At 38.4% G+C, this 52336-nt stretch overlaps 5 protein-coding genes, 1 long non-coding RNA gene and 1 other non-coding gene across 7 annotated transcripts; 4 read left to right on the top strand and 3 right to left on the bottom strand.

Annotated features, from left to right (window-relative positions):
- Positions 1-3213: 3213 nt before the first annotated feature.
- On the bottom strand, positions 3214-3295 carry Trnas-aga (transfer RNA serine (anticodon AGA)). Its single transcript has one exon. It is a non-coding gene; the product is annotated as a tRNA-Ser (tRNA).
- Positions 3296-6665: 3370 nt separating this feature from the next.
- Positions 6666-8640, bottom strand: LOC113686197 (casein kinase I). Its single transcript, XM_027203790.2, has one exon. The coding sequence runs from the start codon at positions 8490-8492 to the stop codon at positions 7431-7433; it is 1062 nt and encodes a 353-aa protein (XP_027059591.2). The 5' UTR covers positions 8493-8640; the 3' UTR covers positions 6666-7430.
- A 1732-nt stretch (positions 8641-10372) lies between these two features.
- LOC113686194 (riboflavin-binding protein) lies at positions 10373-13638 on the bottom strand. Its single transcript, XM_027203789.2, has 2 exons — positions 13482-13638; positions 10373-11548 (listed from the first exon to the last, which is right to left on the bottom strand). The coding sequence occupies exons 1-2, from the start codon at positions 13579-13581 to the stop codon at positions 11085-11087; spliced, it is 564 nt and encodes a 187-aa protein (XP_027059590.2). The 5' UTR covers positions 13582-13638; the 3' UTR covers positions 10373-11084.
- Positions 13639-13682: 44 nt separating this feature from the next.
- On the top strand, positions 13683-20180 carry LOC113686199 (dol-P-Man:Man(5)GlcNAc(2)-PP-Dol alpha-1,3-mannosyltransferase). Its single transcript, XM_027203792.2, has 9 exons — positions 13683-13890; positions 14650-14749; positions 15712-15859; positions 16149-16309; positions 16427-16547; positions 16973-17178; positions 18294-18358; positions 18855-18990; positions 19579-20180. Exons 1-9 carry the CDS (start codon positions 13719-13721, stop codon positions 19745-19747), a joined length of 1278 nt encoding a protein of 425 aa, XP_027059593.2. The 5' UTR covers positions 13683-13718; the 3' UTR covers positions 19748-20180.
- A 967-nt stretch (positions 20181-21147) lies between these two features.
- Positions 21148-23126, top strand: LOC149041063 (uncharacterized). Its single transcript, XM_089214321.1, has 3 exons — positions 21148-21440; positions 22493-22678; positions 22837-23126. Exons 1-3 carry the CDS (start codon positions 21276-21278, stop codon positions 22927-22929), a joined length of 444 nt encoding a protein of 147 aa, XP_089070447.1. The 5' UTR covers positions 21148-21275; the 3' UTR covers positions 22930-23126.
- Positions 23127-27072: 3946 nt separating this feature from the next.
- LOC149041062 (uncharacterized) lies at positions 27073-30172 on the top strand. Its single transcript, XM_089214247.1, has one exon. It carries the CDS (start codon positions 27073-27075, stop codon positions 30049-30051), a length of 2979 nt encoding a protein of 992 aa, XP_089070373.1. The 3' UTR covers positions 30052-30172.
- Positions 30173-40586: 10414 nt separating this feature from the next.
- LOC149041061 (uncharacterized) lies at positions 40587-48203 on the top strand. Its single transcript, XR_016189096.1, has 3 exons — positions 40587-40724; positions 46444-46568; positions 48083-48203. It is a non-coding gene; the product is annotated as an uncharacterized LOC149041061 (long non-coding RNA).
- Positions 48204-52336: the final 4133 nt, after the last annotated feature.

Below are 52336 nucleotides of genomic sequence, written 5' to 3'. Positions count from 1 at the left end.
GAGCTCAACCATTTGAACTTTAAAACGTGCAACTTCATGTCAGGCAAGGCAAGCTTCATTATTCGCAGCTGTCAAGTAAGCTTACGAACAAGAGTAACGGTATTACAACAGTGACAGATTGTTAAAGAAAAGAGCTATATCACAGTGTCGAATCCAGAGCAAGACTGCAATTCATTCTTCCCAGAGAGAGAGTTGTAAAATAGGATAGCAAATACACAAATCTTTTGTCTGTATAGAGTCCGAGTAGAGTGCGAGACTTGAGTTAAATCTTACTTAACATATGCACTTCCTGTGCGTGCTGAATAGAGTACGAGACTTGAGGCAATCTTACTTGACAAGTGCGTTTTTTGTGCGTGCCGAATAGAGAATGAGAATTGTAGTCAACCTTGATTGACATGTGCGTTTTCTGAGCGCACCGAATAGAGTGCGATTAGTCATTCTCACTCGACATGCGAGATTTCTGAGCGTTTTCTGTGCGTGCCGAATAGAGTGCGGGACTTAACGTAATCTTTCTTGACATGTGCGTTTCTGTGCGTGTCGAACAGAGTGCAAGACTTGTAGTCATGTACGTTTTCTGTGCGCACCGAATATAGTGCGAAAGTTGAGGCAATCTTACTTGACATGTACGTTTCTGTGCGTGCCGAATAGAGTACGAGACTTGAGGTCAGCCCTACTTAACATGTGCGTTTTGTGTGCCTGCCGAATAGAGTAGGGAGACTTGTTGTCAATCTCACTTAACATGTGCGTTTTGTGCGTGCCGAATAGAGTACGAGTGTTGTAGTCAATCTCACTTGGCATACGCGTTTTCTGTGGGTGCCGAATAGCGTGCGAGACGTGAGGCAATCTTGCCGGCTTGACATATGCGTTTCGTGCGTGCCGAATAGAATGCAAAAGTTGAGGCAATCTTACTTGACATGTGCGTTTCTGTGCGTGCCGAATAGAGTACGAGACTTAAGGTCAGCCCCACTTAACATGTGCGTTTTGTGTGCCTGCCGAATAGAGAAGGGAGACTTGTAGTCAATCTCACTAAACGCGTGCGTTTTGTGCGTGCCAAATAGAGTACGAGTGTTGTAGTCAGTCTCACTAGACATGTGCGTTTTCTGTTCGCACCGAATAGAGTACTTCAAGTCAATCTTACCGTTAACATGTGCGTTTCGTGCGTGCCGAATAGAGTACGAGTATTGTAGTCAATCTCACTTGACATGTGCGTTTTCTATGAGTGCCGAATAGCGTACGAGACTTAAGGCAATCTTGCTTGACATATGCGTTTCGTGCGTGCCGAATAGAGTGCGAGACTTGAAGGCAACCTTGCTTAACATGTGTGTTTTCTGTGCGTGCCGAACATTGAGGCAACTTTACTTATTATATGCGTTTTCTGAGGGTGCTGAACAGAGTGGGAGACTTGAGGACAAACCTACTTGACATGTGTGTTTTCTGTGCGTGTCGAATATTGAGGCAACTTTACTTATTATATGCGTTTTCTGAGAGTGCTTAATTGAGTGAGAGACTAGTAGACAAACCGTTTGTCTTACTTGACATGTGCATTTCCTATGCTTTCTGAATAGAGTGTGAGACTGAATCTGAATCATAGATGACATATGCGTTTTCTGAGAGTGCTAAATAGAGTGCGAGACTTGAAATCAATCTTGCTTAACATGTGTGTTTTCTGCGTGTACTGAATAGTGTAAATTTTGAGGCAATCGCACTAGACATATGCGTTTTTCTGAGAGTGCTAAATAGACTGCGAGACTCGAAGTCAACTTACTCGACATGTACGTTTTTTTTGCGTGCCAAATAGTGTGCGAGACTTGAGGTAATCTTACTTAACATGTGTGTTTCCTGAGCGTGCCGAACTCGAGGTCAATCTTTCTTGACATGTACGTCTTCTGTGCGTGTTGAATGGAGTGTGAGATTATTGGTTAGTTTTAATGACGGGAAGGTGTGGTGCGAGGTTTTTGCTCTTCCAACTCTTTTGGAGGAGCAACTCTAATAAGCTCAGACTTAGGACAGACCATGACTCTGAAGGGAGGGTTCTATGTTGCTTGGAATACAAAACAGAGATGTGTTAGTGATGCAAATAGGACCCGAACTTAGTGTTCTTTACGTATTTTTGACTTACGAAAAATTTAGTGTGATCACCTTTCATTACGCAACGTTATGTAACTAGCAGTAGAAAGTATATTCAGTTTTCCATGTTATTTAGGTTTGGTTAAATTAAATAAGTTAGTAGTCGTGTATCTGGCGAAAAGTTTTTCCAAGTTCTCTTTGGGACGTTTAGTTGTTCTTTTCTTAAACACAACAAAAGCGGTAGGGATATGTATGCGCTACATCTAGAAATCGAACTTTCGGTTAAACTGATAACTTTCCTTTTACAGATATATTTTGGAAGTACTCGCCGTGGAAGCGATAAAGTTCCTATTCATGAAAAGGGAAATCTGAGACTATAGTTATGGGTAAAGCGTTACGAGAGGACAAGGCGTCAAACACCTTTTATTTCAGTCGAAAAAATGGAATGAGCTGCCTCTAAAATTAAAACATCCATCTTTGGCAGGTAAAAAAGTGAGAGGTAGGTTCGAAAATCATTTCAAATGAAGAGATTTGTGGAGACAATTTCTCGAACAATAAGAGATAATGACGTCCCTTGCCTGGCTATGGCATTTCTAAAGATATGGTCGCGGTGATACTCGTAATAAAGCAGAAAATTAATACCAAGAGGTTATAAAATAACTGACGGGATTTTCATTATATCTAAATAGCTCAAGTCAGTCCTACAGACGGCGAACGATATGAATTGCTGTTGGGTTGAAAAGTCATCAGAATTCCGACATCGTACTGTATTAAACAAAACGAAATCGTTCGCAGGGTTCTTTTAGGTTCGCAGCTGAGTAGTTTCTTTATTAACTATCACATTCTTCACCCATTCAAACCTTTGTCAACTTTGGAGAAATTGTCATTATGGGCCTTGTTGTTGTCCTTGTTCTGTTGAAAAAATTGTCGCTCCTAGATTTAAATAACGCTACTTAGGTAATAGTTAGACAGGGTAAGAATTTGGAGACCCGTAGTACTCAATTGTAAAAAGATATATATATATATATATATATATATATATTTTAATCAAAAAAAAAATAACGGTATAAGTCATTGTCGCTAATTCAAGACGAGAGAAAAATACCTCAATGCGTTGAAAAGATGGGAAAAAAAAGAGAAGCTTAACGTAGTCGGCAGGATTCGAACCTGCGCGGGGAGACCCCAATGGATTTCTAGTCCATCGCCTTAACCACTCGGCCACGACTACGAACACAGTCACGTGGCATTGATATTGATCTACAAATATAACGAAGTATAACGAACAAGCCGTTTTGCATTATTTATTAAATGCCTCCATTGGCAAAAAATTAAAGATTTATTGTATTAGTCTGCGTCATATTGTTAACTTTTTTTCACGATAGCTGCAGATACGCGATGAAAAATTATAATTTTGAGAAAATATGAATTTTGACAATCTACATAATTAAACTGTAAGTATCAACAAATTTTATGGCAATTAATTTTTTGCTTTTTCATAATGACTGTTTCAAGTATTCTTCAGACTGGTTTTGTAAATTATCAACTGACCTCATCAGTTCTAATTTTTCTACAGTTGGATTAAAGCTAAATTTCAGCATTATGACTTGGATATCAGATATTCAAGGAATCAATCACAGAGACTTTCATCTTGATGCCACCATTAGCTTGTCAGACACAATGACCAACCACTGAACACGTTAACAGCATAGTGTCTGTCCAGTGAGAAGAAACAATGGCTCCACATATATACCTGTGTGATCTTGGAGACCTAAAGATGATTAGCTGTGCAGCAAGGAGATTAATCCACATTGCAAGGCATTCATAAGATTGTATTAAAAAAAGTAACCTGCCCATAAAACAGTCATTCTTTGGAATCTTTTGTATAACAGCTACATGTAACTTTCTCTTTCCCCCGCACGCTATTGCCATATGTGGGAGAGGCATTGGCCAAATGATTAGTGTGCTGAGCTAGACTCCAAGTCAGGAGGCCAGGGTTCAAGACCTGGCCCAGCTGTTGTGTTGTGTTTTTTGGCAAGACACTTTACTTTCACAGTGACTCTCTGCACCCAGAACTAGTAAATTGTCAGGGAAGCCTAACGAAATGCTGGGAGGTAACCTTGGGATGGACTAGCATCCCATCCAAGGGGGGTGGGTGGACAGTAATACTCCTAATCCTTTCATGCTATGAAAACCATGATAAGCTCCATCTGGATGGACCACTTGACTTAAGTGACCAAGACAGAACTTTTCCCCACAATATCAATACAATATCAAGCAAAGAAGTGATGAGGATAAAGAAAAATATCAATTAGGGAATTTCTAGTTGATCCAATTCCAAATTCCCCAAACTAACTTTGTGAGAATTGTATGGCAGACAGTAAGGAGAATCTCTGATGAGATTTTGGGATTGCAAGGCTAAACCTTTGAGGGTGACCTAACTCACCTCTCCTTACAGTAACACTGTAGACAGTAAGGAGAATCTCTGATGAGATCTTGGGATTGAAAGGCTAAACCTTTGAGGGCGGCCTAGCTCACCTCTCCTTACAGTAACACTGCTGAATCAAGGTTAGGCTCCAGTTTTGTATCATGCAGTTGTTTTTATAAACAAATGTCCTCCTTCACCACTGCCCTCCATTTGCTCAGAAAACCAATAATTTTACATGAAATCGAGCCTCCTACTTTCTTTATGCTCCCTTTAACTTTCAGATGTATCCTATTAATGAACATGGTTTGGCATTAATCTTGTAAAAATTACCAGCATTCCAATCTGTGTGACATCTCAAACTCCCAAAAATGTTTTTTTAAATCCTACCTCATCAAGATCTGTAAGCTTTTAGAGGGCTTATTTATATACAAATACTTTGGTAAACAGAGTTTAGTCTTTATGTCTAACTGGAAGATAAATCGTAGTTAGGCCAAGGTTTATTTATTTTTTTATAAAAATGCAATCTCATTTTAACCTGAGAAACAAAAGCCACAAGTTCTTAATAAACTTGAACTCTTTAACACTCAGAGTGACCAAGACACTTTGACACTTACAATACAACATCCAGCAGACAAGTGATGAGAACAGAAAAAATATCAATTAGGGGATTATCAGATGATCCAATACCAAATTCTCCAAACTAACATTATAAGAATTGTATAAAAGACAGTAATCTTGGAAATGAGAGGGTTGAAACTCCTTATTAACTTTGAAAAAGACCTTTTATTGTTTAATGGGAGCAAATGAAGAAGCAATATCACTTCACTTGTGTTGAATATATTTCTTCTTTGCTTTCTGGCTTATTTTGTGGCTTAAACCAGCATATGTCCATGGTCAAATCCTAAATCTCTGAACAAAGTGTAGTCCCATATTTCACTGCCTGGTTGTTACTCAGGCAAGGTTGTTCTTAAGCCTTTACCTAAAAGAGTTACTTCCATCTAATTTCTCCTTATCACATCACCCCTGAATCAAACTATAAGGTTGTGAGAATAAAGGAAATGATCACCAACTAAAGAAGCTCTCAATTGTTGAACAATATCTCCTTCTCAGCACCTTCAGAAATTTTTAAAGAACAGTACAGAGAATATGGATACTGATGTTAAGTTAGGGGTTGAAGCACATAATGAGATCAGATTCCATGCTGAGTATCAATAAGCTGCTATTATAATGGTCCACCAATGTCTAGTCTTTGAGAAGTGGATCTTCACCAAATTGTCTGTTTAGTACAGCAGGTTTTTTTGCTTGCTCTCTGGCATATTTCCCAACTTCCAATAACTAAGTTAGCTCCTTGAAAAACACGAAGTGTTTGCACTGTCACCATTAGATTTCTTGCAATGAACAAAACACAAATTAAGGGATATATGAAACTTTTCTGCAACATCAAAGAAGAACAAAGTTAATGCTGTATTCCCTCCAATTTACCCCTTTCTTAACTCAGTCACATTTAATTTACCATTTAGGCACTTTGTAGAATATTTTTAACCCTTGAGGGCTCTGTATATCTTTTTAAAAACAAACTTTTACTAACAAATTTGTAATAACTTTTACTGTGCCTAGTATATTGCTATCTTTTATAAGATGATGTTCTTTTTATGTACCATTTATAGGCCTGATGGCTTACCTCAAGTGGAGAGACATGTGAAAAAAATAATTTGATAACAACAAGGCACTTAACTTCAACTTAAAACTGTGGCCTTTGTTGGACTCCAGTGTGAATTAGCATCAGACTAAAAAAAATAATTGTACTAATCTTGAGAATGGAACAGCTGAGGAAAATACAAAAATGAATCCTTTGACTTCTTGCAAAACATTGCCACCAATACTTTGACTTAGACTGACAACCTTCATAGAATCCATTTAAAAATTTCTTAATCAATTTCTATTAGTTTCCATCTAGTAGTCTGAAAAATTTTCACTTCAAAATGTCGATTTAGCTTGAATCAAGCAAAACTGGGATGGACCATAACCAAGACTAGGCATAGAACAACTTTACAACAGCGAGACTTCTTTATCCTGAAAAATATTTAAATTTCAAAGATACAAGGTCCAAAAACTTCTATTCCAAGAAATCGCAATCAGTATTAAAAAAAAAATTGATATAATGTCAGCCATATTTACTACATTGACCACATTTATTCAGGAAACCTCTATATATTTAACTGCACACTGAGACCTAAAAAGTGAATACAAATTGAACAGTTAAAAGTCTTAAAAATATTCTTGTGATGGGATATATTACTTTTTATTAACACAAACCATAAACAAAAGCAAGCGAATGACAATTATTATCATTATATTTACATACTAATTTAGCCCAAGCAGAAAATATGTTGTCATGTTTTGTAGCTCACTTTACAAAGTGAATTACAAATGTCCAAATCAGAGCCTTTGATCATACACCACAAATATTATAATTACTATAAGAGAGAAATTACACATATTTGAAATCGCACATGCGGTATATCTGGATAAAAAATACCAAGATGTATTGTTTACCGAATTGAATTGGGTATTGTTCACTCGCTCTCCTTGCGCGCATGAGCAAAATAATTTTGTTGTTCTCAACAAAAAAAACTGTAACATTTTCTCGCGAGCGAGAATAGATCTTCGCCAAAAAACGTACATTTTACGCTTCTCGAAAAAAAACCCTAATGAGCTGAAGACTTCAGTAGTGTGTTAAATAAATTAAATGGAAACAAAATGTGTCGAAGATTGTAGTTTAAAAACTGTTTTCAGTCGACGGCGAGGACATTACTTAAATGCATATCACGCGCCACGCTTAGATCTTGCGTTCTTTCGACGCGAAATCTTCCATGATTCAGCGTTTCTTGGACTTGAAAATTAGTCCTCAGTGCTTTATGGTGTACAGAGTTTGAGTTCAATACTCGTACATATCGTACACGTTGCCTTTAGCTTTCGGATGGTGACAAGCACCGTGTGAATGATCTGCTTTCTTCGCGGGAGTGAAAGGTACTCCACCCGTTGTTGTCGCAGTGGCTGCCGTGGCTTGCGCGGTAGCAGCTTTCTGTTTCAACATTGTCCAGTCGAAAATGTAGTCGTACTGGTAATTCAAAGTCCGAAATAAAATCCTGAACAACTGACGGAGGTACATGTAATCTGGGTTCTCTTCAAAGCGAAGTCCACGGCAGTAGTTGAGGTACATCGCGAACTCGGCTGGGAAACCTTTGCAAAGGACTTCGACAGGGGTGGACATCTTTTTCTCGCTAATTTTCTCATATTTTTGCTTCTTAGTGGCTGCCTTTAAGCCTTGCCATGGCAGACTGCTTCGATTGAAGTACATCAGTACATAACCAAGTGATTCCATGTCGTCTCTTCTCGACTGTTCGATGCCAAGATGGGCATTGATGCTGGCGTAGCGCGCTGTTCCAGTAAGGTTTTTGTCCTCGCGATAAGCTATATGCTGTTTGGTTCGAGTATCGCGGTACTTCTTCGCTAAACCAAAATCAATCAAGTATAATTTGTTGCAGTGCCTGCCGACACCCATCAAGAAATTATCGGGCTTGATATCACGGTGAATAAAGTTCTTGTTGTGTACATATTCAACTCGACTAATCATTTGGTCTGCTAACATCAGAACTGTTTTCATTGTGAAGCGACGCGAACAGAAATTGAAGAGGTCCTCTAAACTCGGGCCAAGCAGATCCATAACCAATACATTATAGTCTTTTTCTTGACCAAACCAACGAACGATAGGGATTCCCACGCCACCTTGAAGGATTTTGTACAGCTTTGACTCGTAAAGAAGCTGTGGATGACGGGCTTTCTGAGACTCGAGCTTCACGGCGACTTCCTCCGCATTGCTCGAGGACACTGCCAAGTATATATCGCCAAAAGAACCGCTTCCAATCTTGCGAATAAGGCGGTATTTGCCTCCAACTATGAATTCAGACCTGGAACTACTACTACTGCCGCTAGCCATAACGAAAAATTTCTTTCCTTGACAAGAAGATGTGAGTAAATCTTGTGCAATTAACCAAACATCCACCCAACACACGCCATATTCTCGAACACTAACAACTCAAAACAGTGAAAATGACGTGGGTAGCCAAGGGCTCACGCAATGGATTGTGGGTGACGCACTCTTTCTTCCGGTCTAATTTACGATAACAAAGTAATAACTCTTTCCGCTCTATTAACTCCTACTACGACAGAAGTCGGAAGTTCAATCCAAAAGCCCTCTCCTAAAACTATCATTGTCCTAAATCGCGTTATATGCAGGTATTAAGCCAAAAAATAATTCAGTTTGCCCGTCTGCAAGTACGCAGGTCGTTTTATTAGATCGTTTCATTTCTCAATCAGTTGGCTGTGGCACTGACATCGATATTTTTATTTAAAAAGATTACTCAATTTCTAGGTACGGTCATGGGAAAATCTAACACGATGCTAAATGCGAGACGATTTTGTAATTTTTTAATAGTTGAAATTCATAAACCGGAAGATAGGAATTTTCGTAGGCGGGTGTAAGACGAGACATCAAAGAAACGTGACTAATCACACATCTGTATTGCCACTGAAGGAAACGACTTTGATTCGCTGGTTTCCAACCAAATCCCAAATATGGGGCTGATATTTGATTATAAATCATATTATAATGTATCTAACGCGTAAGGGATCCAAGATTTGACGTTGAAAACGATGAATTTTAATTTTAATGACAAGTCAATCAAGGCAACATACGCAATTCTTACGTGACTCAGCGTGGGTCAGGGCCATAATGAGAGAGGCAGTCTTTATGAATATTTACTTATAAATTATGTAAAATACAAAAGATGTTGAACCCATTAAGCCTAATTTTTTATGTTTTAATCTAATTATTTTTCCTAAGCAAAATTTAAATTTACTTTTTGTAGGACATCAAATTTAATATTTCTTAGTTAACTTCATTTCGGTAACAGTTTCTCAGTTTTATTCCTATCAGAATTGACAAAAATCCTAACAGGGCGTACAAGCTACATCGACTATTTTTTTTCAGGGTTGAATCGGTTTTTTTTTTTTGGTTGGTCTTTTTAATTGGGACCTTGATTATCCCACGGATTATGACGGGCAATTCTGGGGTTAAGTTTAATGGAACAGCAGGTCACGAAAAATTCAAATGGGATAATGGAAACACAAAAGAGATCATTTCAACAGCTTATCATCTCCATTCTAAATTGCTTTTTGTTTTCCTCACATGCGTCATCACAGATGAGAGTATACCCTTTATTTTGACATTCACCTTGTTTAGAGAAAACCAAAGTCAAACGTGTTTTTCATTAGTGACTAATTGGCTGGTATTGGTGTCAACTCAACAAAGTAACATGTGGGGCAATGGCTTACAGATATACCGACTCATCCTCTCGCCAGCTGCTTGTGAGGTTCCCATAAATACCTAAAGAAACCACAACATACCAGGCATGGCAGAGAAAAAAGGGGAAATACCTAGATATGGGGATTAAAATTTGGGACCTTTCCCAAAAACTTTTTTGTCCATTGGGGCATAAAATTGAGGATTTGGAGGCAGAGGGCACACTCTCCCTCTTCATCTCCCCCCCCCCCCCTCCCAATTCCCTCCTGGTTCTGCGATCACAATAAAGCCGTTTTCTAGAAAAATGCCCGCTTAATGATTTTTGGCTCTTTCATAAATTGAAGGGGAGCATGTATTAAGCTCTTACTTGCCACTGATAAAATGTGTTTCACAAGAGAGAATTTAGCAGTCTGCCGAGAGTCACAGAGGGTTTTTGTCCATGAATGCCTTCAATCAAGTGGTTGTTACATCTACACATATTGCCAACACCAGATATAAAAGTTGCACATCAATAATATCTAGAGTGTATTATATTTAGGACTTTGAAGGTACATAATATAACTCTATGCAGCACAATAATTTCAAAAAGTAGCTGTTATTTGTTATCTGTAATGAATACACAGATTATAAAATTTCATTTTTCATAAATCTTTGTATGAGAAAAATAATCATTGTTTTAGCAATAAACTAAGAAATGTAATTTGAAATATTCAGGTCTAAGATCAATTTTTGCACAATATATTAAAATCACATAAAATTTTTTAAATGAGATAAACATAACAAAGGAATCAGCAGTAGTTTGACAAAAAATTGGGGGTAATGCACCATGGTTTTATTAAAGTCTGAACCCATGAGGGTAAGAGAATGATAGCTTCAAACTGAATATAAGGTAATTTATGAGGTAGTTTTCTTTACCTTGATCTGACAGAAAATTCTCCTTACTAAATTACAATGACATGTGTAGCTGCTAGAGGGGAGAATTAATAACCAGATCTTGAGTGAAAGGGTTAATTGCTCATTAGGTACTACTCTGAGAGCCTTGCTGAGTTGCATTTAAAGTAGTCATTATTCTCTTACATTACAACAGCAGTGACAAACTGAATTTGCATCCCTCCAAACTGCAGCACATGGATTGATTATCTTGGGCTAACTAATCTATCTCACTTTATTTCCAAGATAGCCCACTATTATTGATGTGTGACAGTAAATAGCACAGTTCACAGCTTATCAAGTCCTTAAAAGGTTCTTCATCAGATTGACTATGACAAGCACCTTTAAGAAGTTTGAAAAGGCTGGATGCAATGATCCATTTGCAAAGATTTCTTCATCAAACTCGAAGCAGTCTTCATCTACCACTTGGAAAAATTGCGCTTCACAAAAATGTTTTCCATTAGAATACTTAGTCCCAATGGAATTTCCATCATATTTTGCATCCTTGCAATGGGTATAGATATCATCACAGAAACTTTTACAGATGTGAACTTTGCCTTCTTTCAACCATTTGTACTGATCTGGGCTGCAGAAGTAGCACATCATGTAATTCATGCGGTTTCGGCAGTCATCACTGGAAGTTGCGAGGTGAGGCATTCCTAAAAATGATGACGTCACTTCTGTCCTTGTGCAGCAGGAACTCTCTCTATACCATGTACAGTTGGAGAGGCTGTAAGCTTCTTTGGGTTTCCTTTCACTACCTGGAAGAAGGAAATAGGGATTAACCCTTTGACCCCTGTGAGTGACTCGCATCTACTTTCTCCTTACAATATCACCCCTAAATTGCACACGAAGGTCATGAGAATAAAGGACACGATCAGAAACTAAAGAAGCTCTTGATTGTTAAACAAATTCTCCTTGACAGTGCCTTAGGAAATGTATAAGGAACAGTATGGAGAATGTGCATACTGATGTAAGGGGTGTAAAGGTGTAAAGGGTGAACATGTTTATTTTTTCTTTTTTACACACAATGAAAGCTGATCTCTCTTTTGAGTCAACTGGACACAGGGTTTAACCATGGATATTATAGCAAGGTCATAAATATGTTATTTATGAGGTTATGGAATGACCTACATCTAATTTCTCCTTACAGAATTACAGCTGAATCGGTAATTGTGAAGAAGAGCTCCCCAAAAAACCTGTCGGCCGACAGTCTACCGACAGGTTAAGAAAAAAGAAAAGCGAAAACTGAGAGAAAACATTAAGGTTTGTGTTAACGTTTCACGGACAAGCTACCGACAAGCTACCGACAGGTTACCGACACATTACCAACAGTTGGCCGACTGTCGGCCGACAGGTAGCCTATATTTCAGGCAAAACCTGTCAGCCGTCTGTCGGCCGACAGGTTTTTTGGGGAGCTCTTCTTCACAATTACCGCTGAATCAAACATGACTGTGTCCATCAATTTGAATCTTCAACATCTCTCTATGAGCAACCCCCTGAGCATTTAAAGTTTTGAAGATTGATTCCTTTAAATTCCAACCCTTCTTTCCCAGGCAAAAATTACCTTGAAATGCCCTACCCAAGCACAATTTTTGAATTGAATAAGTCTTCTGTGTGATCAATAGATGTTGCAGAATTTTGCAAAGTCAAAAATTAGTTTTTGGTGGCACAGTTTGTTTTCTTACTTGTAAGCATCATTTTGCAAAGTGAAAGTTTTCTTCTAAGCTACTTGTTCTTGAAGCTAACTCTTCATTTGAAACTTCTCAATATCAAAAATTCAAACACCTGCATTCCACTTGTTAAGATTCCCCATCCCACCCCAGACAAGGTTCAAATTCTACAGCTCTAGGGCAAAGATGACTGTTCAATACCTATTGGTTACCTGTCCCCCCCGGGGGAGGGGGGGAAGGAGGTTGAAGAGTTGAATTGAATAAAGGAAACAATCACTGACAGAAAAAGACAAATTCTCCTCGTTGGTTTAGGGTTTGAAGGGTATTGCACCCAGCAATCTGTTTCTTGGACTGGGGAGTGGCAGTGTCAAGGGATGACCAGCATCCCATTACACGGACTGACTACCCTGCATAAGCTTTTTGATCTGTCTCAATCTTACCAGCATCCCTGGGATCTGTGAGAATTTTTGCCCATTATTCGATAAGGATTTTTCTCCTCTAGGTATTTTGGGACGTAATGAGTACATAACACCAGAAACATATTAACCCCATTGAATGATTTGTTAAGCGTGTAAGGAGATTTGGTATATATTTGGCCATACACATATTGACACTAGGAAAATCGAGACAAAAGATAATAAATAATCACTTGGAATAGTAACAAAGTCTGGATTATAGAAAAGCGACGATGAAAAACGCGAGAAGAAACACGATATGTACGCAATGAAGAGTCACATCTGAATATGCCCTTTGCACCTTGGCCGCATTGCACAAACGGCCATGACCATTAGTGGCTTTCTCAGATTAGCGATACTTTCATGGCACGAGCTGGATTTAAAATCCTTTAAATCCTTACCTTTCAGGTTGACGTGAAAAGGTTAAAAATCTAGGAAAATAACCTAATTAATAAAATTGGCCGCTTTACAATAAGGATCCCTGAGGTCATTTCATTCGATAGACTATGAAATAAGCTTAGTTGCATACGAGACAAAAATACGTAAAAAAAAGAAAAGATTCATACCATAATAAGAGCATATCTGGCGCTGTGCAAAGCATTCAGCGAAAAGAAAACCCATTAAGAATCCTGTGATCAACAAAGCCAGCTGCAGCGACTTCGCCATGTTATGTTTTGGAGAAGAGTTCGGTATATTCCCGTCCAAAATCGGAAACTCCGTGAAAATCCGAACATTCTTCAACCAATCACAATGCAATGAAATAAAACGCCGAAATCGAGGTTGGAGCCGAATCCGGTTAAAGTATGGCGGTTCTTAGGAAAAAAGGAAAGTCACAGTGGAAATATTTAAATGTGCAATTCGTAATCGAATGGATAAAAATACTGTTGTTTGATCCGAGTAAGACCTGGGTGGTTGGCCTTGTTCTTTTGTTTGCAGAGATTGTGGTAAATGTCATAGTCATCTGGAAAATCAAATGTGAGTACAATAATAATTATTACTCCTGTGATCAGCTGATGTGATTCTTGTGTTTTTCGGATTTCATTATGTACTGATAAACTCTCTTTCAGATAGAAATATGATTTTTCCTGTTTATAAAAATTTTCGTCGCCTAGAATCTGCTCTTAGTTTATTTGCAAGGAATAGCGATGTACCGAAGTATCAGTCGCGTGATTTCTGTGGTCAGGAAGGCAGATCAACCTTTTGGCTTGCATCAAGTAATGCAAAAACAAATATTCCCAAAACCTGGGTGATCAGTAAAAATTTCATACATTTGAAGCAAGTTTATTTTATTAGATCCAAGCTGGAAGAACATGAATTTTAGCTAAACCACATAACAAGACACTAAGCAGTGTCTAGAACAAAGACAGTCTTTATTACCACAAGATTACTAATGTAATTTAGATGCAAATCACCTAGTACCTGGTAATGGGTGATGTTTCCCAGTTCTCACAGAAATTAAGATAATTTATTTTCAGATCTCAGGAAAATACACCTTACAGAGTAGCTATTGTGGAAGGGACAAGCTATTAATTATTTCCTAAATAGTTTCAATCTTTTTATGCCTTTGATCCTTGGCTCTGACTGGCACAATTGAATTTGGCTGGAATCTCTGTTGATTTCTTGTGGTGTGATTGGTTAATTTTATTCAAGTTACCACAGTAACATTAGCATTACTATACTTAATTCATTAAGAGAACTGGAAACATTATTATTTGAATATGCTTGGATTTATAGATACAGAGATAGATTGGGAAGCATACATGGAAGAAGTTGAGGGAGTTATAAATGGAACATATGATTACAGTTTCCTGAAAGGAGCAACAGGTCCATTGGTGTAAGAGTGAATTTCTCCTTTCTCTCTCAAAAATAGAAAAATAAATGAAAATAAGTAGTAAGAGTAAGAATAGTTTTATGCTCATGTAGTTTGGTATGTTTACCCTTTAACTCCCAAGATCTGAGTGTTAATTCTCTCCTCTAGCTGCTACATATTTCCTTCTAAATTAGTTACAAGAATTTGGTATTGGATCAAGAAAACAACTTCTATCTGATACATTTAAGTATTCTCATTACCTGTTTGTTGGATAGTGCATGGATATTGTAGGGAGAAGTTACTTGTTAATCACCTCTGGGAGTTTAAGGGTTTAAAGGGTGATCTCTTGGGACTAGTCCAGAGAGCTATCGTTATAAGCCTTCCAACTTTAACATCAGTCTGCACATTCTCCTCACTGTTCTCTTTACAATTCTCATGGTACTGAAAGGGGAATGTGTTAACCAATCAAGGGCTTCTCTTGTTCACAATCATTTTCTTAAGTTAGTTGCATGTCACTTCTAGGGTTAACCTTTTAACTCCCAAGATGTGATTGTTAATTCACCCCTCTAGCTGTGACACATTTTCTTGTAAATTAGTTACAAGAATTTGGTGTTAGATCAAGATAACAACTTCTTGCTGATAAGTTTGAGTTTTCTCATTACCTCTTTGCTGGATAACTTATGGATATTATAGGGAGAAGTTACAAATTAATCAGTTCTGAGAGTTCAATGGTTAATGTAAGAATATAGTTTTTCTTGAACAAAAGTCTTCCTCCCTTGATAGAGAAACACAACCACACTCTTTACTCATTGTTCTCCTAATCAGCTGGTAACAGGTTAAATATACTGCCTGTAGTACCTTACCTTATTTTATTACTTACTTAAAAAAATGGAGAACACTGTTTCCTGTAGTTCATGTGTTTGTAACAACTTAAGTTGGATATGTGCAAATTGTTTTTTCTTTTTACTTCTATTGTTTTATTGTAGTTATCCAGCAGGATTTGTTTACCTGTTTGCTGGATTGTATTATCTTACTGGTCATGGAACAGACATCAAGACTGCACAGTACATTTTTGCTGTTCTATATATACTCACCCTAGTGAGTGTATTTGCAATTTATCAAAAAACCTCTTCTGTAAGTATCCTTTTATTTAGTTTTGTTTTGTTTTCAAACTTAAACCTGACATGCAAGTTGGCACATCTAGTTAACGCTTAAACTCCCAAGATTGGATTTTTAATCCTCCCTTCAAGCTGCTACACATTCCATATAAATTGTATACAATAATTAAGTGTTAGATTGAGATAACTTGTACGTGATAAGTTTGAGTATTCTTATTACCTGTTTGCAGTCTAATGTATGGATATTATAAGGCGAAGTTACATGTTAATTACTTCCAATTGATAACTCAGTGATTTCTTTATAGGTTCCACCATATGCCTTCTTCTTCATGTGTTGCACATCGTATAGAATCCACTCAATTTTCATTCTTCGTCTTTTCAATGACCCTGTGGCAATGTTTCTCCTCTATGTCGCAGTCAACTGCTTTCTGCATGACAGGTGGAATTTAGGATGCATTATATTCAGGTAAAACTGGTTGGAAATCATTTTGCTGCAGGAAATGTAGCATGAAAAAAGATATCTACTACAAATGTTATTACTGTTATTTATTAAGGATTAAAGCATCAAATGTATTTTAAACAGCCTGGCTGTGAGTGTGAAGATGAACGTTCTCCTCTTTGCTCCTGGTCTGTTGCTGCTCTTGTTACAAACCTTCGGAGTTTGGTGGACAGTGCCAAGACTTGCTCTATGTGCTTTGATTCAAGTAAGGATTCTTTTGTTGTAATCACTTCACTACCAAGAAATGGAAATTTAAATTACTCTCCAAACTGATTGCCACATATTTCTCAGTTTGCAATTCCAAAGACTCTGTTGTCACATAAACCATCATCAGTCTCAAGTTTCAAGACAAGTCAAAACATCTGTTGTGCCTTACTCAACTGAAAATTGTAGTAGCTTTTAATCCTTTAACTCCCATGAGTGACTAAGACAGAATTTCTCCTTACCATATCAATACAATATCAACCAGATAAATGTTGAGAATAACAAAATATATCAATTTGGGAAAATTAGTTGATCCAAGACTAAATTCTCTGAACTAACATTATAAGAATTGTATTGTTGATAGTAAGGAGAATTATAAATTTGATCTGAGAGTCAAAGGGTTAAAGCATGGATTTTTTTTTTCAGCTTGTTCTTGGCCTTCCTTTTCTATTGGATAATCCCATCAGTTACATCACTATGGCTTTCAACTTGGGCCGGCAGTTTATATTCAAGTGGACTGTTAATTGGAGATTTTTACCAGAGTGGCTTTTTCTGAATCGTTATTTTCATGTTGGTCTTCTCTTGTGTCACATTACACTTTTGATTTTATTTTACTTATACAAGTGGACAAGGTACTCTATTTTATACTTCTTGTTTTATTCCAGAAACATTTTGGAAACTATTTTAGGCAGCCCCATGTTTTTGTAACTGCTGTGATGTAGCTAGTCCCCTTTGTAGAAGCACTTTAGGATGTCACTCTACGAGGCCACTGTATTTCATTAATAATAATATTGTAATAGGACTGACTGGAGTGCAATTCAGTTTGTAATCATATAAGTGATTAAGAAGATCGGATGACTGCAAAGTGGGAATTCAAGTTGTTAATCAATAGTATGATTACCAACAGAATTGGATGACACAAAGTCCTCTTATCAACTAATCAAAACTATGTCAAAATTTGAGAAAAAAACTAGACAAAAAAACTAGACATCCTTTATACAGTTTTATAGAAAAAACAGTGAACTTGGCAAAAGGCAAGACAATGGTGCACACAAATGATGTGTTCTGTCTCCTTACACAGGCATGACATGTTAACTGTCCCTTTAACTGTCCTATTACACTGTCCAATTACAAGTGTGACTTGTCCACTGTCCTAAAATAGTGCTCAAATCAGGCTGGTGATAACCATTCGTGTGTGAGAATTTTGTTATAGTTTTTATTAACCAAACAATTGGCCAAGGAGTAATTCCTCTTGATGTCTAGGTTGTTTTGACTTTTGTGTAGCCATGACACTACCTACAGGCATTTTGTGGAGTGCATAGCTCTTAGAACAAATGTGAAAGGGTCCATGAATTCTATATGCCTGCTCTGGCTTTGTTCTAGATTTTCTGTCAGGCTCACAATTTGTTAGACTCTCAGAGGACATCTGTAGTTCTCCCCTTTTTTGTAAATTTGTTTAACCCTTTAACTCCCATGAGTGATTAAGACAGAATTTCTCCTTACAATATCAATTAAATATCAACCAGATAAGTGATGAGAATAAAGAAAAATATCAAATTGGAAATGATTAGGTGATTCAATCCTTAATTCTTTGAAGTAACATTAGAAGAACTGTATGCTTGACAGTAAGGGGAATTACAAATTTGATCTGGGAGTTAAAGGGTTAAGGCACCCACAGTGAAGATCATTTTATCACTCAACGGGTAATAAGCTTTGTTAACTCTGCCAATTTTGTTCCATTTTGCAGAAAATCAGAATCTTTACAGAGTTATTTAAGAACACCTTTTCAAGGAGAAGCTCTAACTTCTAATCATATCCTTTTTAAACAAATACCAAAACAGTCCATGTGAATCAATAGTTGTGAATTTGGCTAGCAAGATATGAAATCTTTCTTTAAAAATGATAGCCACCTATGATTTTCTTACAAATTTTGTACTTTTTTGTGTAAAGTGACTCATGTCTTGTGCATAGATGGAGTTGACCCCTTGAGCCCCAAAGTGTGACTAACATCTGATTTCTCCTTACAATATCACCACTGAATCACATATTGAGGTCAGGAGAATAAAGGAAATGATCATCAATGAAAGAAGCCCTTGATTACGAAACAAATTCTCCCTGTCAGCAGCTTAGGAAATGTATAAAGAACCGTATAGAGAATATACATGCTGATGTCAGGGTGTTTAAGGTTAGACAGGGCATGTATTCTTTAAGCTTTTTTTTGGAATATCCACTCCCGCATTATTTTTTATATTTTTTGTCTTTTTATAACTTACTGCTTAACAGGCTGTTGATCCTTAACCATGTGTACAGATTGTTCATGTATTATTTGTGTCTAATTTCATTGGCATGGCCTTTTCTCGGTCGCTTCATTACCAATTTTATGTGTGGTATTTTCACACTCTTTTGTTCCTGTTGTGGAAGACCAATCTATGGATATCGGCCAGGTTAGCGATTCATTCTGTCCACTCTTGATAAACCGCGGACTTTCGTTATTGAAAAACTTCAATAGAACGTTAAGAAAACTAGTGAAAGTGAAGAAAAATCCACGCAAGTGAGCTGCAATTAAAGAGATTGCAGTGTAGAGGCCTGAAAAATTCAACGGGATTTGCACCCTTTCCTTCCAGATATTAATTGCGTGCCACTGCCAACAGAGTTACGATGGTACATTTTGAGAGCGGGGCAAATTTGAGTTGGTTCTTCGTTTTCGTTGAGGAATTTGATCACAAAACTTGTGAGAGCAAGAAAAATAAACGAAATGTGCCATTGCTATATATTCAGATTTACGAAAAGACGATATTAAGCATAAGCACTCTACAATGAACCTACTATCAGTTTTCAGTTTTCAATTGAGTGACGAAACACCAAATTCAGAAGAATCACAAAGGCCTATCAGAACAAAAGTTAATATCATCACTAGCCAATGAGAACTCAAGAAGAAACAAGCGAACCGCCAAAAGGTTTTAGCTTGGCATGTGATTGGTTGAGATAGTGGCGCAAGTTTTATAGACCTTCTTCTTATGGTTCTCTTTTAGGCTCCTTATTCTTGGGGTCATAGAGTTGTGTTGGAATACGTACCCATCTACTGTGATAAGCTCCATATCCTTACACATCTGTCACGCCGCAATCTTAGGGGCCCTGTGGCACGCTGAACCTTTATTTACAAAGAAAACTGGCTCCAGGGAAGAAAACAAGAAAGAGTGAATGTTTCAAATGTTTGTAAAATGAAAAATAATCAACTCTATCGGTTTATGACGAGAAATGATGAATCCTTCCTGATGAAAGTAATTTGAAACAGAGATACGTTAATATAACTTTTTTTGTAGTAGTACTGAATACAGATTTAATGGAAAGTAACATGTCTACCAGAATTCGATTGTTTGATTCTTTTGTGAATTTTAAGCAAACCACATTTCTAGCAAGAACATGACTGCAGAGCCCAATAAGCCCAGTAAACGCGTTTCTCTAGAAAGCTGAAAACATAACAGGAAACCATGATTCGTTTCTCTTTCAACGTTCAAAATTCGATAGTTTATCTCTTTTAAAAGGTAGGATTCACTTCTACCAAGAAAAACGTCCTGGCTAAAGGTGAATCTGGTTGTGGAGAAGAAATAAACAGATATTTTTGACGAAAAAAGCTGATGAAAAAATAAAAAATGAATCCGGTGCAATTCTACGCGTTTGCCTTTCCCTCCCCTCCCTTTTCTCCCCCCCCCTACCTGCCCCCCTCAACTTTCTCCGTTTTGAATAGTGTTTTAAATTTCTTGAAACGAATTACTTTTCCGCGGGATTAAGGCGTTTTCAGGTTAGAGACGAGGATTCATCCTTATCCCGAGGTTTGTCAACCTCGTCCCCAGGCTCTTTTTTCTTTCCTTTGGGAAGAAGAACTCGGGGACGAAGTTAGAGGTTCGTTTCACCGGAACACTTGTAACACGTAATTGACATGTGTTTGACTGCTTTGTTTGCGCAAGGAGCTTTCCAAACTGACAGTTTTCGGTTATACAATCGACAAAATATGCAAGTCGTCTCAGGTAGGTACTTTTTAGAATGACGAGTTGATTAGGGCGAAAATCGCTTTGAAACCGTTCTAACACGAAATGAATGCCTGGTAAGTTTCGTAAGCTCCAGTCAGCTCTTTCACAGAACCTTTGTTGAAGAAACTATAGACAAACAAATTGCTATGAAAGTTTAATGGCGAACTGCATGACTTAATCAAGCAAGGACAACAATTTTTGTTTTCAAAAGTTGCTTGGCAACTGGCGATTTCTGATGTATACAAGCGAAGTACCATCTAATCAGCATTTGCGGTAACTTGGGATCCCAAAACCAAGGTTTGTCTATCAGTCCGAGCGTAACTCTGGAACTTTGTACTCAGTCTATAAGTTCCGCTCCTATTGGGGCCAAGGATATCAGAACTGGATAATTGAATGTTCTTTGTTTGAAGTGGCAGTTGTATAAACTGGGTCAAGAAATGTCACTTGTTGATCAAATAATTTTAGCCATCTGTGTCGATTGTTTCACTTACTGAACTCTTAAGTTCAAAAAGCTTAACAAAGTAGTTGTTGAGAAGTTGTTTCCCAGATGGCAATACCTGAACTTTGATGGAAGCGGAATATTTTCCGGCGAAATTCTAATAAAGAAGTTGAAAAATGACTAGGAATTTAAAGAAAATTAAACACAAACTCTTTCTAAAGGTTCCTATCTATTGACCTCAGACAAATTTAGCTCTTGCATGTTTGAATTTCGAACATGTTACAGCTGCGGAGCCAACACGTTTTTTTATAATACGTTCGCCGGTCATCGAGCTGTTCAGAGACGGTTTGGTCGAACGAAGTTGTTTTTGGAGAGCGATTATCAATTATCAATTATCAATAAAGCAATTCAAACGACGACAAAGGTAAGTTTGCATGTCTGTATACTTGAATGTGCCGCGGAGCATCTCTCTGAATTTGTGACAAACTTCAGTTCAAGCGAAGCATTTTAGTACTTGTTCTTAAGTTTCCGAATTTTCAGAAACGTTAGAGAGCTATATAATAAAGGTGAATAGTAAAAACAAGAAGGAAATTTAATTTTCTCCTTCGAATTGGTAGAGGGCTATATAAGTTAGCTTAAACGAGGAAAATTTTGTTTTGTGCAATTTTTAAGGCATTTTAGCCAAATGCGGTGGAATCGCACACACAGTTGAAACTGGAGATCAAGTCTTACCTCAACAAGAACCTTAAACACTTGAATTGTTAGTTTACTATTTACTATTTCAGAATGGTAGATCAGTTTTTTTATGCGAAAAGTCATCGAACACTTTGTTAGGAACTTCTAGATAACATGAGCCAAGCTGAAGTAAGTGCACGTGGTTTCGAAGATTAAGCTGAATTATTTTGCGCAATAACAACTCTCTTCAAAGAGATTTCTTTCACCTCAGAATGCTGGTATCAAAGCTTACGGCAAGCAATCTATCAATGTTAAGAATTCAAGAACAAACTACGAAAATTTTCTTCACGTTCTGTCTGCGATGAAGGCAATCGCGAAAACAATCTTGTTCCCAGGCTTCCTCTGCTTCAAAAACAGTCGCATTTGTATTAAGGCTGTTTCATTCTTTCATTCGCGAGATTTCAATAAAATTCTCCTTACTGTCTGCTATACATTCTTTATGATATTAAGTTTGAGAATTTTCTGTTGAATCAAATGATATCTTTTCTTTATTTTTATCACTTGTTTGCTTTATGTGGTCTAGGACATGTAAAGGAAAGGTACTTTTAGATCGGTCGTGGTTGTGAAAACGTTAACTGAAGCTGAAAGATGAAGATAAGGGATCTAGGAAAATTTACATGATTTAAAAAGGAAGCAGCGACATTTGTTGGAAAGCTTGTTTTATTGTTTTTTTTTCAGACTTAAAAATTGGGCTGTTCAATTTTATAATTAAACTAAGAAATGACTGTATTTTTTTTACAGATGAAGATTGTCATGTTTTTAGTGTTGGTGATTCTGTTATACAGCTGTATGGAGCCAGTCACAGCGCAAGGGGGGAAGAAAAAGGTCCTGCGCATGTGCAAAGGAAAATTCAAGAATTGTTTGACAAATAAAAAGTACAAAAAGAACTTCAAAGCTGGATCAAAATGCTGTGGAAGGGCCTGGACGGTAAGTATTGTAAGATTATAAATATCCATTTCATCCCAGAGACGGGATGATTGAGTGTAAGGCAAAGACCGGAAATAGTTTTTTTTTTTATGTTTATCGAATTTCCTTCTTTTCGTCATTTTCTGCTAAACTTGAACATCACTCTGATTTCTTTCAAGGTTTGCCAGCTTCATCGTCGCTCATGCCTGAAGATCTGTCATCCATCGTACCGGAAGTGCATGTGTGGGATGGGGTTTGGTTACTATTGCTGAAGAAAACCGCAGACCAGATGTAGCAAAGGATCCTCAACTTTGCATTTCCTAAGAAAGCATTTTAAGATTAAGATTTTTCGCTTTGCTTAATAACCCGGGCCTGACGCCTTTAAAGGCTTTGCTTCGCACACTTTTTTAATGAGCAACTGTAGACTAAAGATACCTGTCCAATAAAAGCGAGAATAATTTTCCACAAATGAACAATTTCATATAAACAGCAGCCTGAAAGACTATTTACATTCTCCAAGAGTAACAGCGAAATTTGGCCTCGGGACATCGGAGAGCGTTGGGACTTTCATCTGTGATTGGTTGGCCCTTTTAGAACGCCTTTTGATTGGGTGTTTTAAAACTAAAAAGAATCCAAGCGACCAGTCTGAGCAAAGGTTGAGATTATCATTAGCCAATGAGAACTCATAGTGAAAACAAGGGAAGTGCTTGAAGCGCGGGAGAACGCAAGTGATCAAATCGCGATTGTTCTTAGTTTTGCATCTGATTGGTCGAGAGGATTGCGTGAGTTTTCTAGAACAATCACAGAGCAAAGTTAAGGAAAGCCAAAGATATTTTGGATTACTTTCGGCACTCAATTGAAAATTACGCTGAGTCATTTTGATAGATAGGTTCTTGTGCACTGTTGTTGAAACAACCATTCAATGATACCCCAGCAAAAAATTACAAATTTAAAGGTTTCGTAAACGTACAGAAAATGCGAGTGTCCGAAAATGCTCGATAAGTTTCGAAATCGAACACAGCATGTGTCGAAACCAGCCGGTAGGGTCCGCAACATTTCCAAAACAGAAGCATGAGTCCGCCCCCCGCCCCCCACCGCCTCTATCTCCAAATCAACCATAGCCGGTTGAATAAACGACCGTGAGCTTCTCAACGTTAACTCGCCCTTATAAGATGCCTGCACTGCAGGCTAAAACAAACACAATAACCTTCATTTGGAGCGAAAACATGTACGGATATTCGTTCTTGGACATTATTTGTTCATCGAAGCTCACAATTCTCCTCGAGAGGCACTAGTGTTTCTTTGCTCGGAAGAATGTATGAGGTTTTTAAGCAATGCGAGTCGGGGAGAGGTCTGTAAGGGGTCTGGCACGGAAATTATCATTAGGGCCAGACCCCCGGAAAATTTATCCCCGACTTGTCTCAGGTCTTCCCGCAGGAGGAGAAACGCGCATCCTGCAGCTTGCTGGCTGGTCGTTTGTTGTGCGTTTTAATCAAAAAGACAACTTTGGACAAAACAAGCAAATATGAGTTGATTTTCATGAAGCTCTACCCGTACGCTTCCACTCTACCAACAATTGGCTTGGCACATGGAACAAAAAACGTCCTATAACTTTCCCCTCAAATTATTATAAACATTATGGTGGTAAATTCCCTTACTTCGAGATGCTGTAGTTTCACATGGACGCGAGGAAATAGTTTCAAATTTAGCACAATAGCTAAGAACGTCATTGAAAGTTTGTCCTACGAAAAAGGAATTTAATATATCGAATAGAACGTAATTTAGAGCCCTTTACGTAAATAGTAACATGTCGCAGCAGTTAAATCGACTGTAAACTTAGCGGCATCAAAATGTTGCAACGGCCACATTCAATTGATTACAAATTTACTCAGCAGCAGGGTCTTATCTAAAAAAAAAAAAATCCTAAAGTTGCGAGAAAATCCACTGAGGAATTTATGATACCATCCCCCAAAACTGTGTAACCCTTTAACTCCCAAGATGTGATTGTTAATTCTCCCCTCTAGCTGCTACACATTTCCTTGTAAATAAGTTGAGAGAATTTCATTCTAGATCAAGATATCAACCTCTACCTGATACATTTGAGTATTCTCATAACCTGTTTGCTGGATAGTGCATAGATATTTTAGTGAGAAGTTATTTGTTAATCACTTGTGGGAGTTAAAGTGTTAACGGAATTTCCCATAACATCAGCATACTAATTGCGCTTGCCAAGTCACGCCCACTATTTCAACATTCTATTCCTTAGTTCTTACGTGTGAAAGAGCTTGTTCCTTTTGAACGAAAGCGAGATATTTTTATACAGAATAAGACGTGTGAGGGCACTAGTTGCAATGTCACTGATCCCTGAAGCCCACTGAGAGCCATAAGGGACGTTGTAAAGGCGCGAGGAAGGTTAAGTGTAATAAAAGTTGAAGGTTTAATTTGCGTTGCCTACGTGGACTTGGAAGACGAAGTAGGCAAAAAGAGCATGAAAAAGCCTATGGCAAAAGCTGAAATGAATTGTATCTGTCGTTGTGGGTTTCCTATGGATAGTTAGATCATGAATTTCACGGGGTTGAAAAAGACTTCCTCTGAAAACATTGTGAGGATAAAGCCAACTAGTGACTTGCGTGAAACAATATGGTAACAGTTCTTAACCGCGTGACAAGCACATGGCTAATTTGCATATCTGACTACGACGACACTCAACCAAATTTTTAACGTGATCAACAACAAGCATCCTACGTGATTATTGAAGTTCTTAACTGGAAATTTTTCAAGTATTCTAAGTAAAATGCCCGAAAGAAACTACCTTTTTTCTTTTCATGTTTTGTGCTCCAGAGCCCTCGGCTCAGTTCGTGTAACGGTGCTTGGTGTGCGTTACGATGTTTTTAAAACAAGATGAAAAATGTATATAACGTTAGCGTTCAACATAATTAAATGAAACCAATGATATTTTGACCTACGGCGGTGATATACCTTATTGGTAATTAGTTTTGCGGCTCTTTAATCTCGCGTTTTTCGCGATCTGTGTGAAGAAGTCGCGAAATTAAAGACCCGCGAATGACACTCCTCGCCAAATTCAAACACCATCATAGAAAAAATGATCCATGTATTAAAATATGTATCGAAAAATGCAAAAATTGTTAACTCGTCTTATTTTGTATCTTCTGATGTGAAATGACGTTAACTTGCGAAGATTTCGCATATGGAGTGGAGAATCTACCTTTCATCTTCATCTGAATCTACGTTTCATCTTCATCTGAATCGCTAGATTTGGCCTTAGAAAATCTTTCGTGTAGTCGTCATCATTAAGTTAAGCCATTTCACAAACAAAATTAATTTAAGAACGCTTGAATTGCGAAATTTAATGCCCTTGTTTTTAATTGTCGGCCTTGTATTGAAGTCGCAAAAAATAAAACCCGCAAAATACCGTCTTACCAAAATCGAGTAATTTGGTACCTGCGAAATCAATTACCAGTAAGGTTGAAGTTAAGAAAAGATCTTTGGAGGTTAGCTTCAATGAAAACGATCGCAGAAAAAAAGCCCGATTAGGTTCAAACTTGAACAGGAATTGAACCCATGCCTCGGCAGATGCCAATTAGGGTGTCTACCAACTGAGCTATGCGAAGTTGCATGAAGAGAGGGAGAACAAAAAAAGGTAGGTTCTGCCTACGAAGATCGTTTCTCCATTTTTAGTGCTACATGTCATCACTTATCTTTCAGAAAAAAAAATGCCGGGGTACACTACATCAATGCAAATCTATAAAGAGCTGAACAATAGAGAACCTTTGACGCTGGAAATGATCCGTGGTTTCATTTTCATACGAAATGTCTATTGTGTCTTCACTTTTGTATCACGGTTGGCAGTCGTACAAGTCAATCGAAAAAGCACATGATCTTGAAAACTGGTTGCAAAAATTAAATTCGAACAACCAAGGCGTATTTGGAGGCGCTCGTAATTAGTTTGAAAATTACTTTGGCTTAGCTGGATGGGGAAGGTGAAGGAGAATGCGCAGCGACAAGTCACAATTTCTTTAGTGGTTACACTACCAAGCGTGCAATTTGCCTCAGAAAGCAAAAGCCTTCGCAGTTTATGTGATTGTCTTTTTGACACCTTATCAAAATTTCATAACATGCTTGGATTAAATCTAGCTGCACATACGTCCATTTCAGTTTCCCGTATCAGCTTCCTAAGTAGTCGAAAAATAGATGCCACGTGAAACCAAACCATTGCAATTGTCTAGTTGACAGCTGTAACTTTGCCAAGAATAAAAACTGTACTTCTCTCCATAAATAACCCATAAAATCTGTAGCAATGACTGACCGGAAGTCCACCATACTTTCATTATTTCAACTTACTACATAATGCGATTTTCATCGAATTGAAAACAGTGAAAATACAAACGTTAACAATGGATTACCTCAAAAAATTACTTGCACCAAAAACATTTAACAGAGTCAGCCATGTCGCAGTTGTTTTTTGGATCCCGATTGGTGTAATCTTCCTTAGCATTTTTGCAGAGATTGAAAACGACGAATCCAGGTACGATTTCCACTGTGGCGGGGCGAAGAGGGATGACGTCGACTTTGTGAGTGGAAAATGTCTCGAGCTGTACGAGGAGCGGTACAACAGACACGGTGTTGCAATCTATAGCTTCGTATTACTTAACTTTTTTTTCATTGGAACTGTTTGTGCTATTTACTCCAAAATAGTGAGCCATACAGTCGATCAACTGTTGCCTTGCGCTCGTGACGGTGATCTCGAGGGACAACCGCGCGACCAAGAGAATGCATCATCAACTGGAAAAAAGCTCTTCATCGCTTACTGCTGTCAACTTTTCACAAGGTTTCTGTTAGGGGTTCTCTTCATGGTCCTACAAACTGAATTTCTTTATCCTCTGGACTTTCCAACCAGCTTTTCTTGTTATCTAACCTCTGAGGGGAATCAGCCAAGGAATTCTACTGGCGTCATGCAAAACTCCACATCAATCTTACACAAGTGTCATAATCAACGAGCAACTAAGAAAAACTCCTGGATGCGCGCTGTTCTTGTCGTGAATGGAATTTTTCTCTTTGGCATTCTGTTTGAAACCGTCTACATTTTGCTACGGGCGTGGAAAGAAGATAGTTTCATGAAAAATTCCAGGTTTCTAGAGGCTCACCTGAATCCCACTATGTTGAAACTTGAACATATCCCACAACGACTCCGAAATCCACTGCTTCAGGAATTCATCGCGAATACAAAGGAAAGTATTAAAAAAGAGACAAATCAACTTCCACAACTCCGGTCGCCTTTTTCAAGTACTCCAGGCGAAGGACGCTCAGTTAAACATTTGACTCTGGATAAGATTTACACAAAACTTGTCGTTGTTCCAAACATAGCTAATCATGACTTTACTGGAGACAGACGGGAGGATCTCGAAGTCTACGTCAGATCAAGTGAGACTACAAACACAAGACCTAGAGGGCCGGAGGACATTCTTAACCACGAAAACAAAAACGTTTTGATTGTTGGTCGTCCCGGAATCGGAAAGACACTTTGCTGTACCAAACTCCTCAGAGACTGGGCATTTAACAAAGTATTCCATGAATCATCTGGTGCCAAAATCTATTTTGACGCTACTTTCTTCATCAAATTCAGAGCATTCAACATGGCAACCGACCTTAGCTTCCGGGAACTGCTCATATTGTCAGAACATTCCCCCGCAGATTACATGGATGATGAAGTCTGGAATTACATCCTTGACAACCCCCAAAGAGTTCTCCTGATCTTCGACGGAATCGATGAATTTAAACATAATTCAAAGATCGGCAAAGAAAATTTCGAGCCTCAATTCAAAAACCGCGTAGACGAGAAGATGCCCTTGTATGCTCTATACGAGAAGCTTGCGACTGGGAAACTTCTCAACGGAGCTGCCGTTTTGACAACCACAAGACCTACGGCTTTGTCATGCATCGAGCGTGTTAATTTCGACAAAGTCTTTGAGATCCTCGGCTTCTCACCCGAACAAGTCAAAGAGTACGTAACCAAATTTGCTGAAGAGGACGAGCATGCGGGCGAAATAATATGGCGACACATCGGCGGCAACATAAACATTCTCTCTCTCTGCTACATTCCTACGAGTTGCTTCATCATTTGCTCAACTCTCTTTCAAATGGTGAAGTTCTATGGTTCTAACAGTCTTAGTCTACCAACGAAATTAACAGAAATTTACAAGAAAGCAGTGACAATATTTTACTTCAGACACGACGAAGAATTCCGCGGCCAGAATTTCACTCGCGAAGAATTTGAATCAGACCAATTGCTCCCTGAGGTGAAAGAGAAATTCAAGAAACTGGAAAAAATAGCATTTGAAGGAATTAAAGAAGGAAGGCTGGTCTTTGAACGAAGCGAAGTATGCGGAATGGAAGGCAGCGCTCTCTTTCACCGCTTACCCGACCGTGAAACTGCCCCGCTAAAACGTGAACAACAATTCTGTTTCATTCATTTAACAATGCAAGAGTTCTTCGCTGCGAGGCACCTAGCAAACATGGAAGAAACAGAACTGAGGAACTTTGCTTTGATGAACATCGCGGACGGCAAATGGCAGCTGGTTTTTCAATTTCTAGCAGGATTAATGTGCGAGAAAGAAAACCTACCGAGCGAAATCATCACAGACCTTCTTCCTGTGGAAACTGAAGAGAAAGAAAGTGATTCGTACAACGAAGAGTGGACAGAAAATGGAGAGACAAGGAAAGTAATTTGTTGGCCGACTAGTGACAAAACACATTTAGCAGTGACATTATTGAAATGTACTAACGAAAGTAGTGCGATGGAGGAAATAATTCAGAGAAAACTACAACAAATTAACATTAATTTTGTAAATTTTAATGGTTGTCAACTCACACCTGTTGATTGTGCTTCAGCAGTTACTATAATTAAGAATGTTCAACAAATTTCACATTTAGATTTGGCCTACAATAACATTGGTACATTAGGTTGTTTTGAGATTTGTAAGTTTTTAAAATGTAGTAAATCTCAACTGAGCTGGTTAAACCTCGTGGAAAATCAATTGACAAAAGAAGCAGCAAAGTATTTGGCTGAAGCCATAAACAGCAACAACTGTCAGCTACGCATGTTACACCTCTGGCAAAATAACATCTCAGACATTGGAGCACGGCACTTGGCTGAAGCCATCAACAACAACAACTGTCAGCTACGCACGTTAAACCTCTCATACAATAATATCTCAGACATTGGAACACAGTACTTGGCTGAAGCTATCAACAACAACAACTGTCAACTACGCGAGTTATACCTCAGAGAAAATAACATCTCAGACATTGGAGCACGGCACTTGGCTAAAGCCATCAACAACGACAACTGTCAGCTACGCGCGTTATACCTCTGAGAAAATAACATCACAAAGTAGGTAAACAAAAAGCAAAGAATTTACTCAACAATAGTCAGTCTAGCTGTATCCATATTATCTAACATCGCAAGTTCACAAGTAATTGTTAAAACTGGAAAAAAATATGATATAACCACTTACAATTCAAAATGTGAGGTAACCAGCTCAGTGAACAACACAACCACTGAAATTGTGAATGAACGAAAGAAAACTAAGTTTGTGAAGCGCTCAGAGTAGCGAGATTATTTAAACTAGATCAAAATGAAGAAAAATGAACCAATGAACAAGCTTATTGAGAACATAGGATGTCAGAGTGTCTTTTTTTTTTGTAAACATACCAATAACACATTGAAGTAAAAACACAAAACTTACTTCATAGAAAAGAAACAAACCTCGGACCTCTCAGGAAACTTTGTTATTTTATGATTGGTTTACTTCAATCCTAAATTTAATGCATGCTTCTGTGCGATTTGATCATTTATGTCTGTCGTAAGAAATAGTTTTTTGTTTAGTTTATTGAAGTTCTTTTGGAGATTATAGGCGGATCAGATGAGTAAATGCGATACTGGTCGCTTGCTAGGATAAAAGTTTTTTTTTTTTTTATTGTTTGTTTTTATTTTTGATCAAAGCGATCTGGTTCAAGTAGTTTCATAATGACTGCCAATGAAATTGTAAACAAATTGTAAATAAGTAAACCCATTACTTTTAAGAGACAAAAGACTTTATTATAGGTTAGTGGTGAGAGACATATTTTACGTTACACAATTTTTTAAGGTGTATGCAGTAGCTTTAAATATTAAAGTATTTTTGCACACATTTTTGGCCTGTTACTATTACCATGATAAAATGAAAGGTATAAGACTTAAACAAATGAAGATGCTGCTCAAGTAGTTTTCATATAAACTGTGATGATCACTCTAATCTTCATTTATTGATCTGCAGTTCAAATATAAGATATTACTATATTCACTTCTGTTCAAGACTTTGACAGTTGAGATTTCACTGACTAGTATTTGTAGATGAGAGCAGAACTCCTAAGTTTATCAGATGATTGTTGAATAAATCATGTAAGCAGATTCATTCTTTGTGTTGCTGTCAATTCAGCCCCTATGGTTAGACATATCAGACAGAGTAAAGAGCTTTAAAATAAGTTTTGAAACAAAAAAAAATTGGACTTCTCAATATCAAACAAAAGTATAAATAATTTATCTGAGAAACACGATCAGCTTGAATAGAGGCTTTTTTCAGTTGTGCCTTTTCTTTTAGCAGAGATAGCACCCTTCATAAAATCAACCGTTGCCCTGCCTTACGGTGAAATACAAAATTATTCCAACCCTATTTTAAACCTGGATCAAAATTCCACACCCTGTCTCAAACCAGCAATAAAACTTCTTTAAAAAATTAAATGAAAATAGCTTATTACCTCAAATAAATGCCCAACCGGATATTGAAAATTCTGGCCCAGATTTTCATCATACACAATCATGTTTGGTTTTTTTCATAATATGCATGTTTAGTTTGGAGAATTCGGTATTGGATCAACTAATAATCCCCTCCCCTAGCTGATATTTTCTTCAATTCCATCACTTGTCTGCTTGATATTGTATTGATATTGTAAGGAAGAATTCTGTCTTGGTCACTCATGGGAGTGAAGGCTTAAAGGGTTAACACACAATGAAAAATTGCTTGACCTTATTTTTAATCAAGTTTCTTTCACAAGTTAACAAATATTCAATACCCTATTTACATGAACATGTGAATCTGTCACCTACTAACAATTTTAATCTTAAGTATTCATAACATCTATAACCATAATCCTTTCTGTTCTCTAAGGCTTATAACCCATTAACTTCCAAGGACTGATTGCTACTTCTCCCCTCCTGCTGCTATAAAGTGTTAAGACATGCACGTCTGCAATTATTGTTAGGAGTTCTTTGTCTCAATATAAACAAATTGGGCTTTAACTTGGGGTAGAAGAGCACAGAACACATACCTTGGTGTAATCTTGAAACTTGAAAATGTGTAATATGTCGATTAGCTTACTCACGTGCATATTAACTTGGTACGTCTGAAAATATGCAAATTAGTCTTTAACGTACATTTATCTTAGTAGTCGGGAAAATGTGGAATTCCAGAAATATGCCAATAATTCTTTAGGTAAGTCGCATGTATCTTAACTTGGTAGTCTGGAAATGTGAAAATCTGGAAATAGTACAAGGATATGGTTTTAACTTTGGTTCTGAAAACATTCAATTTTCTTTGTAGCCCACTGTCTTGCTTCCTCTACTTCATTCAGTAAAGAAAAAAATCCTTAATCTATCAAACACCTCGGTTTTGCTCAATTTCCCAACAGAAACATGGGAGAAGAGAGGAAAAAAAGTTCAAAGAGAAGGGGGGGGGGAGAAAAGAGAGGACTAAGGGGGGAAGGGGTATGGCAAAGGTTACAAATGTGGTGAAACTGATGACAATGAAAACAAAAATGTTGACCCTAGTAAAATGAAGATCAACTGTACCAATACAAATCAGTCAAAAAGGGCTTAGAAATAACAATCACATTGGCATGTGTCTTGCCCTTTTTCTTGATAGCACTTTTATGGCACAATTCACAAATTTTTCTTACTTTTTGTTTAAACCATGTCAACAGACATGTTGCGTGTAAGTGTTTCACTGAGCTGCAACAGTAGCACTGAGTTTTAGGGGCTTGTTCCCTTGAGGTATGATAAATGAAGCAGATGTGCTGACTCAGACAGATCAGAATGTTCTGAAAATTTACAATTCCTGAAAAGAGTAAAGATTAATTTTTTAATTATTTTTGAGTCATCACTTAAGATATAAAAAAGAATGACCCTGTGTTAGCGTATCGAATGGTTTGTATCTCAGATGGGCACATTAGGGTATGTATTTTGCACTACTCCGATTTCTGCATTAGGCTTATGCATTTCCCAAAAATCAGATCACAGTATTGGGGTATGCTTGCACCAATCAGAGCATCACAGTGTTGTCCCTCATGCCAATCATGTCATAAAATTAGGGTATTGCAATATGTTGCAATGGAATCAAACTAACATTGACAAACACCAAGAATGGCATTAACAAAGAATTGTGAGCTCATCTACCCAGTGCAATGATTAATTTTCTCTAGGAACTTCACTGCTATGACCTGTCAGGGGTTAGAAAGGTGGTCAGGGAATTTTGTCCACCATATAGAAGTTAAAACATGTTTTATGTACCACTCATTCACTTCCAATGCACACACCGGCAGCTTAATGCCTTTCACAAAATTATCACTACAATGTTTAATTTGAAAGGGCTAGTGTTTAGCTGACTCAGGTAAAAATTGCACAAAAGTATTTTAAAATGCATGAAGCATATTTGATCAATAACCTAGTTTTTGTCTTTTGATCACTCTTTTTACAAAGGCTGAAAAGATCAGGAAGTTATATTTACTCTCTGCATCAACTGTGATATGGATTATCTGGTTTTTTTTATTTTAAGAATGAGTCTCTGTAAGAATCAAACATCTTGGGAAATGAAAATTTTCAAACCCCTTCAAATTTTGCATGCAGTTAGGCACTTAGGGGGGATGCACAAAAATGCCCTTTTTAAAGGTCGCAGCACTCTTGTTGCCATGGTAACAACGGCTGCTTGTTCGAGGCCAGGGGCCTCATTTTCATACAAAAATGTCGCAAAAAAAGAGTGAAATGTTTATTTCTCTATCTCAAGCTAAATACAACATTACAAATTGGCACTTCTTCCATACATAGAGACATCATTCGTCTTCACTTTGATTTATTCAATTTTCCCTGAGAGTGAATGTGAACACACCAGTAGATTATTCATCTCGGTACAGTTTCGGTCATTTTTGTTGTCGGGTAAAACAGAGAAAGTATTTATCTGGATTTCTCCAAAAGTACACCGATTCTGGAACTGAAACTATCCACCTAACTGGTTATAATATTCTAGTTTTTAAATATGTAGAAGTCTCTGCGGGCCTGCCTCTACTTTTTATGGGGGCAATTCGCGAAAAAAGCTCAAAATCAGATATTGCATAATTTGGCGATGTTTACATCCAATGTTCTCAACAACAAATGTTTCAGACAAATAAAACGTGCGAGGCTTTGAAAGAATGTTATCTTATGAGCAATATCCCGAAGAGAAATCTCGCCTCTGGTTGTCATCGTTTAAAAGAAATTGATCAACCTTCATGGAGGACTACTCGACGTAACTACAAACACATACCTCAAATCGTGTGCATATCATACAGATTCCGAGTACTGCACCTTCTTTCATGGGAATTTGAGCGATCCGAAGTCCTCTGAAGATACACTGATATACTTGTATGTCATTTGAAACATGCTGAAGTCGGCTGATCTACACGAAAGTATCCTCACACCGGTCATTTGTCATAAACATGTACGTTATCACGATGGCGTGACGCTGTATTTCTCCATGAAGTTTCCATCGGTCGCTCCAAAGAAGACAGGAAATGGATATTTTTCATATATGTCGGCAGATTTCCGCTTTCTGAAGTAAAAACAACCAAAAAAAAAAAAAAAAAAAAGAGGAAAACCTTGATTGAACGCTCGTAAACGAGTATAAATCGTAACTTGTCAGCGGTAGTACTACATGTAAAACCCAGTTGCAACAATAGCAATTTGAATGACATAGGCATCTCCTTACAGAGAGCAGATTCGGGCAGTTATCATTTCCTTGTGACAGGAACTAAGATATTTCAAATCGTCTGAAAACTGTCAGAAAACTGTTAGAAAATTTGCATAAGATATGACGGGGAGAAACTTATCACCGCCGCAGTGCTATCGAGTCAATCAATGTTTCCTTCCATGTCTTGATAAAGAAAAAATCATAACAAAGTTCGAAATAAAATATTTAATTAAATCATAATGTCAGGATTCCACCTTTCAAACAACTTATTATCCATATGCAAATCGCAACTTGTCACTTGAACAGAACTCCTCATGGTTAATATGTAATCTGGATTGCTTCATGTCCTTCAGGAAGAAGAACAGCGATTTCATCACTATTATTTTCCATACTTTTCTCCCGGATATCTTTTACAAGCTTAAAGAAAGATGAATATAACGCAATCTCCCAGTGATTTACACAAGAGGAAATCAAAGGTCTCTCTAATTTTTCCCTGAGGTTGCCGGCTCACCAGGAAGAAAAAGGAGATCGTTCGGTCCAATAACGTTTGTCTGTGGAGATTATCAAGGTAATAACTGAGAAGATTGTGCCCTTTGGTTCATTAATTATTTTAAATCTGTATTTCTCGGTCCAAGCGACACCAAAAATTGTTCCTTTGTAATTTTGTAAGCACTTTCTATAGCATTTTATTGTCAAGGGAAATAAATCTAAGGTCTCAAAGCTAATATAACGTTCGAGCACGTGAGAGGCTCCCTGAAAAAAGCTAAATTTTGGAAATTGATTGTGATGAAATCCCTGTTCCGTTTTCTGTACTGCAAGGATACTGAGTAGTTCAGAATCTCCACTTTGTGATGATTTTCGCGCGAGTCCAACAAATTGCTATTGTGGCGACTGGGTTTTACGTGTAGATTCTTAGTGTTTATGAGCGTTCAATTGAGGTTTTCTTCTCTTTTTTTGGTTATTTTTACTTAGAATGCGCGAAAATTTGCTGATATATCCAAAAGTTTCCATTTCTCGTCTTCTTTAGGGCGATCGATGGCAACTTCATGGAGAAATACAGCGTCACGCCATCGTGACAACGTACATGTTTGTGACAAATGACCGGTGTGAGGATAGTTTCGTGTAGATCAGCCGACTTCAACATGTTTCAAATGACATACAAGTATCTCTTCGGGATATTGCTCATAAGATAACATTCTTCCTAAGCCGTACATGTTTCATCTGTCTCAAACATTTGTTGTTGAGAACATTGGATGTAAACATCGCCAAATTATGCAATATCTGATTTTGAGCTTTTTTCGCGAATTGCCCCTATAAAAAGTAGAGGCAGACCCGCAGAGACTTTTACATATTTAAAAACTAGAATGTTATAACCAGCTCGGTGGATAGTTTCAGTTCCAGAATCGGTGTACGTTTGAAGAAACTCAGATAAACATTTTCCCAGTTTTACCCGACAACAAAACGACCGAAACTGTACCGAGATGAATAATCTACTGGTGTGTTCACATTCACTGTCAGGGAAAATTGAGTGAATCAAAGTGGAGACGAATGATGTTTCTATGTATGGTAGAAGTGCCAATTTGTAATGTTGTATTTAGCTTGAGATAGAGAAATAAACATTTCACTCTTTTTTTGCGACATTTTTGTATGAAAATGAAGCCCCAGGCCTCGAACAAACAGCCGTTGTTACCATGGCAACAAGAGTGCTGCGACCTTTAAAAGGGTAATTTTGTGCATCCCCCCTAAGTGCCTAACTGCATGCAAAATTTGAAGGGGGGTTGAAAATTTTCATTTCCCAAGATGTTTGATTCTTACAGAGACTTGTTCTTAAGGGTTAAATAAAACTGACTGCAGTGCACGAAAAAACGGATTTAAACAGGTTTGCGACAGAAGTAAATATGATGCAAATTTAGCCTTCTAAATTTGACCAAAATTATCACCAGAAGTAATTATGATGCAAACACAGATGTTTATTCCGTTGAAATTGCGTGCAAATACGACGTAAACCTGAAATCTACTTTACATTTGCTTCGTATTTGATACCTCCGCAAATCAACAAATCCGGTGTACATTTACTCCAGATTTGCTCTCTGTGGAAAAATAATGTTTGCTTTCTGCAAAAATCTAAGCAAACATGTTGCAAATCTATATGTATGCATCACTGTTTTCCAACGTTTACCCAAACTACATCCAAAAACTTTCGCGTGCGTTTTACTCATGTAACATGTGCAAATATTTACTTTTGGACAAAATTTGCATTACTTCCAAATGACCAGATTTGCGAGTGTTTTCTCACATTTGCTTTCGGTTTTCTGATAGTATTCGTTCTGATGAGGGATGAACGTTCGAAACGCCATCTTTTTGAGGTGACAATGTCAACCTAGTTGACTAAACAATTTTCCAACTTCCACTCCGCAACCAACACAGCATCAGTCCACTTTAAAGGAAAACTAACCCCTTAACAAATTTTGACCATGAACTGAGGCATTTCGAAGGCAATAAAAAAGGAAAAAAGGGTCATCTAAAGTGTGTATAATGAACACAAGTCATGGGGTGGATAAAGACCCCCCCTGAAAGCATAAACTTTATTTCCAAAAGAATTTGGAATTAACACTAATTTACATCAGTTCAATTATACCATGTCGTAGAAAATACAGTCAATCTGAGTACAGATCGACTAGTTGACGGTTTTTTAAAGAATCGGTAACATGGTTTTACTCAATCATGAAATTATCTTGATTGGCTAGGACTTCCCAGTGTTTCTAAGCAACCAGAATAAAGAGAAAAGTGCTTTGTCCTGATGGTAAAGCACCTTTCCTTGGTTGTTGAAAGGCTGAATGGCGCTATCCACTGAATAAATCTCTATCTGATGGATAACGCTATATACTTTGTAACACTTATCCACTGGATAGGGATTTTTAATTTTTTCTTGGAGGGCACGGAAACGAATCCTGCAGTCTGATTGGTTCTTAGTACAGTCCATATTTTCCTATCTCTGCCCACGGGGCAGGTATTGTTTACCCGTGTGTCTCGAAGCGGAACAATGAAATATCAATGCAAGTCGTGAAAACACCGATGTATCAAACAAGAAATGGTTACTAACATAACGAAGGGATTGCAGAGCCTTTCTTGTCCAATGAGGTAGTTTAGCGTTACTCTGCCGATGACGGAGTTATTCACTGACTAGCTCCGCTGACTAAGCTCATTTAGCCAGTTCAGGCGGACGATCAGAGACTGGAGCCATTCCTGTATTTCACCACTGACAGGAATAGCTCCTACTCGTGCGTTCATTATTTTATTATTTTATTTTTTATTGTTTTTTGCCATTCGTTTTTGTTAAATAATTTATACACTGAGATAAAAACTGAAAGAGCCTTTTACTACGTTCTTCCTATATTGAACTCTACAATGCTTTTAAATGAAGCCCTCTTTTATTAATGCAGGGCCATGTACTTCAGTAATATTTATTATATGATCAGTACCACCACCCCCCGGGCGCTTTTATTGAAACAATTATAAGAAAATCCCCGTGCAAGGGTCTGTGAGATGCGAAAGTAGAGAGAAAAAGACAGTGTGACGCTCATATAATAAAATTCTTAATGATTGAGTAAGGTCGTGAACAGATGTTTGAATGTGGGTAGGTTCTTGAAGACAACCCTAGTCAGTTCCCACGCCCAGAGAATAGCTCCATGGATCCTGACTACCGGGAAGCATCTAGTGATACTGCATACCACAACAGCACCAACGAGATAAACCTCTACGAGACTGTCTTAATAAAGGAATTGTGGGCGAGAATGGGGAAAGTACCATAGAGAGGACAAAACAATCCCTTAAGGCGAAATTGCTCAGAATGATCGATGATGTCGAAGTCTGTGAAGTTGAAGATACGCTGCAACAGTTAAAGAAAAGTGTCAATTCCTCTTATAGTTTGGTTCACTTCGATGGTGCTGCACAAGCATACGACAAGTACACTGTCGGCTGCTATACTGCTGAATCAAAAAATTGAGGTCCAGAAACATTTCTTTTCCACCAAACGAAAGACACAGAAGAGAAATGTCAGGTTGGAAAAACCAACCAAGGAACAGAAGATGGAGATGATTGAGAATTGGAAGAATAATGAGCAATCAGAGCAGAACAACAGCAAAGTAGCTGTCGATTTCACATCCGGAAAAACGATGGCACACAAGGTTTGTTGTGCTTCATTGTTTGAAATTTTTTCTTCCTTGCCTATCACACCTGTCTCACCTCACCATCTTTTTATTTCTCTGGTAGGGTTGCAAGAAATGCTTCACTGGTTTACTAAGGAAAAACATTACTCCATTGAAGACCTGGTTAAATCTGCCATTAAACTGTCTGTTTCTGATGTATTGGATACAAACGAGGCATCTTTGATACCCGGAGAGGCAGTAGAAGCTAACTTAGCAGATTTAAAGAGGTTTATTATAGATGGTGCCTGGAAAGCAGTTTGCAAATTAGGTTAGGATGGCTCGTGTACCTTACAGGAAACGTGGTCTATGTTACAGTACACTAATTCTTTCTTAAATTTACTTGGTATAAATACCTTGTCTAGAACAGTAGAAATATAATAGCAAACGAGATGTATACGTTCCAAAACAGCGTCATGTGATGAACAGTCTTCATTAGTTTTGAACAAGTTTCCTAAAATCATTTTACTCTTTCTGGTTTTAGCCGAAAACTGTCCGAAGACTGATTGTGCCATCACTAGGGAAAAAAAAGAATTAAAAACACCAGTCGGAGCCATTCCTGTCAGCTATGAAATGTAGGAATAGCTCCAGTCTCTGATCGTCCACCTAAACTGACTAAATGAGTTTAGTCAGCACAGTTAGTCAGCAGATGACTTAGTCATCGCCGGAATATCGTTGGAAGACCCCGCTGAATGAGAAAGAAAGGCTCAGCCTTCCTTTCTTTATGTAAGTAACCATTTCTTGTTTGACACATCGGTGTTTTCACTCGCAGTGTTATTTCATCGTTCCGCTTCGAGACACACGGTTAATCAATATTCACGAGCAAGGAGTTAAGACATAACTTATTAACTTTTACTATTTTTAACATCCAATTACATGTCAGAACCATTCCTGTATTTAGTCGCTAGTCATCCCTACCTTCGCAGCCATTTTTCATAAAAATATCTTGTTTTTCCGGCTGGGCAGTATTTTTAAGCAAAGACGTTGGTCACTACCTCAAGCCGATAAATAACTTATTGATCCTCTCTTTTCTCTCTCTCAAAACCCTTTGGTGAACAGAAAAATATTGGTTTCGAAATGAATTCGTATGAGAAAAAGTGTCATTAAATTGGTTGACAAACGGCCTAAAACCCGCCTGTAAATAATTTGAATCCTTCACAGAAAATAACTAGAAAGTTAAAACGTGAGGAATTTGGTTACAATTGAATTAATCGATGGAACTTTCATTGATTTAATATCTGAATTCCCTCACAATTTGTTCGTAGTTAAAAGGCGAGCGAAGTTTTAAGTTCTACTACAAAGACCCTTTTGCTGAGTCTTTGCAAGTCCGTTCAGTTTAGAAATTTGGGAATTCAACAAGAAAAAGCCGCATTAATTCCCCTTGTGCCTAATTGAAGTGTCCCATTCGAATATGGTTTTTGTGGAGAGAAGACCAGATTTACACATGCCAATGCAGTAAACAAACGAGCAAACTCTCACAACTTCAAAATCAAATATTTGAATTTACTTACAGTTACTTTCCTTGCCATTTACTTACTGAACGGAGGTAAATCTTCGTGTTAGTTTCGGAACACTTAGTTAATTACACCTTATTATAGCTTTGTTCTGGTTCATTTCTAAGTCTTTCGTTAGTTAATGATTATTACAGTAAGTTTGTTATCTCCGATCAAATTTCCACTTAAGTGCACGTGTAAAGATTCTATTTCAATCGTCGCTTTTAGTCATCGCTGCTAAATCATCACTGCTAAATCGTCGCTGCTAGATAATGGCTACAAGCTATTTACTGCCGTTAGGAGCTAGACCAAAGCACGCAACCTCAACCGCAACCAAGCAAATTTCGTCTTAGCGCTAGCATCTAAAAACAATAAAGATCACTGTGTGCGTTTGAATTGTCCGCTCGATGTTTTGGGTAACCTTTTGAGGTTACATTCGTTCGAGTTTGGCAAATCTCCAGTTATTCTTACATCTACCACGTTTGGTTCGAGTTTTTAAGCGAAGTTACTGAAGAAATAGCCATTTGTCGCATCAAACCTTCGAGCCCGCTTTCACGTGTGGAAATTCACGACGTGACAAACGGCAAGATATGTAACAAACGATCACGTCCTCAGGAAATCGATTTAAAACATGTCGAAGGAAAGCGAAGTCGAATAAATAAATCCACGCATTGGAGAACGAAATCCCACCCTCGACTGGGACGGAATCGACTCAGAAAGTTTTGATAGATTAAAGAGAAATAGAGGCGCAAAGAAAGGTATCGTTACGAAAGCACAAAATGAAATACGCGAACTTATGTTAGATTTCGGAAACATTGAACTAGTCCAAAGAAAGGTGCAGATTCTGCAAGAATTCGAGGGCGCCTACGCCGCTTATCCCGAGCAGCTAAAAAAAAGATCGCGATATCGATGAGTCGAACGCCTACTTTGTCGAAGTAAAGCGTGGAATAGAGGATATCACAGGAGATGTAACTGGGTAGTGTCATCGGAACACGTCAAGGACTTCGGTAGATTATTATCGCCAACACGTGCCATTACGGCGGGGCCGGATACCGAGATAAATCCCGACGATTCAGCGAGTAATAATGTACCTTCTCGAGCGTCCCACCTCATGGCGCTCCAAAATCTCTCGTTGTTCCAAGTCAAGTTCGGCGGCGAGCTCTCGCGCCTCTTCAGCATCAGCTGCAAAAAAAAAGGCCAATCTACGAAGCTATGAGGCAATTCAGAAGGAGGAGCTAGCACCACAACTTATGAAGAAAGCTCTATAGCTACAAACAGAAATCGCAAAGGCACAAGCAGAAGAACTCGTTTACGGCGCAGCTGAAGCGTCTTATGTCGAAAATTCTGCCTCGCTTTTCAGACAGGAAAATAAATCTGTGGCACTCCCACCTCCTCAAAAATTCACCGCAAAACAGCAGCCAATACCTCCGAATGAGCTATCTTTAGTTCAACGAGAATCTCGACCTCAGCATGACCAAGAGGAACCAAAAGCAGAACGCGTAGAGAGAGAAGCTCTGAATCCTAACGCGAGGAGCTGGGTCCCTTTCCACGATGGAGAAATTGATCGTAAGCCACGCTTGAAATCGCTCGCCCTCAAGACTGGAGAGATGAACGATGTCAAACTGGTTCTCCGCGACTGACCTTACCGCGACTGACGGATTGGCCTGTACCATACTGGAAGCGCAATACCAGCAAAATCAGCGAATCCAGGAGCTCATTCAGCAACAACAGCATAGTACACTTGCCCTCACTTTGCCGGAGTCAGAAGTGTCTACCTTTAGTAGCAACCCTATTGAGTGTTGGTCCTTTGGACAAGCATTCGAGAATCTAATCGAGTGCTCGCCTGTATTACTTAGTACAATACACCTCAGGCGAAGTGCGTGAGTTGATGAGGAGTTGTCTAGCTATGAAACCCGAAGACGGATATCAAGAGGCGCGCACTTTGCTGAAGGACAGATATGGCCAAAGTTATCGCATAGCGACTGCGTACGTTGAAAGGCTCACCAATGGACCGCCCATCAAAGCCGAAGATAGCGTCGCATTACGTCGATTCTCAGTTCTTCTAACTGGATGGACGAACACCGTTGGTGACACTGGATATCTCAGCAAAGCCGAGAACCCGGAAACACTAAGAATGATCGTCAAGAGACTGCCCTAAGGCCTAAAGTTGAAATTGCGTGATATTGCAGGAGGCATCACCGAAATTCAGAAGAGACAGACTTGAACGACTTCGTTAAGGCCAAAGAGAGAGTAGCCACGCACGCTATATTCGATAACGTATCGAGTCATCCTCCGACGCCACCATCAGCTATGAAAGAGAAGAAGAAGCCTTCCCCTTTGCGACCTGCGTCACCGTACGGAACGAAGCCCGCACCGATCAAGTGAACAAAGAAGCCAGCAAAAAACGCATCCAAATCATGTCTGCTTTGTAATTCTAATCATTGGCTCTTACAATGCGTCAATTTCAAGGCTAAATCCCTCGATGAGAGCCCCAAGTTCGTACACTCCAAAGACCTCTGCATTAATTGTCTTGTTCATGGCCATGCTGTTAGTTCCTGCCCCAACGAGAGTTTTTGTCGAGTAACCGGATGTAAGGAAATTCATTCGAGCTATCTTCATCCCCGCGATGCACCTGCTGCGACTGGACGCGATTCTGCACATGCAGTGACTAACCTATCAAGTCAACCCAGCAACCAAGCGTTGAATGGTTATGTTAAGGGAAAAGGTGATAGCCGCTGCGGCGAAAATGACGGCAAACTTGCGTCCTCAGCCGGATTAGCACTACTGCCTCTTAAGGTTAAAGCACCAGGTCTCGACAAGATCGTGGAAACCTACGCATTTTTGGATAATGGTTCCAATACTTCTTTCTGTTCAGAGGGACTCATTGCAGAGCTTGGCATTAATGAACGAGAAACAACATTGTCACTGACAACCATGGAAAGCAAAAACACCAGCATCAAATGCTTAGCAGTTGACCCTGACATTTAGTTTTTAGGCCGAAGCGTTTCAACCTTGTTTTATGTTTTTAGTTAAAGGCAATCAGCTGGTTCCGCCTTTAAAGGGGCCGGAATGTTAGCTACGAAACGCTTAGTTAATATACACTTTATTATAGTTTTGTTCTGGTTCATTTTTATCAATAAGTCTTTCGTTAGTTAATGATTATTACAGCAAGTTTGTTATCTCTGATCAAATTTTTATTTAAGCCGGTGCACGTGTAAAGATTCTATTTCATCGTCGTTATTAGTCATCGCTGCTAAATCATCACTGCTAAATCGTCGCTGCTAGATAATCGTTACAAGCTATTTGCTACCGTTCGCTGCAAGCTATTTACTATCGTTAGGAGCTAGACCAAAGTAAGTTTTAATTTCTTTTACATTTACGTTGTTCACCTTTTGCATGTATTATTGGTATAATTTTGGTATTCAGTTTACCGTGCAATCGCTTCACTTTTAGTTAGGTTAATGTTACATTTCGCAACGCATTTTTCTTAGATTAGTTTCTGTTGTATTTTCTTTTAGTTCGAACCACACGCACGCAACCTCAACAACTCTCATCAAGCAAATTTCGTCTTAGCGCTATCATTTGAAAACAATAAAGATCACTGTGTGCGTTCGAATTGACCGCTCGTTCTCTTAGGTAACCTTTCGAGGTTACACTTCGCACACTAATTCACCGTCGTTGAGAGTGAATAATACTTTCCGTCTGCTTTTAAAGAAAACAATGTCGCGACAGTCGTTGCCAAACTAGTTCCGTTGTTTTTTCAAAAGTGTACCAGCGTTTTTCTTTCTTACGCGCTCTCTAATTGGCAGGTGTCAGAGTGTGACAGATACTTATAAAAATAATGTTTCATAGTTGTTGGAAGCCTTTAAATCACCTTTATCAGTACGCAAATGAAAATGTTTAGATGAAGCCTCTCTTTAATTTGCATCACCTCTATTTTAACTACCATTTACTTGCTCAAAAATTATTCAGTTTATGGTAGATCTTGCTGTAATTACAGCCCTAATTTATTCGGGTTCTTTAGGAAAGAATTTCGTTAAGTTTAAGGAAAAAAAATTAAAAATGTTATTCACCAGCCTAGGTCGGTCCGTATTGGGAACCTCGGGCACAGCTTTTCCTAATAAAGACCTCCCGACTGGCGAATAACATAAAAATCCATTCGTTAGCGTTAGTCACCTTTTGAACAACTGGGCCCTTATCTGTGACATCTTTCCATGTACCTTACACTACCTTAAAAGGGTAATCTTTCACCACCTTCACCAGGCCTGCCCCAAAAAGGCCTTCCCCAATGAGGCCTTCCAAATGGGAATCCAGGAGGACCCTGCCAGTACAACTGGTGTTTACAGTTTGAATATCCAGCTTTAAGGCCTACACCAATTCCTAATGTGACAGGCCATACAGCCCCTTCATATTTAAGGAAAATAAAAATATTAGAGGAAACTACAATTATGTGGAAACATCCAAACAAATATACTCATTGTGGTAAAAGCAGTGATAAGCCAGTGGTGTAAACAAAAACAACCCTATCAATGGATTTCAAACCTTTCATCCTAATAAGGCATTTTTCTCTTGTTTACAGGGAATATTCCAATGACCAAGAGGTAACTTTACCATTCAATCCCTTCCATGGTACCCATAATTGAGAGTTAGTTTCACTCAAGCTATAATGAATAACACTTTAGATAAACTTTTCACTTTTTATGGAGATGCTAAGGGTGTAAAAGAGCCATGGGTATTTAAATCCCTTTAACCCTATAACTCTCATGAGTGACCAAGACAGAATTTCTCCTTACAATATCAATTCAATATCAAGCAGAAGAGTGATGGGAATAAAGAATAGTATCAACTGGAGGATCATTACTTGATCCAATACCAAATTCTCCAAAATCATATTACAATAATTGTATGGCAGACAGTAAGGAGAATTGCTAATGAGATCTTGGGAGTGAAGAGTTAATAGTTATGATTTCATGTCAGGAAACACTTGATCTTAAAAAATGTTGGTGTATTTCTACTTTGTATTGGTCACCTTTGTACCTCTTGTTCATTAGATAAATTTATGTAAGTCAAATCAAAATATGGAATCTGGTAACAAAAGAAATTTTGGATCAATATCAGTATCTGGGCAACTGCCTACCTACCCCTCCCCTAACTCAACAACAGTCAAATGATAACAAGTTGGGGTTAATGTTGGGTTAGGGGAGGGGTAGGTGGGCAGTTGCCCAGATCTGATATTGATCCAAAATTTCATTGAAATATCCAAAAACCACACGCTAAATAGGGGACCCTCTCCTCCCCCCTAGAAGACCTCCTAGCTAGACCCCTATTCCCGCGAAGTATTTGTTGGACTATCAAAATATCTGCGTTACGAAGTTGAGCAGATATTTGTTTCTGCAAGTTCTGAATGGTATTTTGTGTTCATTAGGGAGTGTTTCAGCGTGTCTCTTAAGTGTTAAGTTATTTGAATAGCGCTATAAAAGTGTTGAGTAATTGAGTGTTTGTCCCGCGGGTCTGTGAACGCATCCGCATAAGCTGTTAATTTTAATTCGTTTGCAGGGCGTGAAATTAACTTTTTTTCTGATAGCCACTTGGCTCCTAAATTCTTCAAAGTGGTAGCCAATTCAAAAAAAGTTGGTCGCCATTTTCAAAGACAAACAAAATCTTTCTTTACGCTGTCAGCGTTCTTGATAGACCCTCCAAAATTAAGTTAAGGAAAAGATCAGTAACGTGCTACAAAGTGGACATTAGGATGGATGATATACAACGTTCAGGCTCATCTAAATCCAAGATGGCGTCTAGTTATCGATCGAGATGCATGTGCTACGGTTTGGAAACAAACTTAAAGTGAAAGTTTGCCGCGGATTTATCTTTGCAAATCTTTTTAATTCACTATATCTCTTGGTAAGGTTATGATGAAACGTTCTAGTCGCCAATTTGGCGACTAACTTTCAGGATTTGGTCGCCAAAGTGAAAAATTTAGGCGCATTGGCGCCTGTATTAGGCGCAATTTCACGCCCTGGTTTGTGTTATAGTGTGGAGAGTTTGGTCATTTAAGCGCCTTCTGCTCAAGCTCAAAGTCCGCCGATTCAGCGAGAAGCACTTCTCATCGGGGATGACTGGCTTTTGGTTAGTTTAGGATGATGATCATCATTTGCAGGTTGGTTATGAATTTCCTTGATTTTTTTTTTTCCTTGAAATTTTTACGAGTTCAATATTCGGAACAACAGCTGAGGTGTGAAAGGCCGTTTCAATTCTGCCATGGGTTTTGGAAAACTACTTTAAATGTGCCTGAGTTTGTTTTAGATGGTGTTCGGCGGGGGTTCAGACTCCCTTTTGCGGAGTATCTGCCCCCGTGTTTGTTGCCCAATAACAAATCAGCCTCAGCTCATGGCTGCATCGTTGAACACAGCGTCCCTATATTCTGTGTTAACCCCTTAGCAGTAGCAGAGGGTAAAAAAGCTGCGCTTACCAATTGATTCAAGACACGTTAACAATTGTCTGGTCAAATTTAAGTTCAAGTATAAAGATCATCCCTCTTTGTCTCAAGTCCCAGAGGAAGGCCACTGGTGTCTTACATGGGGCTTTAAATCGGGGTATCACCACGTGGATATCTGTTCAGAGCATCAAGCGTTTCTCGGCTTTGCGTGGTCAATCGATGGCGTGCTCAAATATTTCACCTTTACAGTTTTGCCTTTCGGCCTTAGTAGCGCTTGTTATTGTTTCACCAAATTATAGCGCCTCTTATTGAAGCGCTGGTTTTCCATGGAGCATACTAGTTTTGTGTATCTTGACGACAGTTTTGGAAGTCAATAGTGTTATCAATGACCCATTGCGTATGCCCAACATTGTAAATAAGTATTTCTCATCTGTTGGTAATAACTTAGCAACCAAACTGCCTCAAGCTGAGCATCCTTATATGGACTATCTCTGTAACTCCAAATCACCTGACACCTCATTCTTCTTCAAACCTGTTACTCCACATGAAGTGAAGCTTGAAATTTTATCCATACCGAACAATAAGTCATTTGGCCTTTACTCTTGTTCTGCACAACTTCTTAAACGCTCTTGTGACATAATATCCCCTGTCCTCGCAAATTTTCTCAACAAGTCTGTCAGTCTGGGGGCATACCCCTCTAAACTGAAAATGTCCAAAGTTATACCCGTCTACAAAGCTGATGATGAAACAGATGCCTGCAATTATAGACCGATTTCATTACTGTCAAACTTCAACAGGATTTTTGAGAAATTTATGTACAACAGAATGAAAGTTTTCATACAAAAACACCAACTATTATCTTCATCCCAATACAGTTTTCGCACATTCAACTGAACATGCTATACTTGACATGGTGGAATCCATCCGTACCAATATGGACGAAAGACTTTTTTCTTGTGGGGTGTTCATCGACCTTAAGAAAGCTTTTGACACAGTGGACCATAAAATATTACTTGATAAACTTAATTATTACGGCCTTCAAGGAATTGACAATCAGTGGTTTTCCTCATATTTAACAAATCGTACTCAAACTGAGATTAACTCTTATATTTCGGATAAACAAGTAGTTAGCTGTGGTATACCCCAAGGGTCTGTTTCAGGGCCACTCCTCTTTTTGCAATATGTCAATGATATTCAATATTGCTCCAGGAAACTTATATTTTTTCTTTTTGCAGATGATACTAATGTCCTTTACTCTCACGAAAATCTTAAGGCATTGGAATTAATTGTAAATATTGAATTGAAAAACCTATTCAATTGGTTAATCGAAAATAAACTTACACTAACAGAAAGAAATCAAACTTTGTTATTTTCCGCACATAGCAAAAAAGACTTAATTACCTGCCACAAGTTAACATTTTTGACAATGAAGAAAATAAGAATATTACCCTTGAACATAAGAATTGCATGAAATATCTCAAGTTATTGATTGATGAAAATCTAAGTTGGAAAAACCATATCTATACCCTTACAACAAAAATAAGTAAAACTGTCGGTCTAATTGCAAAGCTAAGACATATTGTTCCTAATCGAACTCTTCTTGATATTTATAAGTCCCTCATTGCACCTAATTTAACGTATGGATTAACTTCTTGGGGAACTGCATCTCAGACCTTGTTAAATAACATTCCTGTCCTTCAAAAACGTGTACTCCGTCTTATTCACTTTGCTCCAGTAAGGGAGCATGCATACCACTTTTCTTGAAAGCAAAGATTCTACCGCTAGTATTCCCATATTATGAAAAAAATTTCTTATTTAAAGTACATCAATATTAGTTCTGCACCGATTAATATTTCGATTTTGCTTTCTAAAAAATTACCAGCGTTCACTCTTACGGCACACGTTCATCAACGTCTGAGCATTTTTATACAAAAAAATCTGCACTTAATGTTCAAAGTTAGGCCTTTTCAGGTGTTGGCGTTAAAATCTGGAATGGGATACCAACTAGTCTCAAAAACTCATCCAAGAACTCTTTTAAAAAATCCATTTAAACAAGAGTAATCGAAATTCCAGAAACTGAAAACTCCTATGTCGACGTAGATACTCTAATTAATAAGATGAAAGATTAATTACTAACTGTAATTATTTTCAGTCTGTAGTTTTCCTCTTTACATATTATCCTAATACCTAGATGTTTGTAAGTACGAAGATTAATGTCTACATGTTGTAATTGTATGTGTATATTTATTGTATAAAATTGTGTAAAATTCAGTTATTTGTCAACTGTCTGGCTTGCCGCGATTAGCTCTTCGCTATTTGCAAGCCAGCCTAGTAATAACCATCTGATGTGAAGAAATAAAACAAATAAAACTTAAACCTAAAACTTAAGTCAACCAGATATGCGTTCTGCTGTAGCGGCCGCAGTTATTCAAACGAAAAACTAGATTCCTGTCTAATCTATTCTTGTCTAATCTATTGCTCATCTATCTATCTATCTGTCTGTCTGTCTGTCCGTCCGTCCGTCCGTCCGTCCGTCCGTCCGTCCATCCATCCATCCATCCATCCATCTATCCATCTAATCTATTGCTCAGCTGGTACAATCTAGGAGGTCATCAAAAGGAACGCTGTTTCTGTGCACGTATAAGCCAGCAAATGTAACTAAACATCTGTGAATGAATACAACTTGGCCAACTTGATAAGAGAGCCCACTAAAGTGACTGCAACATCTAGTACTCTTACGTCCTGACAAATAAACCTCGGTCCTTTTTAACGTCTGGGCACTTTCGATTTGAGCTTAATTGACCATCACCTAGTCTATGCTGTCAGCAGGTCACACTGCCTAAGGACTTTCCCTATAACCGTCGAAAGACGCACTATTAAAAATTACGATCCCGAACGATTTTGCGATGAGTTGCATTCGACTCCATTTGACGTGGCATAAATATTTGAGGACATTGATGACATCCACTAAGCTTGGAGTTACTTGTTATGCAGCGTTCTTGACAACCATGCACCAATTAAACGTAAAACAGCGAATCGTGAGCACGTGTCATTCATGACACCTGAGTTCCTTGAGGCAATTAGGAAACGCAACAAATTAAAGCGCCTTTACAACGAGTCTTAGCGCCGGCTAGATTGGGACAGATACAAGACCCAGCGAAACCTCACATCTTCATTGAGACGTAAGGCTGTATCCAACTATTTTCGTACCACCGCCTCAAACGCCACAGGCAACCCCAAGAAATTTTGGCAAACGGTCAAGCCTTTCATGCACTCAAAAAAAAAACATCAGCCGGGATTCCATTCATCTTAATGAGGGTGACAGTCTGGTTGTCAATAAACTGGAAGTAGCACAAATTTTTAATGCACACTTTTCATCCTTTTTGAAGGATAACGATAGTGATAGGCATTACAATGATAACTCCCGTTTTACCTGTCATCCAAGTATCTCGGCTATACAGACACACTGCTCTGCGAGAGAGGCTTTTCAGTTCCGCCCCGTAAGTCCATGCACCTGAAGTCGAAAATATACTTAAGTCGCTTGATCCAAAAAGGCAACTGGTTATGATAAGATACCGCCAAGTACATTGCGGGATGGTGCTGATGCTCTTGCCTATCCGCTATCTGCTCTAATCAAAAAGATCATTGATCTCCGACTCTGTGTCGGCTGCTTGGAAGCTTGCCGAAATCTACCTCATCTCCAAAAAGGACAATCCTCATAATAAATCTAACTATCGGCCAGTGTCGATTCTAGTCACTCTGGATAAAGTTTTTGAGAAGTGTCTTACACGCCAACTCTCTGATTATTTTCGATCGATATTGTCACCGCTCCTGTTTGCGAATAGACGGGGTTACAGCTGTGGGGCGGTACCTCTACGTTTGATTGAGGACTGGAGGAATGCTCTTGACAACAAATGTTTTGTTGGCGCAGTTTCTATGGATCTGAGTAAAGCTTTTGATATGATCTCGCACGACCTCCTCCTTGCCAAGCTGGCTGCCTATGGTGTTTCTCCACCTAGCTTGGTCCTCGTACACAGTTACCTTAGAGACAGGTCCCAACGCGTGAGGATAGAAGATGTTACTTCAGATGTTGTTGTTTTCTCTAAGGGTGTACCCCAGGGATCGGTTTAAGGGCCCCTCCTTTTTAATTTTTTTCTTAACGATCTGTTCTCTTATATCAATCGTGCTAATTTGTCCAACTACGCTGATGATAACCAAATTTTTTTGGTGATCGCGATCCCGAGGTGGTAAAGTCCGTAATCAATGGCGATCTCGCTGTCGCAAGTCGTTGGTTTGATGATAACAAGCTAGTGCTCAATCCCGAGAAATGCAAGTGTATTATTCTTCCAAAAAGCTATCCTAGTGATCTTTCCTTTAGTATTATTGATGAGCAGGTTCCAATAGTAGACCATTTAGATTTTTTAGGTGTAACTATCGTTAACTCGCTAAATTTTAGCAAGCACATTGCCAAGATTACTAACAAAGTTGGAAAGTAGTTGGAAGCTTTGACCAGACTTAAGAACATGCTATCAATTTCCTTGAAAATGTGCCTCTACAACTCGTTCGTAACGTCTTACTTCACTTACTGTTCTGCTATTTGGCTCAACTGTGATAGTCATGTAATCAGAAGCTGGAAAGGCTTAATGCGAGAGCCTTAAGGTGTGTCTACAACAGACGGGTGCCTCTTTATAGTAATGATGATTACGGTTTAACTTTGTGCAATTGTCGACTACAGGACATTACTATATCGATTTTTAAAGCTGTAAACGGCATGTTACCGGAATATAAGCGACTTGTTTGTCGTAGGAAATAATGTGGAAAACTTAAAAGGCACCAACAAGCTCGTCGTCCCACGTACGAATACTACAACCTTTGGCTTAAAATCTGCATCTTTTATTGGTGCCAAAGCGTGGAATTCCTTACCTGATGAACTGCGCTCAACGACAATTCTTAAGGAATTTAGGAATGCTGTAAGAGAGCTACATTTGCAATGTACAGTCTATTAAGATCTTCTCACTGTTATAATTTTAAGAGTTAAGATTGTTTACTTACTCTAAGTAGTTGGAAAGTTAGTCATCAGCCTCATTAACCCGAGTTGAAATAAAATTACGTACTTACTTACCTATTTCGCAGGTCTTCTTGTTAACGAAGAAAAGTCCCATTTGCAACCTATGCAGATAGGCGAACGGCTGGGTTTTGTAATCAACACCAATACTATGACTTTTTAAATTCCAGAGAAGAAGGTGCTCAAGCTTAAAAATCTTCTGAACACCGCAATCACGGACGAGTCGTCTTCGTATCGCGAATTTGCTAGAATAGCGGGCTCCATAATTTCGCTTTCCTTACCAGTGGGTCTTATTTCGCGTCTTTTCACCTGAAAAATGTACCTAGCGATCGAGTCTCGATCAGGATGGGATCACACCTTTCGTTTCCTTGCAGCACTTTTAGAAGAGTTGAAATTCTGATATTCGAACATCGGTTCATTTACT

The sequence above is a fragment of the Pocillopora damicornis genome, chromosome 8 (genome assembly GCF_964200805.1).
Source record: "Pocillopora damicornis chromosome 8, jaPocDami1.2, whole genome shotgun sequence".
Taxonomy (NCBI): Eukaryota; Metazoa; Cnidaria; class Anthozoa; order Scleractinia; family Pocilloporidae; genus Pocillopora; species Pocillopora damicornis.
This window is presented reverse-complemented; position numbering and strand designations above follow the sequence as displayed.

What these genes read in the sequence shown, in the direction of transcription:
- LOC113686199 (XM_027203792.2), top strand. Translation starts at nt 13,719, where the DNA reads ATGGCGGTTCTTAGGAAAAAAGGAAAGTCACAGTGGAAATATTTAAAT. An exon ending in CTCTATGTGCTTTGATTCAA is followed by an intron (nt 16,548 to 16,972) that starts GTAAGGATTCTT and finishes TTTTTTTTTCAG; the next exon opens with CTTGTTCTTGGCCTTCCTTT. An exon ending in AGAAGCTCTAACTTCTAATC is followed by an intron (nt 18,359 to 18,854) that starts ATATCCTTTTTA and finishes AACCATGTGTAC; the next exon opens with AGATTGTTCATGTATTATTT.
- LOC113686194 (XM_027203789.2), bottom strand. Translation starts at nt 13,581, where the DNA reads ATGGCGAAGTCGCTGCAGCTGGCTTTGTTGATCACAGGATTCTTAATG. An exon ending in CCAGATATGCTCTTATTATG is followed by an intron (nt 11,549 to 13,481) that starts GTATGAATCTTT and finishes TCCTTCTTCCAG; the next exon opens with GTAGTGAAAGGAAACCCAAA.
- LOC113686197 (XM_027203790.2), bottom strand. Translation starts at nt 8,492, where the DNA reads ATGGCTAGCGGCAGTAGTAGTAGTTCCAGGTCTGAATTCATAGTTGGA.
- LOC149041063 (XM_089214321.1), top strand. Translation starts at nt 21,276, where the DNA reads ATGTTTGAATTTCGAACATGTTACAGCTGCGGAGCCAACACGTTTTTT. An exon ending in CAATTCAAACGACGACAAAG is followed by an intron (nt 21,441 to 22,492) that starts GTAAGTTTGCAT and finishes TTTTTTTTACAG; the next exon opens with ATGAAGATTGTCATGTTTTT. An exon ending in GCTGTGGAAGGGCCTGGACG is followed by an intron (nt 22,679 to 22,836) that starts GTAAGTATTGTA and finishes ATTTCTTTCAAG; the next exon opens with GTTTGCCAGCTTCATCGTCG.
- LOC149041062 (XM_089214247.1), top strand. Translation starts at nt 27,073, where the DNA reads ATGGATTACCTCAAAAAATTACTTGCACCAAAAACATTTAACAGAGTC.